Source organism: Vipera berus (genome assembly GCF_964194415.1).
Source record: "Vipera berus genome assembly, chromosome: 9".
Classification (NCBI taxonomy): domain Eukaryota; kingdom Metazoa; phylum Chordata; class Lepidosauria; order Squamata; family Viperidae; genus Vipera; species Vipera berus.
In genome coordinates, this window is record NC_138212.1 from 4,508,733 (window position 1) to 4,579,933 (window position 71,201).

A 71,201-nucleotide genomic window follows, 5' to 3' on the forward strand; every position below is an offset into this window, starting at 1 on the left:
AACTGAGTTTCCTCCCATTTTTAACACAACACTGAAAATGGAGACCTGTAGCCTTCCAGAAATTACTCTCCTACAATTCCAAGTATCCCTCTTAGTGGTTAAGGAACCAGGCTAGAAGGTGAAAGATTGCGAGTTCTAGTCCTGCCTTTGTCATGAAAGCCAAGCTGAGTGACTTTGGGCCAATCACCAGGAGATCGTGAGTTCTAGTGCCGCCTTAGCCATGAAAACCACCTGTCACTGTCATGACAGTGAATTCTAGTCCCGCCTTAGCCATGAAAGCCAGCTGGGTGGGCCAATCACCAGGAGATGGTGAGTTCTAGTCCTGCCCGTCTCACTTAGCAACAGAAATCTGGGGCTTCATTGTAGTCGTAAATCGAGGACTACCTGTACTTTACTTGGCCAAGTGTGATTAGACACACAAGAAATTTGTCTCCTGTGCAAAAGCTGTCAATGTACATACAAAGCAACAGAGTAATAATAATTATATGATACCAATAAGAGGGGGCAGTAGAGAAGATGAGAAGAATAAAAACAATACTACAACCATAAAACATGAATAGATATATTTAGACCCAGAACAATACTGGGAGGATTTGGTGTTCAGCAGAGTGAACACCTAACTTTGCCTCATTTTAATATTTTTAATTATTTTTGCCTTTTTTATACATCTGTAAGCCACTTTCCACGGGAGATTGGCAACACTAAAAATTCAATAAATACAATGTTAAAAGAAAATGCACCTTTTACCCCAAGTGCCTTGCTTCGACCTCCGAATGGACCTAAGTGCACTTCAGAGTAGAGAGCCCGCCACACAAAAATTGAATGTCCTAATTATTTCACTAAGTGCTTACTTAAACACGCATCGCCACTTCCTTGCAGTCACTGCTGCTTCTTTTTCATCCACTCTTCTTGGCCTTCCACCACGGATTTTCTTCGAAATCACAGCCCACGTTGCCCTTAGCTCTCCCGTAGGAGCTACTCCTTGCACAAAAGGAGAGTTTCGCATCGCACTACAAACTACTCCAGCCTCAGATGGCTGAAGAAGGCAGCCGTCTCTGGAGACCTGGTTCTACTGTCCTCAGAGGACAGGAATTTCTTGTCTTCTTGGCTAAGGCCTGAAGTTTGTTTCTGGGAAAAGGGTGGGTTTCAGCCCCCCCCCTCCCGGATACAAAGACATCCAACAATCCCTTTGTGGATCCAGCCTGTGCAGGAACCAAAATCAAAATGGCAGAACGGCTACTTAAGGCTGCAAAGGTTCTTTAAGCAGCTATGTCTCCCTCTCCAAATGGTGTGAACTTGGCTTTAAAATGAGCCTCTGAGCTAAATGACACTTTTTTAGAAGTGTCGATGAGTGGCCCTGTATTCTCCTGTCAGCCTGGCACACGGATCCCTCTCTTGCCTTCTACTTTTCAAGCCGTGTCACCGCACAGACATTAAACAACAACAACACCAGGCAGCCCAAAGGAATACAGCCATCTCCCCTTTCCCACTCCGGTTTCACTCTCTCGGAGAGCCTCCAGGACAACTCCGACACCAAGGCCGCGCTCAATCTGCCCGAACTGTCACACCAATTTGGTTGCTGACTTGGATCTCTCCATGTCTTCTCTGTGGAGCCGGGTGTCCTCCCCGGCGGGATAGAGAGAGAGAGACAAATCCAAGCTAGCAAGAACACAACTATAACCTTTCCTCTTCCTCTAACAGCTGGTGGCCCTAACAGCTGCTCAACTGGAGGTCCCAGGGTGCTGGGTTCAAAGGCAAAGGTGCACCATTTGGCCTAGTGGTGAAGGCAGCAGAATAGAAAACAGGCCACTGGGAGTTCTAGTCTCGCCTTGGGCATGAAGGCTGACTGAGGGGCTTGGGCCAATCACCAGGAAATGGACAGTTCCAGTACCACCTTAGGCATGAAAGCCGGCTAGGTGACTTTGGGCCAATCACCAGGAGATGGTGAGTTCTAGTCCTGCCTTAGTCGTGAAAGCCAGCTGGAAGACTTTGAGCCAATCACCAGCAGACACTAAGTACTAGTCCCACCTTAATCGTGAAAGCCAGCTGGGTGACTTTGGGCCAATCACCAGGAGAGTGTGAGTTCTAGTCCCGCCTTAGCCATGAAAACCAGCTGGGTGACTTTGGGCAAATCACCAGCAGACACTAAGTACTAGTCCCACCTTAATCGTGAAAGCCAGCTGGGTGACTTTGGGCCAATCACCAGGAGAGTGTGAGTTCTAGTCCCGCCTTAGCCATGAAAACCAGCTGGGTGACTTTGGGCAAATCACCAGCAGACACTAAGTACTAGTCCCGCCTTAATCGTGAAAGCCAACTGGGTGACTTTGGGCAAATCACCAGCAGACACTGAGTTCTAGTCCAGCCTTAGTCGTGAAAGCCGGCTGGGTAACTTTGGGCCAATCACCAGCAGACAGTGAGTTCTAATCCCACCTTATTTGTGAAAGCTGGCTGGGGGATTTTGGTCCAGTCCTTCTCTCTTACCCCAGCCCACCTCACAGGGTTGTTGTTGTGGGAAAACAGGAGGAGGAAGATATAGTGGATATGTTCGCCACCTTATTTGCAAAAATAATAAATATATAGATTCCTGATGAGAAGGGAGCTGGCCAGCCACAAACTATAGCAAGGCAGCCTTCCAATTAAACCAGGAAGAAGGGATGGTGTGGGATGGTGTGAGAAATACTAAATGCCGGGAAAACCCCGATGGCAGCTGATCTGAAGGAAACGTGGCTCTTCGTTTCCACCCACTATGGACCCTTTAAATTACCCATCATTTTCGTTGGTCCAGTCACGGCCCTTAATTGGCTGTTTTACACCAGCTAAAAAAAGCCCGACTCTGGTAAGCGAAAGGGAAATTTGTTCCACAAAGAAAACAGGCGCGCAGAAACCCGGAAAAAACAACAACAACACAACCATCTCCTAGACAAGAAAGATGATCACAAAGCAAACGTAACAGATATTGCAATGGATGGTGGGGTCTTCCCCATGGAGGATCGGAAGAGAAAGAGACGGGCAACGAGGAGGAAGGCGCTGGTTCACAGCAAGAAAGTCACCCACCGGATCTGGCTAAGAGCCAGAGAGAGATGGAATTAGGATGATAAGAACAGAGTGGTATCTGGAGAAGGTAACAGGAAAATGAGCTAGCATGGCAACTGCAAGAAAAGGTCCAGGGAAGGCAGGAAAAGATAGCTTATCTAGTGGTGCTGCAAATATTCACCAGTCAACGGAGGTGTACGTTTGGAGGATGCCCTACAGGATGAAAACCAGGTGTAGAACAGGACATGGCTCCTGCTGTGTTTTTTAGCCATGCTGCAGAAAGGACATCCATCCCGTTGTCCTATGAGAAAACAGGGGATGGGAAAGCAGCATCAGCAACAGCAGCAGCAGCAAGCAGCTAAGATTCTCTCTTCCAGAAATTTAATTTTTAATACAAAACCACAGCCCGAAAAATAGATCGCTTCAGGCAGACTTGTGGAGTTTTTAAAGACCAGAGATTCACTTTTGCAGGCATACTAAGATTGGGTGACATGGCTCAGGGGCAGGGAAGATATTCGCTGGTGGGAAATGGCAGGATCTCCAGTGGAAAAGAGATCTGGTAGCTGGATTGGATTGGGGTGGGGTGAGGGGGGGGGTTTATCCCGAGAGGCTTGGTCTTCTATTTCCTAAGTCAGCTAGGGGAGAGATCCTGCTGAATTCAACAGGCAGGTAATGTGTTCAAAAGATCCCAGGAATTTGTACGCAGAAAATTCCAAGAGGGAGACGTAGCGGACATTATTCTTTGGTGAGAGATTGAAGAGAGCAACAGGTTGCACTCCAAATATTTGGAGAGAGAGTGGAAGGATGTGTCTATCTGCCTATATGCGTTTGTCTCTGTCTGTCTGTCCTCTCTGGGGCAGGAAGAGGACTTGTAAAACAACAATTCCAGGTTTTGTTTCGTTGTTGTTGTTGTTTTGTTCAATCAGAAATGTGGGAAGCAAGAGGAAAGGAGAAGAAAGAGTTTTAGGCTTAAGAGAAAAAGAAGGAAGCAAAGAATAGGACAGGGCTGTCCAACCTTGGAAATGTTATGACCTGTGGACTTCAACTCCCAGAATGCCCCAGCCAGCATGGGTTCTGGGGATTGAAATCCACAAGTCTTAAAGATACCCAGGTTGGACACCCCTGAAACAGGGCAAAGGAACTGAGAACAGGAAACATATCCAAACTTTACTTCTAGCCCTACTGATCTAAAAATGCTATTACTGCACTACTGTTAGTAAAGCAATGGCAGGGTGGACTAAGGAACTCTGGGAGCTGAAGTCCACACATCTTGAAGTTGCTCATCAGGAGAAACGCTACCTTATAATGTAGCCGTGAAGATCATCACAAATAACAGAATTTTCACCTAAGGAATATTGTTGAAAAGGACATAAGAAAGAGTCCTACTAAACCTGACTGAAGGGCCCCCAAATCCCCACTTTTTAAATTCAAAAAATGCGTCAACACTATGATTTTTGAAAAGTCTTACAAGCAGAATGTCCCACCTGGAGGGTCCCCAATATATAGCTAGTATTAACTTTCCAAAAAAAAAAGGTGTTTATCTGGCTCCCATCCACAAAGGGACACAAAGATTGAGGGCTGGTAAAACTAAGCATAGTCTATCTGGAAGGATCCAATGATTGCCTCCCTTCTTTTTATTAAACAAGCTAAGCTGGTGCCCATCTCTCCATCGTGAACACGTGGGCTTTTGTGGGAAGGGGCAAGTGACACTCTGTGACAGCACAACTTTACTGATCACGACACGAATTCCGTAATTTCCATCATTTGCGTGATGGTATCATAATATATGTGGTTAATACTGGTTCATGATTAATGTGTTTATGGAAGTAAACTGCCTGGCTTATATAGGCAATGTATGATTGATCCTTCCCTTTGATTAATTAACTTGAAACCCTCTCACTTAGATTGACTGGATTATCCCATTTGCTAATATTCTGCAAAAGGGAGAAAATCTTTTCCGTATCTACTTCTTTCATGCTTCCTGATAATTGCACATATCTTTATCATGTCTCCTCTTCCTTAAATAAGTGACATAGAACAACAACCTTTCTAAGAAAAAAAATATATATATTGCTTCAACCCCTGAACAGCTCCCTGGTGGATTTGTTAATAGAGACTTTCTTCTCCAGTTGGTTTAAACACGATTTACCAAGTACAACCATTTACCAAGTACACCAGAACAGTCTGGATTCAGAACAATACAAGCCATACATTGTGGTTTAGAAACACACAAATTGGACTCCTGCAATACACCAACCTCAAAGGAACTGCTGAAAGCCTCATTCCCAGAAAGATTCCCAAGAGGTACAAAAATAGATAAGGGAAGTGGGAATACACAGGCAGCAATCAAGTGTGTGGAGAGCTATTGTCCTTTGCCAGGAAAAAAAAAACTTCCTGTGCTTTGGAACAAAAGTTTTGGAACTTGTGAATTAGCTCTTTATATATATATATATATATATATATATATATATATATATATATATATATATATATATATATATATATATATATATATATATATATATATATATATATATATATATATATATATATATATATATATATATATATATATATATATATATATATATATATATATATATATATATATATATAGAAAGCTTCAGAAGGAAAGAGATATAGATATAGATATATATCAAGGACCAGATAAGGGAGGGGTGATCAAATGAAGCAGTAAAACACCCTCCCCACCCCCACCGCCAAAAAATGCTGCTAAGCAATTTGTGCTGATATGCTGAAAAACAGTAAGCAGAGCTGTGGTAGTAAAAAATAATTTTTTGAAGGGGGGGAGAGATATCTGAATGTGGGCTGCTCCAGCAAGGGGTCCATTCAGCACTAAACGTGAGGCCTAAATCTGCCTCGCCTCACAACAGCCCTTTTCAAGCATCCCCTCTGAATGTTCACAGGACTGCAACGGGTCTTGATATCGCGGTCCACCTCAGTCGGACTCTGCAACCTTTCCCACGACCGAGGCAGGCCAGTCAGAGGATGGAGGAGGCCCAGTTGGGCTGGTGGGAGGGCACGGAGGCCCCAGAAAAGGCCCTTGCAAGAGTTTAGGCCAGAGGTAGGCAACCTTGGCTCTTTTATGACCCGTGGACTTCAACTCCCAGAATTCCTGAGCCAGCACAGCTGGCTCAGGAATTCTGGGAGCTGAAGTCCACGAGTCATAAAAGAGCCAAGGTTGCCTACCCCTGGCTTAGGCCAACAGGGGGGGGGAGAGAAGGAAATGGCTCCTTGGCCTTGATGCTGGAGTCCGAAGGCCAGGTGATGCAAGTGGGGGGGAGGGGGGACCGAAAGTCCAAGGATGGAGGGTGCCACGGAGCAGGTCTCTTCCAAAGCCAGGGTGAGCCTGTCCCTCAAGGATAACCATTCATAGCTGCTTCCCACCCACCCCCACCCTCCCGGGGCAGCTGGGCTGGCAAGTTCAGGCGGGGATGGGGAAACTGAGGCACGGGTGGCGCAAGAGGGTTGAGCAGACCCAAAGGCATCAGCCAGGCTACCATTCCTCGCTGCATTTTTTTTCCTCCCTTCCTTGCAGGAAATCATTTTGCCCACCGCCCACCCCTCCCTCCCTCCCTCCCTCCCCACCTGCTGGCGGTTGCATCCTCATCCAGAAAAGGAGGAAGCTGCTTCTTAAATCTGCAGGTCCAACCACCCCCACCCCCCCCCCCAGGAGGAAGTCAACCCTCACTTCCTTTCCATCCCCCTTTCTCCCCCCCCCCAACCCTAACGAGCAAAACCTCCCTCCTGTTTTTATGGGCACCTGTGCAGTCTTCTTTAACGTCAACCGGATTCCATAAAACCGGAGACGCTTCCACCGCGCCCCCCCCACCCCCACCCCGCCAAGATAAAGCAAAGTATTTCAGACTTACGGAATCCGTGAACTGCGCCCCCCACCAGCCTCCTTCTCCTTGCGACTCTTCTCTTTGATGAGGTGGGGGGGGGGATTTTGTCGGCGTCGGAAGGGACGGGGGAGGGGAAGGAAGCCCCCCCCTTTTTCCTTCGCAGTTCGATTTGGAGGGGAAGGGGAAAGCCAACCGCTCCTCTTGCCTCCCGTCTTCTCGGGGGACCCCCACCACCCCCACCACGGTTTGGAGTTTTTTGGGGGGTTTTTTGGTTTTTTTTTACGCTTTCTCTGGAAAAGAAAGCCCCCCCCCTCCACTAACTCAGTCGCGCGCGCCCGCGTTCACACGCACACGAGACCCCCGCGCGCGTACTCGCCCTCCCTCCCTCCCGCATCCGTGCAAATATCCTCTTCTCAATGGAGAATCCAGGAAGAACTCCCGACTGGCTTCTCCATCTGGAAAGCTCCCCGACGGCCGCAAGGCTTGGGAAAAGGGGGTGGGGGGTGGGGGGGGTGGAAGGAGGTCGACGGGCGAGGGAGGCTCGGTGCCGTGCCGGCGGCCTTCGGGTCTTCCTCTCCCCGCCCGGCCGCTTAGGGCCAAAGTGTGGGGCGCAGCGAGTTCGAGGAGGGGGGGCGGCGGGGGGGGGGCGGGCAGGCTAATCAGATGACTCCGGAGTCAAAGCGCCACAAGCCCCCTCCAGTCCAGAGGGGGGGGGAGAACTGTCCGTAAAAAAGGAAACTCCCCATGTCCGACGCTCCAGGATGCTGCATCGCCCCCTTTTGCTGGGGGGAGGGCCCGGCAGGATGCCCCCCCCGCCGCCTCTCGCCTTCCCTCAATTCAACGCGGTCGCCTTTCCCCCCCCCCCTTTTCTCCTCCTGCTGGCGAGAGCAAATGTTGATCTTCTGCAAATTGGGTGGGGAGAGACGCAGCGCCCCCCCCCCGGCCCTGCTCGCTCTCTCTCTCTCTCCCTCCCTCCCTCCTTCCTCGCTTCCTTCCTTCCTTCCTTCTCTCTTTTTTTCCTCCGCTCCGCCGGCGCGTCTTCCCGGGCTCCTTAGAGGCTCCGGCGTGGGCAGCTGTTCAATCGGCGGCTCCCACCGTCGGGCTCAGCCGGGAGCGGGTGGCGGGAAGGAGGGGAGGCGATCTGGGCTCCGGTCGCCCCTCCCCTGCCTGGTCCTACCCCCCCATCTCCGGGCCGGGCGGGGGAGGACGGAGGCTGCGAGGAGGGGGGTGCCAAAACCGCAGCAGCCCGAGCGCTCCTCGCTTCCCGCCGCCCCGCAACCATCCCCGGCCAGCTGCGTCCCCGGGGAGAGAAGGCGGGGGAGGGGGTCGGGGGAGGGTCTCTGCCGGGCGCGGAGGAAGAAGAAGGCCGGCTTGCAAGAGGCGTTGGCCGGCGGCAGCCTTGCTTTTTTGCATCCGGCTCCCGCGGCGGGGCGGGGGCGAAGGGGGGAGCGCGGCGGCGGCGGCGGCCGGAGGGGAGGGAGGGGAGGCGGGCGAGCAGAGGAGCGCATTGGCATTCGCTGCGGTGCTTCGCCGGCGCGCACAGAATCCTGATGAGGAGGCGCCGCCGGCCCATCTGCAATCCGGAGTCACTCCGGCGCGACTCCCGAGAGCGGCTGGCTTGGTTTGGGCCCAGGAAGCCACCTGTTGCTAGCCTTCCCCGCCCCGCCGGGAAGGAAAGTTTGGCCCATTTCAAGGGAAGAGCTGGGGGTGGGAAGTGGGGGGGGGGGGTTGGAAGTGGCTGGAAGCGGAGCGTGCCTCTGAGCATGTGCAAAGCTTCCCAGCATGGCTTTGGAGGTAGAAGCGCTTTGGCGGCCCAGGTGGGAAATCTGCAAGATAATGGGGTAAGAGAAAGGAATTAGGGTTTTGCCCCCTACCCGAAGGCTGGGGTGGGAAGGCGGTGGCCCCTCTAAAGGCTGCTGAACTACAGCTCCCGGCAGCCGCAGGCGGTATGACCGATGGTGAAGGATGCTGGGAAGTCTTCCTTGCCTGATGGTGGAAATTGGTGTTCCGTTTATTCTCAGTCCCACCAGCTTTAAGATGTGTGGACTTCAACTCCCAGAATTCTGGAAGTTGAAGTCCACATATTTTAAAGTTGCTGTGGTTGTAAAATACTACTGTAAATGCACCTACATTTTTACTTGCATCTCTCATCGTCATCCCATCCGCCTCCTCTACTATAAGATGTTTGAGAACGGAGACATCTGTGGCCAAACAAAATACCTTCGTGCATTTTCTGCCATGGTTTCTATCTATACCATACTCACCTACTCCATAGAGCCAAGGCAGACTTACACCAGAGAACGGTATTTGCAAGAAAACCTACAGAATCGATAAACGCCATCCAGCCCCCTAAATAAAATCCTGTTTTGCAGACTGGTGAAAAGAGGGCATAGCGAAAGCCTATCTTACTTCAGGGGATGTGAAGGGCCCTAACCGAAAAGATCAGAATCCTGGTTCTTCATAAGCAGTGTTATGATGATCCTGGTAGTGTGCAGTTTAAGAAGTGGAGAGACAATCCCTTCTCTTGGGCCAATGCTTGCTGAATACATGGGAGAAACAAAAACCCGAACCGGAAATGGTCAGATTCAGTATGAAGCTTTTTAGCTGCTAAAGGTAAAGGTAAAGGTTCCCCTGCACATGCTTGCTAGTAATTTCCAACTCTAGGGGCCGGTGCTCATCTCCCGTTTCAAAGCCGAAGAGCCAGCGTTTGTCCGAGGATGTCTCGGTGGTCACGTGGCCGGCATGACTGGACGCCAAAGGCGCACGGAACGCTGTTACCTTCCCACCGTAGTGGTCCCTATTTTTCTACTTGCATTTTTACGTGCTTTCGAACTGCTAGGTTGGCAGAAGCTGGGATGAGTAACAGGCGCTCACTCTGTTACGCGGCACTCGGGATTCGACCCGCCAAACTGCCGACCATCTGATCAACAAGCTCAACGTCCTGACCCACTGAGCCACCGCGTCCCTTTTTTTTAGCTGCTAGGTTACACCAATTATGCTAACTCGGTGGTCCAAATGTTGAAAGAGGTCCAATCCAAGCCGGGAATAAACAAAATGGAGGCCGCTTAAGAAAGAAGGTTCTGTTGATTTGAGTTGCCAGAAACTTCAGTGACACAGCATGTTTCTAGGGTGGCTGACAAAATGGAGCTGGGAGTCGTGTGTTTTTATACCTTCTTTGGGCCTTGTGTTTTGAGGCGCTTCCTGTTCCTGTGGCAGGAACTTTGACCTCAGCTTGAGTGTGCCCTTTTGGTATTCTAATGGTGGTGGGTTAATCCTATTATGTCCTAAAGGTCATGACCTTCTCCTCTGGGGCTGGGGCTGAAGGCATTTTGCTTATGAATAATTGGACCCGGCCTTTCTGAATAGGATGATCAGTTCTGCATTTCTACAGAGCTGGCCTGCCCACTTTCGGCCTGGGGGAAACTTGAGCAGAAAAGCTTTTAAAGATTTTTTTCCCCTCCATTCTTCCTTTGGGGAAATATAATATTCTGCCTTTTTAATATTGCCCCCCCTCCAAATATTTCCTTCTCTAGGAGGGTGGGTGGGTGCTGACTTCCAATACAAATGAAGTATGCAATTGAATGTCTCCCGGGAGAGGAGTGGCAAATAGCCTGCTCCATCACCTTTATGCTCCAAGGCCTCTAAATGTACTATTAGGGAGGGGGAAAAACACCATTCAATTTGGTGACTTTGGGCCCTGCTCACAGCAGGCCCCTACTTAAGCTTTCTGTGTGTCTGCTTTATAAATTACTACTTGACTAATCATAATGAGAGTGATCCAGATTACCTCTGAACGACCAATCACATCACACACAGTCTAACTACATATTATGGGAGTTACCGGTTTAAACGGCAAGAGAAAGGGAATTAAGTAGAGGCAGCCAAAGACGAAATCTACCCAACTTTGTGGGTTTTATCATCTGGGTTTATATCTAGCGCCGCTTTTACAGTTGCAATCCACCCCGAGGATGTTGAGCTGGGCAAGCTATAAAATCTGTAAAATAATCTGGGACCGTTTGTTTATCATCCTTTCTGACCTTAGATCAGCCACTGGTGGACATGACCTCATCTTTCCTGGCTGGGACAAGAAGATAAGTCTATGCCAGGGGTCTCCAAACTTGGCAACTTGGAAGACTTCAATTCCCAGAATTCCCTAGACCAGAGGTCCCTGACCTTTTGGGCACCAGGGACTGGTTCAGTGGAGAGAGGTTTTTCCATGAACCGGAAGGGGTGTGGTTTTGTGTGTTGCCTGCCTCTCGCGGATGGGGCTTTGCTTGTTTGTGCGGACTGGTTGCTGGCATGCCATGGCCCAGTGCTGGTCCATGGACCGGGGGTTGGCAACCCCTGCCTTGCTAGACAGCATGCTGGGAATTCTGGGAGTTGAAGTCCACAAGTCTTCAAGTTGTCAGATTTGGACCCCTGGTCTACACCATCCTGAAGGATCATCCTGAAATCTCTTCTTGGCTAGCTACCATCCTATATCTAATGTCCTCTTTCTGAAGACTATTTTGGGGGGAAATGTGGTAAGGTGATAAATAAAACGAGAGAAGCAGACTATCTGGACTTATTGTGATCAGGTTTCTGAACCAGTTCCAAGCTCTCTTAACTCTACTAGCCTCCTGGATGTTCTTTGATGGGACTTAGAAGGAATGTAGCCGTCTCTATTACTGGATCCTCTCTAGTGGCCTTTGATCTTTTCCATATAATAACAACAATAGTAATAAAGTTGGAAGGGACCTTGGAGGTCATCTAGTCCAACCCTCTCCTCAGGCAGGAAACCCCATACCATTACAGACAAATGGCTGTCCAGTCTCTTCTTAAAAACTTCGTGTTGAAGCATTCACAGCTTCTGGAGGCAGGTTGTTCCACTGATTAATTGTTCTAACTGCCAGGAAATTTCTCCTTAGTTCTAGGTTGCTTCTCTCCTTGGTTAGTTTCTATCTGTGGCTTCTTGTCCTGCCTTTGGGCTCTTTGGAGAATAGCTTGACTGCCTCTTCTTTGGGGCAGCCCCTGAGATATTGGAAGACTGCTATCATGTCACCCATAGTCCTCTCCATTAAACTAGACATCCCCACTTCCAGCAACCGTTCTTTATATGTTTTAACCTCCAGCCCCCTGATCATCTTTGTTGCTCTTCTCTGCACTCTTTCTAGAGTCCCAACCTCTTTTTTTACATCGTGGTGACCAAAACTGGATGCAGTTTCTGTCATTCACAGCATCCTTCTGAGCCAGTTTTGAACACTGAGAGGAAATGGTGCTGAATTACTTTGTTTCTGCTGCTTCTTGTGCCTGCCTGCCAACCAAATCAGTGATTACCAGAAGAAAAAAGTCGGTCCCTCAGGCATTGTTTTATGGAATGCTCCAAAGCTCGGGTTTTTTTTTTTCCTCCTTAAGGTCTGGGTGAGACAACCGGGAGAGGTCATGCAGCAGTTCAGTGAAATTCAAGTTGCTATCCATCAAACTGTCTGGGCTGGAGAGATGCTGCCCACACAGCCTCAGAAAATCTTCAATGCCTGCTGAAAGTCCACCCATAAGAAATAAAATACAGAATAAGAGAGTTGGAAGGCATTTTGGAGGTCTTCTAGTCCAACCCTCTGCTCAGGCAGGAAACCCTACCATTTCAGACAAAAGCCATTCCACTGGTTAATTGTTCTCACTGTCAGGAGGTTCCTCCTTAATTCCAGGTTGCTTCTCTCCCTGATATGTTTCCATCCATTACTTCTTGTTCTGCATTGGAGAATAGCTTGACTCTCTCTTCTTTATGGCACCCCCTTAGATATTGGAAGACTGCTATCATGTCACTCCTAGTCTTTTCTTTAGACTTAGACCACAGGTCTGCAACCCGTGGCTCTGGAGCCGCATGCGGCTCTTTCAGCTGTCTCCTGCGGCTCTCAGTCCTCTGCCATGTGCAGTCCAAAAAAAAAAGTGGGATTAAAAAAGTTCAACCAATCAATTCAAATATGCAGGGTAAGTGCATATCTCACCTTGTCTCCACTCTTCAGTCAAACCCTGTTCTGCACATGCGCACATGTACGCGCATGCGCAGACATTTTTTGCGGCTCCCAGTTTTTCCTTTTGTGAGGGAACTGGTTCTGAGTGGCTCTTTCACTGTTTCAGGTTGCTGACCCCTGACTTAGACATACCCAATTCCTGCAACTGTTCCTTATATGTTTTAGACTCCAGTCCCCTAATCATCTTTGTCGCTCTTTTCTGCTCTAGAATCTCAACATCGTTTTCACGTTGTGGCAACCAAAGCTGGATGCAGTATTCCAAGTGTGGTCTTATCAAGGCGTTATAAACTCCACGTGATTCTATTGATTCGATTCACGTGATCTGAATTCTATAAAAGGTAAAGGTAAAGTTTCCCCCGCACATGCGTGCTAGTCGTTTCCGACTCTAGGGGCCGGTGCTCATCTCCGTTTCAAAGCCGAAGAGCCAGCGCTTGTCCGAGGACATCTCCGTGGTCATGTGGCCGGCATGACTAGATGCCAAAGGCGCACGGAACACTGTTAACTTCCCACCGTAGTGGTCCCTATTTTTCTACTTGCATTTTTACGTGCTTTCGAACTGCTAGGTTGGCAGAAGCTGGGACGAGTAACAGGCGCTCACTCTGTTATGCGGCACTCGGGATTCGACCCGCCAAACTGCCGACCTTCTGATCGACAAGCTCAGCGTCCTAACCCACTGAGCCACCGCATCCCTATATCTGAATTCTATAGAAATGTCCAAAACAGACACCCTGTTTCCCCCTTCTTTGTAACTACTTGTCTTCAAAGGCACAATTGCCTTCGCCCCGCCCTGCCTCACACGGCCCTCAAAGGCTGCTGAAAACAGCTTTCCAGGAGGCCTTTGAGAGTTGTCTGCTTTACAGTGGTCGGTGCCAAGCATAAGTGTTATTATTTCTATTGCATAAAGTTATGCCTTGGTTTTATGGTAGGTCGCTATTGCTCTGGCGCCTAGACTCCTCGAGATGAAGGGTAAATAAGCAAATCGGGGGACCCCCCAGAGCGGTCCATGTCGAGATGACAGAATGTTTAATCATAAGTGCACTATTCAAAAAATGACTAATAGAACAAATAGCATGGCTCAAAGTAATTTGAAAATCCTCCTCTTTCCTTCTTCAAGGCTTTTGTGTGCCACAAGGGGAGCAGGTAAGGAAACAGGTTAAGTTCAAATGTTAGCAAAACATGGCTTAGGAGATTTAATTAGCCAGGTTTCCGAAAAGGTAGGTGACAAAGGAATTGATAGAAGAGAGTGCTTATAGCTTAGGGCTGGGCTGCTTGGTGCTCACTGGCCTTGGTTGTTTTCTTGCAGACGTTTCTTTACCAAGCTAAATTACATCATCCGTGCTGATGATGTTACCGAGTTTGGCATTGAAACGTCTACAGAAAAAAACCACCAAGCCCAGAGAGCACCAAGCAGCCCACAACAGATGAATTGACACAATAACAGTGTTTCTTTAAAAAAAACCCGCCTAGGTCAGGGGTAGGCAACCTTGGCTCTTTTATGACTCGTGGACTTCCAACTCCCAGAATTCCTGAGCCAGCCATGCTGAGGGAAAAGGGAGAGGTTTCCAAGCTGAGCCATGCTGGCTCAGGAATTCTGGGAGTTGGAGTCCACAAGTCATGAGGGGGCCATAGTTCCCCCATGCTGGCTCAGGAATTCTGGGAGTTGGAGTCCACAAGTCATGAGGGGGCCATAGTTCCCCCATGCTGGCTCAGGAATTCTGGGAGTTGGAGTCCACAAGTCATGAGGGGGCCATAGTTCCCCCATGCTGGCTCAGGAATTCTGGGAGTTGAAGTCCACGAGTCATAAAAGGGCCAAGGTTGCCTACCCCTGGCCTAGGCGAACCATTTGGTATATTTAAAATGTTTAGCTGAGACACCCGGAGCTAAGCTGAGCTTCCAGGAATGGCATTTTTATTTCAGCAGCAAACGGATAGATTTAGAGACGAGAGACATTTCAGACAAGCAAGTGACAAAAAAAGTACATTATAGTGTAGTTTAGTCTGACCCTAGAGAAAAAGCAGTTTTATTGTTGGCAGATGGGCAGATGATTACAGAGGAGTAAAAAAACTAGCAGTTTGCTGTACATTTGTGAGGGAATTATAAGGCTGGTAGGATACAAGATTTAATACATGCAATGTTTTAATTGCACTTTTGTAAGTTCTTAAGTATATGCCCATTGTCAGAATGATGTACATTGAACTGAGAGCTTAAGAGAAATGGACTGTATATAACTAGTGCTTTTCAAACTGGGCAATTTTTATGATGGTGGACTTATCTCCCAGAATTCCTTAGCCAGCATGGGTGGGCTTCAAACTGTCAAAATTCCTTAAGCAGCCTGCTGGCTGGGGAATTCTGGGAGTTGATGTTCATGCATCTTAAAGCTGCTGAGGTTGAGAAACACTGATCTAAATTAATAAATATGCAAACATTTAATTCCTGTGAGGGGTTTTAAATATCACAGACCAACATCTTGCTTAGTTGTATCTGATGAGTCTTAAAACAGGATGAAACCAGTCATATGGTGCCAGCTTGCTGATGTTCAATGTAAATATATGTGTGGCCATCCGTATTTGGCCCCAAACGAGGCTCTTTAACAATGGTTAAGTGGAAGAGAGAAAAACTCTTGAGGTTACAGCATGTGAGCATTTTTCATTTAACAAACTTGGTGGATCTTCCCCCGAGTTTCAAATCTAATTAAATTCCACGGTCTGTATAGCCCTTTTGACCAGCTGTGTGGTCCAGCAGGGGGTGAGTTTTACTTTTTTATCTTTAAATCATACCTTTTAATAGAGTGCAAAATGGCATCCTTCCAGGGAAGAGGCAAGAACTGTGCCCGTCCTGATTAAAATCGGTACCTATTTACCATCAAGGGGTTTACACCTGGCACAGTTAACCTGTGCCATTTCATTAGCACCATTAGCACAGAAGCAGACGGTTGGGGAAGATTTTTTTAAAAAAATCATCAGCCTTAGTCCGTGTGGTGCCTTCAGATATACAGGCAACGTCCATTACTGTACAGGTAATCCTCACCTTACGACAATTGGGGCCGACATTTCTGGGACTGAGCAAGGTGGCTTGCCTGATTTTACCACCTTTTTTTTGGCACGGTTAAATGAATCATTGCGGTTGTCAAGTGAGTGACATGGCCATTAAGTGGAACCAACTTCCCCCCATTGCTTGCCTGACTGAGAAGGTCACAAATGAATTACATGATCCCAGAAGGCTACAAGTGTTGTTGAATACCTGCCAGCTGCCACATGCCTGGATTGCAATTACAGATGGTCTTTTTCTTTAGTGGCCGTTGCAAAATGGGGCAAAATTCGCTTAACAAATGTCTCGCTTAGCAACAGAAATTTTGGGCTCAATTGTGGTCGTAAAGCAAGGACTGCCTGTGCATGACTTGCAGGGATGCTGGGATGGTTGCATGAGGACTGGTGGGAAGTCTCTTTTTCCAGGCCTGTAGTAACTTCAAGCTGTGAATGATGGCTGTAAATCGGAAACTACTTGTACCCAGATTCAACACGAATCAGATTGAGGAAACCAGGCTATGTCTTCAGTGCTGAGGTTATGCAGTTTTGTTATGCCAGGTGCACACAATTTTGGGAGTTCTAGTTCAGTAAGGATGTAGCTAGACTTCACTCCCTACTCTTCTGTAGAGCAGGCGTCTTCAAACTTGGCAACTTGGAAGACTTGTGGACTTCAGCTCCCAGAATTCTCCAGCCAGCATGGGGAATTCTGAGGGAATTCTGGGAGTTGAAGTCCACCAGTCTTAAAGTGGCCAAGTTTGGAGATGCCTGTAGAGCAAGGGTCCTCAAATGTGGCCACTTTAAGACTGGTGGACTTCCAACTCCCAGAATGGCTGGCTGGGGAATTCTGGGAGTTGAAGTCCACAAGTCTTAAAGTGGCCAAGTTTGAGGACCTCTGCTGTAGAGTAACCACATCTTTGACAGGCAATGTGAGGCCAGATGGCAAGGCAGGCCTTTTGAGATTGCTGTAACTCAGTGGCACTTTTCTGCTCTTGTGAGGCAGGAAGTAGAAGAAAACTGAAGTTCAAATCCTCAAAGAGTTAGTAGAGACTTCCCTAAACTTGCTCGTTGGGCGTGGCCCTACCAATTTTGCATCCTCAATTTGCCTTTTGCAGCACCCTCTCTCTCCAAAGCCATCCAGCATGGCTACCATCCAGGCTTATCTTGCCCTGAATGAACAGAAGGGATGACAGGAAAATCAGCTTGCCTGCAAAAGAAAAAGAAAAAAAAACAGATCACGTCATATTAGAATTCTGCCTTTCATTGATCTGGGTAATTAAAGCCGGTTGCGGAAAGGTTGAAATCCATGTTGTACAACATCGCTGACATGTGCAAGCAGACGCCACCTGGGGATACTGCATTAAAGACCAGAGATATCACTTCACTCTAATGTCTTTCAACAGCCATTAATGCTGAATTATAGAGATAGAAACCCAAAGTCGTAGCGCCCTGAATAGTCATGTTTTATCCCCACCTCCTTCTTCCGATTTGCTTTTGTGATGGAAAAATGATGAAATGAGGCTGCAAGACCTGCCCCCACGCCCTTTTTCCTACCTCTCCTTTCTGTCATCCTTCCCCCCCCCCCCGCTTTCCTTTTGCAAACTTTTTTTCTCTGCCTTTCCAGCTTCCCCTATTTGCATATTTGGAACAGTTGCATAGTTGAGATGTTTGCATATTTCCTCAAATATGCAATATTTGGAAAAAGTGCATGTTTTACAGTTTTTTTTTTCCAAATACTGCATATTTGGAAAGAGTGCAGAGAAGAGCTACTAAGATGATTAAAAGGCCCGGAGACAAAAACCTGTAGAACTGTTGCAGGATTTGGGTATAGCCAATCTAGAGAAAAGAGGAAATAGGGAAGACATGATAGCGGTATTCCAGTATTTGAGGGGCTGCCACAAAGAAGAGTGGGGTCAACCTATTCTCCAAAGCACCTGAGGGCAGGACAAGAAACAATGGATGACAACTAATCAAGGAGAGAAGCAACCTGGATTTTCCTAACAGAACAATTAACCAAGGCAACAGCTTGCCTCCAGATGTTGTGGGTGCAACATTGGAGGTTTTTAAGAAGAGACCGGACATTCGCCTGTCTGAAATGGTATAGGGTCTCTTACTTGAGCAGGGGGTTGGACTAGAAGACCTCCGAGGTCCCTTTCAGCTCTATTCTGAATCGAAACTGAAATTCCCATCGCTAAGCAAGGCAGCGGTTGCATTGCACCCAATTTTACAAACGTTTTTTGGCCGTGTTTGTTGTTAAGCAAATCGCTGCAGTTGGGAATTGTGTGGTTACTGATTACAGATAATCCTCGACTTACAGCCATCCATTTAGCGACCGTTGAAAGTTACGATGACACTGAAAAAAGTGAGGTGTGACTATGTGAAAAGCAGTCCTAAGTGCTATTGTTCACTGGGGAATTCTGGGAGTTGAAGTCCACACATGTTTAAGTTGCCCAGGTTGAAAAACACTGGATTAGATTCTGTCCGGAGTCCTTCCAGTGCTAGATTCTCTAAGCATATTGCCTCATTTTGAGGAATAAAGAGTACTTCAGCTGGATGTTTATAAATCACAGGTGGACCAGACATCTAAGAACTCCTTCCGTCTCATGTTCTCAATTATGTGATCAAAAGGAAAACATCGTGTACTGTCTGTGTGAGAGTGTAATTAATATACACACAGTCAAAAAAAAAAAGAAATCTAATGCATTAAAGAAAACTCTACGAAGAAAAAAGCAAAATACAAAGTCCTCAGAGAACAAAAAAAAACCTTTTAAAAACATTTTTAAAGAAAAAAACGAAATAAACAAAAGGGAAATCTAATTATAAGCAGGGGGAAAAAAACTATTTAAAAATCAACTTAATCAGTATTAAAAGGAAGCGCTGTATCTTCAATTTTCAACGTAATTTTTATTATTATTATTATTATTATTATTAATAATAATAATAATAATAATAATAATAATAATAATAAAAAAATTTTTATACCACCCTTCTCCCGAAGGACTCAGGGCGGTGTACAGGGCAATAAATATCAGAATATAAATACAAAAGTTAAAAAAGTTAAAAAAGAAGTTAAAAAGAATTAAATAATCATGCCCAATATAATGCAATAATTAAAACTATGTTAAAATTAGATCCAACCCTAAACCCATCAAACCAGGCTTTTAGCTTTTAGACGACACGTTGAGCCCAGACCAAATGGGATCACATTGTCCAGTTTTGTATCACATTTAGCGCAAAACCCATTTGAAGCCTCTTGAGAGCTGACAAAATTTTGCGAAGCCAACTTTTCAAATATGGAACACCTGCATTCTGCCAGGAGACTGTAAGTCCCCTTTTTCATAACACTTCAGTCTTGACATATTATCTAAAGCTTTTCATAGCCTGAAGGACTTAAAGTGTCTCTGAAACAGTGTTATTTTTAATTCACTTCTTTTAACCCTTGACCGGCAAAGTTGAACAGGTGTGTTAAGAGCTGCTATCTTCCTTGAAGTGAAAGGGGAAAAAAATTGCCTACGGGCACTGAACATATTCATGGAAAACTTTGCTTCTGTGTCCATTTCTGAAGCCTGTCTAACACTGATGTTGTTACCTAGTTGGGTAATGAAATGTCTGCAAGAAAACAATCTTAGAGCGCACCAAGGACCACCACCACAGCATGTCTATTACTTTTATAAACTCAACACCCTCCTTTGGGTGATGCCCTAAAATCTGTCTTAATATTGGGATATACAGTATTGCTGTATTATTTATTTAATAGCCAGCCACACGGTAATTCTGGGCAGCATTACAAATAAACAATATAAAGACCTCAGAAACCCCCACCCACCTCCTTCCATGGCAGCCACAAACACAATCGCACAAGCCACTTGATCTGCGCTAGGGCCCACTGAGAAAGCAATGTTTCGAGGGTTCATTATTATTATATTTATATTACTATTATGCACTCGGTTGTTGTGTATAATAAACTACTACAGCATCCTTTCAGAGGTGTAAGGATGGTCTAGGCGTGCAGGCACACCTGCCTTCAGGTGTGTCTACATGAAACGTGTGTGCACGTTTGGGAACATCCCTTTAAAAAAAAAAAGCTTCTACATGTTGGAGAACATAGTCCTTCCTTCCAAGCTCAGTAACATCTGTTCCAAGGCATCCCTTCCAAAAATGTTAATGTGTTCCACTGAACTGGAAGATACACAGACAAGTGGAAATGTACAGAAGCGTAAGCTTCTGTACGGCAGGAATGAGAAAAACTACCAGAACAGAATCCTTCCAGAGGCTGTGACAAAATCAAAAGTATATCATAAAAAAAACAACAACACAAGAGCAATTGCTCTGCCACCCTGAGAGAAGGGAATACTTGTTATATGCGAATCTAAAGGCAAATGTTATTTGATCCGATCCGTATTTACCAGACTGCCCCTGTCTGGTGCCCTCAGCACCACGGCCAGCTCCTTAGCTGGCCAAGCTGAAGAGGAACTGGTAAGATCTCCCAGCTTAGGGCATCCCATGACAAGAAGCTTTCTCTATTATTCTTGTCATGCAAGATTCAACGGTCCTCCTCCTCCTCCCACCTACGTTCACTCCTCTTGTGTGTGGAAACAGATAGGAAGGGGCAAAAAAAAAAGCAAAAGCAAAATGTTCCAATATCTCAGGGGCTGCCACCAAAATGAGGGGCTGAGCCTTGGTGGAGCAGTGGGCTAATGCCTCCCTTCTTCAATAACACCAGCTGCCTGCAATTAGTGCAGGTTCGAGTCCCACCAGGCTCAAGGTTGACTCAGCCTTCCATCCTTCCGAGGTAGGTAAAATGAGGAACCAGATTGTTGGGGGCAATAAGCTGACTTTGTAAAAATGCCGCTGGGGGGGGGGCGAAATCCCTAATAAGCAGGCATATACATAGAATGAAGGCTATTGCTAAGCACATTGATTTGTGCTTTAGATTGTAAGCCGCCCTGAGTCTTCGGAGAAGGGCGGGATATAAATGGGATTAAAAAAAAGGACATGAAGCAGTGGATGGAAACTAATCAAGAGAGAAGCAACCTAGAACGAAGGAGAAATTTCCTGACAGTTAGAACAATTGTAATCAATGGAAGGATTTACTTCCAAGAGTTTTGAATGCTCCAACATTGGACATTTTTAAGAAGAGACGGGACAACCATTTGTCTTGAATGGTAGGGTTAGGGCTAAACTGGAAGGCTAGATTAGAAAAGGGAAAATCTGAGAAGGGGAGAAACAACTCAGAGCTGGGGTTTAATTGACAGAAACCCAAACTGCTTTGCCACCTAGAGCAATTCTCCTGAACACATTGGGTTGTAAAGGAAACGGTTTCTAGCTGTATTGCCATTTTGGACTTTTACTTAGCCTCTCAGGATCCATTTCACTGGCTCATCTTAAGACAGGGCTAGGCAATTTTAATTTGGACTTTGTCTCTGTGACCCATTTCAATCAGGGCCCCAATCTTAAATTCTTTTTTTTAGGAATGGCCATGGTGTTAAAATTTCCAATGGGACAACAAAAAGCCCGATCGGTAATTATAGTTAAAATGAAGTGCACACATTCAAAACTGCTGCCGTTGGGAAAAGACACCTGGGAATGCCCATCCTGCTTTTGATCTCCTCTGGGGCACTCCGCTGACTAATATTGGAAGCAGATTGCTGGGCTAAATCATTTCTTAATATAAAATTCAACAAGAGAATTCTGGTCTGCAGCCCCACCTGGTGGGCATTATGGCAAACTGCCCTTCTCCCCAAATGAATAATGCAGGGCCTTCAAGGTGCATTCATAACGGCAAAATTTTTGCCAGTCTTAAAAACGAAAAAAAAAACCCTTCACAATGACATACACTTTACACTTGCACCAGCTCTTTACTTTCTGTCAAAGTCAAGACTTTCTGGTGAGCAAATTAACATTTGAGACGATTATAACAGGAAAAGGGGGGGGGGAATATTGTTTAAATTCAAAATTTTGACATATTTTAGTGTTACCTTAAACTCTAAAAAGGTAATGTTGAATCTGTTATTTCCTTCCCAAAATTAATGTCAGTGTTTGTTTGTTTGTTAACTCTAAAAAAGAAAGATATTTAAGGCTGAATGAAATTTCTGCAGCGGGAAATCTTTCATTTGATTCATCTCAACCAAGGATGTTTAAATAAATGTTATAACAGGGACTATCTTTCAGGGTGGAAGAATATGCTTTATAAAATGCTATGTATTTAAAATAATTAAGTACTTTCCAGTTAATCAGGCACACTTTCCTATTTAATGAAGCATTTCTCATCAAATCAGATAAACATATTTGTCTGAGAAAATCAGGGTGATCCGTTAACGCAGATGATCACCAAAGGTTGGTAGATTCTTTTTATATTCAACCTTATTCGTTCTTCATTACGTTTCACTCAGACTAGTATCTTCTCAATCCCAAACAAGAAAAGAAGTTACACAGTGCTCAACTGAAAAAAAGAAATCACAGTTACTTTAATTTCTATTTTATTTTAATATGAAATAACAAAATGCTCCCACCGCCATGGGGATGAGCCCAGTTAGCAAGAAACAAAATAATTACACTAATTCGTATCATGGATCATGAAAGATGTCTGAGAGAAGGGAACCAACAGCAAACGGGGAGAGAGCCCGATAATGAACAGAGCAGACTCGGTCAAGAGGTACTTACGACCCAGCTCGATCCCAAGCAGGAAGGGGATCAACAACAATAGCCCCCCCAACACACAAAAAAATAGAATTAGAGGGATTCAACTGTGGAGAAGCTTGCTGTGGGCATTGCTAGGGCCAAGGGCTGCCCAAATCGGAAGAGAAATTGTTCCATTCTGCTGAGAGGGGGGAACAAACGGCCCAATACCAACCAGAAGGGATGGGAAGCATCAGCGCACAGAATGGCGTGGGGCGCCCGGCCAACAGCACGGCTATCTGAGTGGGAAGCGAGTGGGACAAAGCGACACCCAGCTCATTTACAGAACGGGTAGAAAAAATGAAAGGATGCAATCACATTCCAGGAACGCAGAGAGCAGCAGAAGTACGGAGGAAAGGCGGAGGTATTCGTTTCCACAAACACCAGATCCTGCGAAGGGGGAGCCAAAGAGAAGCAGCTGCCAGTCCACCTCAGGAGACCAAGCTGCCCCTCCTCACTCCCCCCCAGCCTGGCTCAAACGCCCCCGATCTGGACGTTTTCCATCTGGATATTCTCAAAGTGAACGCCTCCATCCGTTGGGTAGATTTCAATGGTCTCCACCACAGGGATGGTTTCCATAATGGTCACCGTGTTGCCGTAGACGGGTTCGCTCGAGACCACCGAGGCTGAGGATGTTCCTGTTGCTGTGGCGGCAGCAGCCGCAGCGGCGGCGGCGGCGACAGCCTCGGCCATGACTTCCTGCTCATGCTGCAGGCGCTGCTGCTGATGCATTTTACGATGCTTCCAGAGATTGGAGAAGGAGCGGTAGGCCTTTCCGCAGGCGTCGCAGTGGTAGGGGCGTTCTCCCGTGTGGATGCGCTTGTGTTCGGCCAGCCGCACAGCAATCGTAAAGGCCTTCCCGCACTCCTCACATTTAAAGGGCTTCTCCCCAGTGTGCAAGCGTCGATGATCCTTGAGGTGGGTTGACTGCCGGAAGGCCTTCCCGCAATCCGGGCAAGGGTAGGGACGCTCACCGGTATGGATGCGGCGGTGGACCTGGAGGGACGTCTCTGTGCTGAACAATTTCTTGCAGTCGCTACACTCAAAGGCTTTCGGGCAGGCAGGGCGGCGAGGACGAGGTGGGGGTGGCTCCAGCACCGGTGGCTCCACCTCGACCCCTTCGGGGATCTGGATGTCCCCGTGCAGCCGTTCGTGGGCTCTCAGTTGCACCGTCGAGCCAACCTTCTTGCCGCACACGGAGCACTCAAAGTGGCGACTCATCTTGCCACACTTATGTTCCTTCAGCTGCTCGGCAGTGACAAAGGCAGCCCCGCAGCCAGAGGTGCAGCGATGCGGCTGCTGGCCAGTGTGACTCAGCTGGTGAACCTCCAGCAAACGGCGAAGCAAGAAAGAGCGGCCACAGGTCTGGCACTTGTAAGGATACTCCCCGGTGTGGTGATAGCGGTGCATGAGCAGGCGGTAAGGCCGGTGGAAGACGCTGCCGCATTCCTGGCATTTGTAAGGATAGTGGCGACTGTGAACCAAGAGGTGCTGCTGCAGCGTGGACGACTGCGTGAAGCACTTTTGGCAGATGTCACAGCGGTAGGGACGCTCGCCCGTGTGTGTCAAACGGTGGCGCTGCAAATTGGCCGGGGAATTGAAGCTTTTGCCACACTCCTTGCAGTGGTACGGCCTTTCCCCTGTATGCGTCAGTAGATGGTTGCGCATGTGGGACTTCTTCTTGAACATCTTGCCGCACGTCAAGCATTTGTGGCGGCGCTCCATCTTGTGGGCAAAGCGCTGATGGCGCGACAGCTGGGTCTGCTTGGGAAAGGCCTTGCTACACATCTGGCACTGAAACTCGTCGGGCTTTTTCTCCTGGGCGCCGCTGCCCTCGATGGAGGCGCCGCCGCTGCTGCCCACAGAACAAATGAGGGCCAGAGGGATAATTTCTTGCTTTTCTTCGGGTTGCTCTGGGGCTTGCGGGGGCTCTTCCTCGAGGGGCTGGTCCTCGGGAGGAGAGGAAGGCAATTCGTAGATCTGCGCCGAATTGGCACTGTGGGAGCGCCGATGATAGAGAAACTTGGTCATGTTGATGAAAGTCTTGCCACAGGTGCAGTGGTACAGGGGGTTTGGCGAATGGGTGCGCCGATGGGACAGCAGCACCGCCTCGGTGCCAAAGCCCAAGCCACATTCCATACAGAGGAAGCGCGACTCGCCACTGTGCTCCTCCCGATGTTTCTCGAGAGCAGCTGGAGACGGCAGCACCTTGCTACACAGCGGGCATTTGAAGGCACCCTGCCGGTGGCTCCTCATGTGCAGCTGCAGCTTATGGGCTGATGGAAACAGCTGGTCGCACTCGGTGCACAAATGCTCCTTGACGGCCTGCTTCGCTTTACGAGCCGGCTGCTCCCCGGGGTTGTTTTTCAGTTCGTAACTGTGATCTGTGGCTGTGACGCTAGTCTGGATTTGTGCCGGCACAGCGCCATTTTGTACGGCCATTAAACTTTGCGGCAACAACTCCTTTGGCTCCGGAGGGCAAGAAGCAGGCACCTCCCTAATTTGTGTCCCTGGGCTTGGCTGTATCACTTGATGCGAGGCCTGGTGCTCTAGGAAGTCTGTGGTTGACTGGAACAGCTGGAAACAGTCGCCACACTCGTAGAGCAATAACTGCACAGTTCCACAGGAATCTGCCCCTTCCTCTGGCTTACGGTAGGAATGCTCCAGGTTTACAAGGGCCTGACTTTGAGGAGGAGGAGGAGGAGGAGGAGGAGGAGGAGGTGGTGGTGGTGGTGGTGGAGGAGGAGCAGCAGCTGCTGCAGGTTCAGGTGGCTTGCGGTGGCTCTGACGGTGGGCAAGCCACACATCCTGACTATTAAACAGGGCTTTGCATTCTGTGCATTCGTAGTGAATCTGACTGGAACTCAGAGGTTTGACCAAAGATTCAGGTTCATGAGTAACCATCTTCAAGTGCATCTCCTGATGTTCAAGCAACTGACTTGGAGACATGAGAATCTGTCCACACTCCAAACACTGGTACTGGCTTTCCTGCACAGCCACTGTTTGATAGAGACCAGCCTCGCCAGTTGTCATCAAGCCAGCTTCTGCCAACCCAACTACTTCATACTGCTGCTCCTGGGAGCACATGTGACTCTGCTGATGCACCAAAGCATCCTCTAAGGAGCTAAACTGCTGGCTGCACTCTGAGCAGACATAGCGATGCTCTACATACAACAAAGTTTCTTCCGCTGACTCAGCCATCATGAAAGATGGCTCCCCGTGTACTGGGAAGAGAGAAAGAGAAGAAGAAAAAAAAATTAGGCAGCTGATTGGTTGAGACTGTGCTTGGAACATCTGGTTGGTTGACTTAACAGTTGAACAAACACTGAAGTTCCCTCGGTCATACAGACTTTTAAAAAGAACCATTTTGTAATGCAAGTACTTTCAAGTCCATGGGTGGCAGGAAACTACGCGGAAGCATTCTTTTCAGACAGAATTGCAAACTGCTGCGATATGTCAATTTATCCTTTTTAAACAAGAAATAAACCTTTCTCATTCAATTAAAAACCAAGATTTTTTTTTGAACCAGCAACATCTGTCTTCTATATTATTCCTATCATGAAACAGACGGACAAAAAGGTCGTTGGCAAATTCCGCAGCAAGAAATTTTGAGTTTTAAAGCAAAAACTACAAGCATATCCATCCAATATGGAATGTTCCACTGGAGATTACTTTCAAATAAGGGTATAGAATTCTAGTCTTCATCAACTACAGGCTGCAGTTGGTTAAAAGGGAAAAGATTAATGATCACCTGGTTTTATTTGAAAGGGTTGCTTGGTTAATCTGATTAGTTTTGAAGGCTTACTTCTATTCATTATTGCTTCAGGATATGAAAAATTAAACATTGAAGATGTCACTTTCTTGTAAAAAGGACATTGTTATATGCAATTAAGAAAAAAGAACATTATTTGATTCCTGTTCAGATTATTTGAGTTCTCCGATATTATCTACTGAGACTGACACACACTTTCTCTCTCATTAAACATATTATTGTTCCTTAGTTTGGGGTTCTCCCACAATATTTATTTGATTTCTACAGCTGCCCATCTCAGTAAGTAACTCTGGGCAGTGTACATCATGAAGCATAAAGCAAGCAAAACAGTATATAGTAAATATTTATGGCACCAAGTAAAAATCAATCTGAATGCCCATCCGATTTCAGGATTATACAAAATTATTCAGGATGATAAAACTCATGGAGGGATTGCAAAAAGCTCCAAAAGAAAATGTCTAAATTGGCAAATGAATTGAAATAGCTCCATTTAAATCAGGGGTCTTCCAACCTGGCCCTTTTGTGACTTGTGGACTTCAACTCCCAGAATCCCTCAGCCAGGCACGCTGGCTGAGGAATTCTGGGAATTGAAGTCCACAAGTCATAAAAGGGCCAAGTTGGAAGACCCCTGATTTAAATGGACCACAAGGTTCTTGTCTCCCTTCTTCTGCCTGAAGATACAAAGTTTTCACCAGCTTCAGAAAATTTCATACACTGAAGAGACCATTTAGATTATCTAGCCCATTCTCCTGATCCATGCAGGAAGTTATTAAATCAGTCCCCATTTGACAGCTGCTAACAAGGAGGTTCCTAGAACTGCTCTAGACTTAACTTTTCTACTTCTTAACACTTCTTACAACAAAGAAATGATCTCTTAATATTCAGCCAGAATCTAATTTCAACCCCTTGGTCTTTCTCCTATTTCTGATTTTCTTGGACATGGCATCCTTTAAAATATTTGTTCACGACTATCTCATCTCCCCTTACTGTAGTAGTTTCTTCCAAACAAACTAATCCAATCCTTTTTAATGTCGGTTTCCAAATCCTTATCAACTTAAGAGCAATGATCTGCCACCCCCTTCAACCTCTCTACCTCCTTTCAAAGAACAATGCCCAGGCAGCTTGCGCAATGCTCCAATGTGGTCTAACCAATATCATTTTTATCTATCGTTTCTCTCATGGTTACCTTCCAGGCCTAAATTCCAGGACCTCCGACCCTAGAAACCCATCCAGTCTGGCCTCTGTCAGCAGCCACATGCACCACGTTTCGGAGCAGGAGGTCTTTTTTTTCCTGAAAGCTGGAGTTTAAAAGGCTACAAAGAAGAACAGCAGAGAAGGTTGCGGATCATTTCATCCACCTCGGGTCCCACCTTCAGAATCGAGGAGTCCCACTCCTCCTTCAAGCCTTTAACTCAGGGGTCTTCAAACTTGGCCCTTTTATGACTTGTGGACTTCAACTCCCAGAATTCCTCAGCCAGGCATGCTGGCTGAGGAATTCTGGGAGTTGAAGTCCACAAGTCATAAAAGGGCCAAGTTTGAAGACCCCTGCTTTAACTGTTAAGCTACAGGAGGAAGCAGAAGCCCTAGCTCAGGCGACCCCTTCACCCCCACTGTTGCACCTCGCTTTTCCAGACACACACACACAAAAACACACACACACACACACACACACGCCATACCCCATGCACTGGAGGTTCACTCATTTCTGGCAAGGCAATTCCAGGGATTGGAAGCCACATGCTCAGAGGCAAGAAAAGAAAAAAACAACACCCACAATCCTCACCCCTGCCCTGGGGCCTGTCGCCCCCCCCCAATACACACCCTTTTGCCTACCGGGGCACGTCCCCTTTTCCCTCTTTTTCACCGCCGCCCCCCAAGGAAGGTCTGCCCCTCCCATGCTCCAGGAGGGCCCCCACTCCCACAGCTTTGCAAGTTGGGAGGGGGGGGGAGGAAAGAACATCTACCCCCCCTCTTTCTCCCTCACAGACTCTCACGTTGCGCGGTCCGAGCTCCCCTCCCCCACCCCGGCGGCGGGGGTGGGGGATTGGGGTGGCGGCTTGTCTGTTCGGCCGCTCTCCCCCCCCCCGGGTGGGGAGGGCTCCCGCCGCCCTCTTGTCTCCCTCCCCCTTAGCTCCCCCCTGCACTAGGGGCGCTCTCCCCCAGTCCCCCTCCCCTCACCTTTTTTTCCTCCCTTCTGTCCCCCACAGCCCAACCTTCTCTCTCACCCTCCCGGTCGAGCAAACCGTCTCTCTATTGGATTACAGGGCGCAGCGAATCCGGAGGCGGCTTACTCGGCCGCCAGCCAATCGGCGGCCCCCTTGCTGCGCGGCGCGCGAGCCCTTGCCCGAAGCCGTCGGGATTCGCATAGGGGCAACGTCATGATGACGTCGCGCCGAGGCTCGAGCCAGGCGGCTCCCTTCCCCTTGAGAAAAGGGGGCGGGGCGAAAAGGAAAAGCGAGGGAAGAACCGGCCGGCTGGACTGTACCAACGTGAACGGACATGGGGGGGCGTAAAAAAGGGGGGGTAATGAGAGTGGCAGTTGGACGGAACCAAAGTGCTGGGCGGGTGTGAAGGCGGTGATGGCCTCCCTCAGCGAAGGCGAGCCTGTCGGTTGCCTCCTTCCTCGGAAACTCCTCAGAGAGAGATTGAGAGATTGATTAAATTTATATGCCGCCCTTCTCCCCAAGGACTCAGGGCGGCTCACAACAATAAAAAATTAAAAAAACATAAAGTACAGACCTCCTCAGGCCTTCATGCGTCAAATAATAATGTTTTATTATTAATTATGGACTTTTTTTACTCATGTCAGAAGCATCACAATTTAAATAAGGCATACTATATGACATAAAATATAAGATCGAAATGAACCAATGAACAGCTACATCTGCCTGGGGAATTCTGGGAGTTGAAGTCCACAAGTTGCCAAGCTTGAGAAACGCTCTTGGAGGAAAAGCAGAAAAATTCCATAAAGAAGGCCTTTGGGCAGATGTTGCTGAACTTGGGAGAAAAAGGAAGGGGGATCAATTCTGTCAAGAGGATCTTTGGAAAGATGAGCTCTCTTTCTGTTGGGCATCTCTGAATTTGAACAAAGAGGGAGAAGGAAAGGAAAAGAAAGAAATAAATAAATAAAAGAAATTCCTCTGCAATATTTTTGTTTCCCAGGCTGGTTACTCAAATCGCCCAAGTGAGATCTTGATAGGCATCGTGAGAAGAGATGTTGAAGCAACCAAAAGAGGAAAGAAAAATGGATAAAAGAGAAGATGAAGGGAGAAAGAAAGCTCTGAAAAAAATAGAAGAGGAAGATGGAGGGAAAGTGAACAAAGGGACAGCTTAGAGAAGGAAAAATTGGAAAGGGAGATCCGAAGATCTGACCTGGTGGAAAAACCCCATGAGGTTGTCCTAATAGCAGGTTCAGGTCTTCTAAGCTAAGGCAGAGGAAGAGCTACTTAACAGTTTGTTTCTTGCCATTCAACTAGGATATATTAATATATATCTTAAATTTATTTGCCATCCGTCTTGTTTCAAAGCAACTCTGGGTGACTAGGTACTAGATTCATTCTCCTACGTCTTCATAGTCTTCGGATTTGGATGCGCTGTTGTGGCCACCAGCCTTTTTTGACTCCGATCTTGTGGCTACCTCTAATTGAGTCAGCAAGAAAACAAGTTTCTTCCACTTTCAAACTTATTGAAAGCTTGCAGCTTAGCTATTTAACCTTCTTTCTTTTGATCCGATCTTTTCATCTATATTTTTGTTCTTTCTTCAGGAGTAGGAATAGTCAGTCCTTTGTTGCTGATATTTTTTTTAAAAAATATTTTCACTTCTGTATAAATATTAAAGATACCAGTGCTTTGTGATTTTGGATCAGGTGACTATAATTAGGAGACTGACATCTGTCATTGCAAATATTACGTAGTATTAAGATAGTAATGTGGAACAGAAGTTGGATCTATAAACGCACTTTCTTATCAGTTTGTTAACTGTCCTACTCCTGGTATACATGATGCATGCTCCAACTTGTCCTCCTGACACTGCGGTCTACCACATCATCACACTACTGCTGCTAAATACACACATTCCATTTACAAATCTCCATTAGCAAGCCAGCATAGCACTTCAGAAACCATAGGAAACATCAGTTTCAGACATACCAACCTTCTTTCTATGCTCTCATTATACGTTTCATTTCACAGCCAGTGGAATGAAGCAGTGGATTGTTTGACTGGAGAATTTATCTATCACACACCCTATTTCCCAGCTTATTCTCAGGCCAGTGTGTAGAAAAACAGTAATGGCAAGATATGCTGCTGCGATGTTGCAGCCGGCTGAGAATTTGTTGGCTGAACAGATAAGGAGGCTTGTCTACCACGGTCCTCACCAGCTTCTCTAGCACCTTGGCCTCCTGATACAACCCAACCCTTTAATCCTCTATTGGTGAGAACTGTCTACAAAAAAAGCACGAGTGTGGAGGATTTATGAATAACTTGCAAATTACATGCACCGGGGTGCGACGGTGTTGACTCCTTTCCTTCCAAAATCCATATTTCTCTTCAAGTGCTTTTATGATGAGCTTTGCACTTGATCATCTGTTCCACTTTGCATACTGATCCAAAATGTGTGTCTTCCTGTTCACATCTCAATCAGATCCTAAATGTCTCTAGGACATACTTGGTGGTGGAGCAGGAGATGAAATAGGGCGTGGTTGCCTCCACTTAATCAGGGACCGTTCACAATCTTTCTGGTTCTGTGGACCAGTGGTGGCGCCAGGAGGGGGAATGGTTTTATGCATGCGCATGCCGCTTGCACAAACAGTTTAGTGCACTCACTTGTGCTGCCTGGTTCCCAAGGGGCCATGACCTGGCATTGGGCTGTGGACCAGGACTTGGGGACCCCTAGTTTACATCCTGTTTGCTTCCAGGGCACAAGAAGACAAAATAGTAACAGGTTCTCCATGAGCCTCCAGGAGTGTTTGTTGCAAATTACACACACACACACACACACACACACACACACACACACACACACACACCCCGACTACAGCCTCTAAAGCAATGTCAGAGATGTGTCCAGCGTGAAAGTATGGCACCCGATCGCTGTCCATCTGGTAGGTGCAGTAATCCTTTCTGGTAATTGGAACTTCCAGACAGTGCCAAGTGTTACTTAACTGAAATCGAAGAAAGCGAATTGGCAAAAATGATAGGAAACTGTATGTTTGTTAGAAGGCTCTGCTTCTGAAGCAAGGCAATTACACACCAAAGGCCTTGTGTGCAGACACGCTTGGGGGGGAAAATGTCTGACCTGGGTTGTTTTTACACCCTGTTGCAGGTAGAATTAAAAATGACTCTGTACAGGATTTAAAGTCGTTATCACGTTATCTTCTAAGGCTGCTCCGCCGAGATTAGATCCCTTTTTTAATGTTTACTCATCTGCAAGCACAGTTCGGCAAAGGTTCTCTGCAATTAAGTTTCCCCTTGCAGGTTGTTCCCGTTTCATTGCTCTTCTGTTCAGTTTGTTGAGGGATTAGTGGTGATTTGCCACTTAATTAGAGTGCTTCTGTTCTCCACAAAGGGGGAGATGGCAGCTTTAATTACTTGTTTATTTTTTCCCCCTCTTTATTTTATAATGAAAAACTGTCTTTTCACAATAAAGGGGAGGGGGAGAGTTAAAGGAAGCCAGTTATTAATCCCCAACCCTCAGCAGGAAAGAGAAATTGACTAATTGATAAACAATGAATCACTAATGTCTACCTCCTAAGCAATAAAACAAGAAAAAGGGCAGCCTACCTAATCCTTGGTATTACTTTAATTCATACTACAAACGCCGATGCTGTAATTGGAGTTTACTGTAAAGATACCTTTTTTTAAAAATGCAGACAGTGGTAAATCACAACATACAGGTAGCCCTCAACTTACAACCGTTCATTTAGGCACTCTTCAGTTAGGACAGCACTGAAGAAGGGAGACACCCAGTCCTCGTACTTACAACCATTACAGCATTCCTGCGGTCACATGATCAAAATTTGGGCCCTTGGCAACTGGCATGGATTTGTGACAGTTGCAGCGTCCAGGGATCACGTGATCAACATTTGTGAACTTCACAGCCCACTTCTGAGCAGCAAAGTCAGATTCATTTAATGACGGTGTGCTTCGAGTAAATAATGATTTGCCTAATGACCACAGCAAAAAAGGTCATGAAATCGGGCACAACTTACGTAACAATCACCTTGCTTAGCAACGGTCTTAATTATGGTTGTAAGTCAAGGATTACCTGTACCCTTATAATAGAAGGTAAATGAAGCAATCAGCTGTAGATCACTTTATCTTCCAGTGACATCTTTGGGACCTAACTGGGTGGCGAAGACCTATCAGCAGGCAGAACAGTGTTTTCAGGTGCCGGGTTGCTGATCCACAATTTTTTTCCTTTCATCCTGTTGTCTGCAGCTCTGTGCCACAAATGAGTCACCATAACAGATTTTCAACTACTTTTCAACTCATCTTTGGTTGCAAGATTTTTATTTTGTTTTTGTTTTTAATTTTAAAAAAAGACAGGGAAAAAAAACACAAAACCACGACAGAACCAAATGAAAGAACAAATTAAAAAAGCACTCAGAATATTTGTTACATTATCATCATCATCATTTTTTTCAAGTCACTTCTAAGCCCCACAGTTACAAATAAATTAACAAGACAGGATCAGACCCCGGAAGATTAAAAATTCTTTTTTAAAAAAATGAATACTAGGAACTAACTACCTTTGGCAAAGTTATCACACGATTTTCCCACTGCTCCCAGGTCGGCTACAGCAACAGGCCAGTCATGTTGGGGTGGTGTCGGCAAGAATCTGGGTTCTAGTGCAGCATCCTTCATGCAAAGGCCAGCCCATTTGATCCACTCCTCTAGGGCTATCAAACTGACCGACCCTCCTGGGCATATAAACACTACTCCCTTTTTTCACATAACCTCAATACTGGTCAGAGTTGATAAGAGAGCAACCTGGAGAAGCCAGTTCATGGAAGGCAGAGGACCCTCCATTAGACCTGAACCTGGTCACCGTCAAGGTTTCTAAAGGAGATTCGTGTCCAACGATAAATAAAAGCCCAGCTTCAATTTTCTTTGATACAAAAATGCGCTTGCATCACAGCTGAATTCCAGCTATCCTCCAATTTAACCCTGATGTACAAAGTGCCAGTTACATCGGGGAAGCCAGGCCCACGGAGCAATGTCCAGCCCCTAGTGTGTCTTTTTTTTTCCCCCGCGTCTTCGTGGATGCAGTCTTCAGTCCTTAGCACGGTTCCATCCTAACCACGTTGTCCTTTTCCAGGTTGATAAAGCATATCGTCGGAACCCTAGAATAACACCTGAATAGATCAGATTTCGTTGGACCTGGGCTGTCCTGCGGATCTCCCTCGATGGGGTGTGAGGATGCTGCGCCTGATCCCCACCACCCCAAACAGACCTGTACGGCACACACCCTTAATAAAGCTTTTCTATTTGGTTTATCATTAAAGTATATGAGGTATATGGCGGGCTATCTCCAAAGAGCCTTGTGGTGGATGTCTTGGCACTGTAAGGAGAAGGAGGGGGTGGTTAGCCTGTCTCCCTCCCTTGTGCGCCCCCCCAGCCCTGGGTCAGGCACTGGCACGGAGGCGTGTGAGCAAATATTTGGTTTGACAGCTTTGGTTTTACTTTATTTCCTTCCTCGTTCTAAAACTCCTAGGAGTGGGGAGCTCAGCAGGGCAAAGAGATGCTGCTATTTCCTAAGCATCTTCTTTAAAAACTAAAAAAATAAAACCCAAACAAAAACCAGCCAGTTGAAGTAGTATGTGGACTACAGAGGCCTAGTTGGTTATGGACCTTGTACTATCATGCCGCATAAAATCATCGGCCAAATTAGAACTAAAGATCAGGCAGTCTTGCTCTGGATCATTCAACCTGAACCATCCCTGTACCAAAATAGGTTTTCTGTTTCGTGTCTTATATAAATCACCAATTTGGGAGGGGGAGACAGCGATGTCCCCGTGGCTTAAGATAGTCTCTCCCACATCTCCTTTCCTAAAGCTAACGCCAGGCCATCTTTAAAAGAGTGGCATCACTTCTGCAACGTGCTGATGTATATTTTCTTCTGTCCCACTCTGGCCAAACATTTGGCTGGTTTTTGAAGGCCCAAAAAAGGGAGCAATTACCAGCCACCCCCTTTTTCGAACCTTTTTCATCCTTCTGAAAAAGCTGATGCTCCTCGTCTCCAGGTTGACAGCAATCTAACCTATTTCCCAACATCCTTACCTGCCCTATAAATCTTTTGACGGTATCCCTCCACGCCATTCAACCACCACCACTCAGCTCCATGCATGGAGATAGGGTCATTTTTGGTCTAGAATCAATTCTTTTTTTAAAAAAAAAAACAAACACATTTTGGTTTTTGGTATTTTTTTGTTGTTGTTTTTTGTTTCATTTTTCCCCCCTTTTTATCTTTTTTTTTGGCTGCAAACCTTTAAGCGTTTGTTTTTTTTTTGTCTTTTTTTCTTAATACAGTAAGAAGCGATAAAGCGGAACATAGAATTTTCTCTATTAAAAAAAAATAGATACCCCCCCCCAAAAAGTAAAAACGAAAGAAAAATAACAAAGATCACTAAAACAGTTACATTCCACCTAGAAACACGTTCAGTAGCACATGAGAGAGAGAGAGAGAGAGAGAGAGAGAGAAATAGAAAATGAGAGAAATATTTCTCTCCAATGTTTTTTTTCCCCCTCAGATGTCCACCATTATCCCATAACTGAAATCTTAAGGGCTGAATAAATACTTGGCAGTTCTCTCTCACTCACGCACAGAATGGGATGAAAACTTTTCTTTCTTTCTTTTTTTCAAGTCAATCTTTTAAACGAGGTGATTCCTGGTTTGTGTTGTTTTGTGGTCGATTTGTTTCCGTTTTGGAAAGTTTCACAGTATATTTTTTTTCTCCTTCTTTTCTTATCTCAAACCCACCTGAACGTTTTATTAGCACAGCAAAAGCAGGAGATAAAATGAGGTTGAGGGTTTTTCGTTTCTGTCCTTTTAAGAAAGGTTCAAAGTCCTTTGTTGTGTTGTTTGCTTGTTTATCTTTTTTTTTTAAACTCTGTCCCTTTTGTTTGGTTTTTTTTTCTTTTCTACCAGATTGCAGTTATGCCATGGCTAACTTCCTTCTCTGCAACAGCAAAACTTTGGTTCGCAGGAGTTGAAAATAAAAGACAAAAACATTCGAAGAGCGCCCAAAAACGTCAATTAACCCACCCAACGTATTAAGAAAAAAAAAAACCAAAACCCAGACCATCCAGTTAAAACAAAAACAAAGAAGACCAAGAGAAAAGAAATGTACAAAAAAAAAGTTTAAGAACAATAAAATAAAAATAATAAAATAAAAAAAGTGTTTTGAGAAGCCATTTTTAAAGCTTTCCAGACTTCTGGGAGAAAGTGACAGGATCTTCTGATCTCACCCTCCCCCTTCAGTTGATTTGGTTTATTCGTCTCTTTGACATTGATAAAATCCTGGCTTCTCAACACAACTTTCCATGAGGTATTTTTATTTTTTTTTAGGACAGAGAAAGACGGTTGAGCCATTTTGCTTTAACCAGAGAAAGTAAAGATCTCTCCTTCGTTCCCATTTTCATCCTTTCTTTTCCATTTCAAAGTTTCTTGTGGTGATTTATTTTAGCTTCCTTTGTTCGTTTTGGTTGGTTCTTTTTGGTTAAAAGTTTCTCTCTCGCCTCCGAGTCTCTGCGATACCCACTTTCTGAGGAGATTTTTTTTTTAATCTCTCTTCTGTCTTTGCTTTTATTTATATTCCCCAATGGTCTTCATTTTCTTGTTTTTTGTAGTGATGTCTACCAATTTTTGGTTTATTTTTTCTGAAAAATGTAAAGAATGCTGAAATTCCCATTTTTTTTTGTTTTGGTTTTTGTCAGGCACTGGTATATGAGTATTTTTTTTTTCAGAACACAGCTATAAAAATAATAATAATAATAAAAATAAAAAACCACACATCCCGTTTTCAGAAAAATAACCCGATAATAACCCCAGGCAAAACCAATTAAAAAAATTTTTTTTTTAGCTAAGCTCAATAGAAAATTAAAGCTGGCAAACAAAAGATTCGAGCGGATAGAAAAAAAAAGTACAGATTTAGTGCTGCCTATTCTTAAAAAGTTGAAGACTGAGACTTTCAATAATGCTCGTCCTGCAAAAAGTACTTATATTATAAATCCTCTGAGAAATCCAGCTAATATTAATAAAGTAATTCCAGCTGGATGTAATTCCTTCATCCTTATTGTAGGAGTGGGGGAGTTTTTGAGAGAGATAGAAACAGGCATTGCAAATATCTGGTTTTTGATGCATCAAATGCTTGCAATGCATCCATATCTCAGGAGGGTCTTCCACATAGAAATTTTGTAAACTGGTTCCCCACCTCGTTCCTGCTTCAATCCCCAGAGAATTAATATAGATATTGGCTGGCAAGTAATCTGAATTTTGTGATCACAAACTGCTTCAGTGGAGCCTACTCCATGGCTGATTAATCAAATAGTCTCTTTGCAAACAAGAAGCAGCAGAAATAACTTCAGGAAAACTCATTGCAGGACATCAATCAAAAAAACCAGTTTCCATAGTGGGAACCCGGTGTCTGATTTTCATTATTGCCTTTGAAAATCCCAGTCTTCATTTCTTATAAGAATCCCCATATATGTATAAAGCTTTGTATTTGTTCCATTTTTTTAAAAAAAAAGAGCAAAAAAAAAGCAGAAACATTTGTTAACCATTTAAAAAATAAAGAAAATATTTATAGGAAGATCCTAAAATTAAATCAATCCATTCTTTTCCTGCCCAACCCTTTCTGGATCCAAGGAAAAGAGAAAGAATAAATAAGAATAAATAAAAGCATTTTGAAAGACATTCGACCAGACACTGAAGATAGAAAAGTTTGTAAAAAGCTTTGGGTGAAGCTAGAACTGGTGATTTTTTGGTGTGAGATTTGTATTCCCCTTAAGGATTTTTTAAAGGTTCTTTTAAAAGTATTTTTTTTTCTTTTTCTTTTTTTACAAAAAAAAATCATCCCCATTTATTGGTTTCCTTTCTGATACTGTCCAGGAAACGAGCAGATGAGAAGAAAAAAAAAAGATAAATCGTGAAGAGAAATCAGACCGTCGACTGTCACCTTTTGCAGAGGGGAAAAACAAATGAATGCCAAAGGTTTGGGGAACTTTTTTTTTTTGGTTTCTTCCTTCCCCCCCCCTTTTTGCTTTGCTTGTTTGCTTTAGGTTATTATTATTTTTTGGTTGTTGGTTGTTGTTTTTTTGTTTGGCTGTTGCTGACATTTCTTTGTTTGGTTTTGGTGGTTTTGGTTCGTTTTGGTTTTTTGTTTTGGTTTTTGGTTTTTGGTTTCATGTGTCGGTTTGTACGTCCACTCCTGGCTACCCCCCGCCATGTCAGAAAAGGCAGCGTGGATGCTCCTGAGTCCTCACTCCATCTTGGCATCCGGTTCGCTGGATCCAGGACCAACTTGCCCCATTGTCTGCGCCATGTCAGTGGAGGAGCTGCATGAGGAACAAGAGGAGGAGGAGGAGGAAGAGGAGGAGGAGGAAGTCAGGGTAGGGGACTTGCTAGGCATAGAAGCAGCCACGGCAGCAGCAGCTGCTGACACCAGCCCCACGCCTCCGGGGGCAGCACTCAGCAAAGGCAGGCCCGCGTGGTTGAGGAAGAGCGGCGAGGTCACGATGCTCTGGCTTCCAGTCGTGCCTGCACTGGTACCCAAAACCAAGTTGCCACTGGCATCAAGGCTGGTAATTGGCAGGCTTCCACCAGTGGCCAGGGCTACACAAGGAGAGAGAGAAAAAATACATTGGTTAGGCCACATCTGCAATGGCTTCTCGCCCTTGGCCTTGGGGTCAATGTAGAATTGGTCCAAAGGAGAGAGAGAGAGAGAGAGCCATTGGAGAGTGCCATCTTGGAGGATAATCTTGCAGGAAACCGTCCTTATCTTTGCACAAAATATTTTAGAGGCTTCCTCTTTGGGGATTCTTCCCCCATGTCAAAAAAAAAAAAAGACAGGCAGAATTGAAATGGCACTTCCTTGTCCCTCCCACAGCTCTATCATTTCTCTCCCCCAACATGACTCACACGGAAAAGACACATGGTGTGGGAAGACAGGTTGCACAATCAATGATTAGCATATATGATGTGAAGGATGCATGTCATGGAGCGTGAAGCCTTCTGCTATGTGCAAATTCAAGATGGAATGGAGAAAGACCTCGAGATGAATGAGGAGAGGTTGTGAGGGACTCCACTGACTGGCTGCACTCTCACGCAACTGTACCGCACTTGCACACCAGCTCCCAAATAATCATCAGGTCAGACCAAGTTGTAGGTTAGCGGCATAATTCAGTAAGAACACCCTTGACAGAAGAAACCGTGTGCTCTCTTTATCCCACTGGCTTAGACAATTTCTATCTGCACATTCCCAAAAGATCTGCAAAAGATCTTAGATGAAGCAAATTAGCTGGGTCAGGATTCATACTCAGGGTCCTGGCTTAAAAGAACCCAGATAATCAGCTTTACCACACCAGGGGTGAGGGGGTTAGAAATGGCACTGGTCGCTCTTGTGGATGATAAGAGTCAGCAATCTGTTTGGTCAAGTCCAACCTTCAAATAGCATATAAGGACTTCCACAGAATCTCCTGTTTAATTCCAGGCGGAGATCTACAATTGAGATCATCCCTATTATTTGTTCATTTGATTTAAGAGCCGCCTGATTCCAAAACAACTCTGGTGTTTTACAATTATAATAGAGGGGGAAAAATTAAAAAGAACTGATGGGTTTGGATAAACCACACATGTTGAGGATACCTTTACTTCAAACTGATGGATGATCTTCCCTGTTGGCTTCTTATACGGGGTAGAAGTTAAATACGGGTAGTATTGCCGACTGGCTGAGGAATTCTGGAAATTGGAAGTCCACAGGTATTAACGGACACTCCTGAACTACATCCTGGCCAAATGTCTCCTCCACTAGCTCTGGAAGAGGTGATGTTCCCAAAGGAACAAGCTCATGACTTGGAGACACTCCTGAGTTTACAGCTTCATTCTACACATAGTAAATGCCTTATACATAATCAGTTAAAATCTCTTCAACCGTGGGGCAACCATAGTTATTTTATCCTCACACACACACAAGCATCTCCCAAGCTTCGTCAGACAAGCAGCAATCCACGGATGTTGTGCACTCGACATGCAGCCTCTACAACCTCGCACCCATTCCTTCGCACAGTTTTTCTCTCACGCCAGCCAGCCCGTGGAGTGAATGGCAGCCACGACATCAAGGGTTTTCGTCTTTCTTTCACAAACCTTGTATGGTGGCCAGTGGGTTGGTGGCCATTAGCGCTGAGTTTAACCCTGCATTCACCCCTAGCACTGTGCTTCTGCAATCAAACCAAAGGCAGCAAGTTAAAGTGGAGGCTTTGGGGTGGCAAGGATGATCATGCTCTTGTCACCCCCATGCCCCTTTTTTCCTCTCCAGTGTGTCCAGGAATGTATCGGTAGAATCCAACTTACAAGAAGAGATTTTATATCTTATTCTTTAGAGCACAGGTGTCAAACTCACTGCCTCACGTGACGTGTCGTGACGTATGGTGACTTTTTTCGCATTGCCAGAGCTGGGGTGGGCGCGACCTCCACATGATGCAACCGGTCTGTGGGCCGGCAGTTTAACACCCCTGCTCTAGAGCAAAAGTGGGGAACTATGGCCTCTTTCTGACTGGTGGACTTCAACTCTCCTGGCTGACTCAGGAATTCTGGGAGTTGAAGTCCACAAGTCATAAAAGGGCCATAGTTCCCCACCCCTGCTCTACGGTAAGGTCTGCCCCCAGCCTCCTATCCAAAGTCCTGGCTCTGCTGGATGGCCTGGGGTTCAAATGGCGGGGTTCCCTTCTGGAGGTGGCTGCTGGATTGATGGCAGTTTCCACCTCCCTCCCCTTCTGTTCTCCACCCGTCCATCTTTTTCAGCGATGATATTGATGCATTCTCACTGTGTTCTTTTTCACTGTTTGTTGCATTGTTCTATTATCTTACTACTGTTTTCTTTACACTCTTTTCATTTCTTCCTTTTTATTGTTGCCTAGAGTAACCTCACAGCAAGATAGGTGGCAAATAAATGCAACAAATAATAATTCCTCTTTCTCACACTGATTGACTTACCTACTTATTATCCTGTCAGTTACCGAAGTGGCATAGAAATTCGCAATAAAAATAAACCCATAAGTGCAACAAACCCCAATGTAAAAGCAGAGATCTTGAAGAACAGTTAAGGATCCCAAGCCTCTTAAAAAAAAAAGTTTGGGGACCTTAAATGAAAGATGGGCATGTCACGGGTCCCATCGATTAGGAATCTACATTTGGTGGGACCACAAAAAAGGGCCTTCATGGAGGTGGCCTCTTCTCTATGGAATATGATTCCCCTCAACGTATGATTGGCCCACACTCTGAAAGGCCCTAAAAATGTGGGTTTGTCAGTGGGCCTGGGGACCTCCAATGGAGACGGGGCCAATCAAGTTGATTTGATTGTGTGGGGGGGGATTGGTGGGGTTTTTTATCATTTTTATTGGGGTTTTTACTATGTATCAATTGTATTTTAATCGGGCATGCATTTAATTATCTTTTAATTTTTGTAAATTTCTGTGTTTTATTCTTGCCCTGTATACCGCCCTGAGTCCTTCGGGAGAAGGGCGGTATAGAAATGATAATAAATTAAATTAAATTAAAAAATTAAATTGCTGGCATGGGGGTGGGAGTGGGGTTAATAGGTGGATTTTAAAATGTTCCCAGCATCATCTGTGTGTGAGTTGGGTGGCTGTATACTGTAAATGTGTTCAATAAAGACAGAAACCCAGAAGTTCATCCCCGTGACTCAAATGATAGCAGTGTTCCAATATCTCAGGGGCTGCCCCAAAGAAGAGGGGGTCAAGCTATTCTCCAAAGCACCTGAAGGCAGGAGAAGAAGCAAGGGATGGAAGCTAATCAAGGAGAGAAGCAACCTAGAACTAAGGGGGAAATTAATCAGTGGAACGACTTTCCTCCAGAACTTGTGGGTGCTCCAACCCTGGAGGTTTCTAAGAAGAGACTGGACAGCTGTCTGTCTGAAATGGTACAGAGTTTCCTGCTTGGACTAGAAGACCTCCAAGGTCCCTTCCATCTCTGTCATTCAGTTAACGGGGTGTTAAAGAAGCCCCACCGAGGATCCCAGCCCAATCTCTGAAGGAACTCAACCCTCTAAAAGCTTTTCTAGTCGTGCCACTTACCCTGTACTGGGATTCAGGGCTTGCAAGCTGAGAGCTGGATGGCTGCTGCTCTGAGGACTGGGATTTGTGCTGTTGCTTGGGGGTGGAGTGACCGAGTTGAGGGTGGTGACCCCTGCTCCAACCGCTGTCCGACTGGGGGTTAGGGAGCAGACTGTCGGGGACAAGGTAGTAACTGTCCCAAAATAAGAACAGGAAGTTAAAACGAGAGCTTGGGGCAGAGAACCCCAAGTGAGGCATTCTGTCTTCACACAATGGAGCCCAATATTTCCGTTGTTAAGCAAGACAGTTGCTCAGCGAGTTAGTTCCCTTTTACGACCTTCCTCGGCATGGGTGTTAAGTGCACCCCTGCAGTTGTGGCAGGTAACACAAGTTGTTACGTGGCTTCTCCACTGACTTTGTGAGAAGGTTGCAAAAGGGGATCAGATGACCTCCAGAAGACTGCAACCAAGCGCCCATCCCCCGCCCCTTGGTTTCAGGCATCCAACACGATCAGGCTCCGCTTTTGTCCTCTTACAGTCCAGGGTCCCAACCATCTCAAAAGCCCCTCAACCCTTTGTGGGTCAAAAATCAGGATGCTCTTATGTGCCTGCGTTTAATGAACATCATTTTTGCACAGTCCCAACATTCCACCCCGGCAAACTTATTCTAAAGGGAAATAAAGGAAAGGCAAATAAGGTTCCTCCTCAAAAAAGGGGGAACGTGTACCTGTTGTGCTCAGACTACTGGAAGCCTGGGAGAGGGGCAAACTTGTGCCGGTGCCTGGGCTGGTCACCTGAGGAACAGAAATATAGACGAGAATCTGTTACTGGGTAGACATAATGGGTAGACACATGTAACCGTTAGCAAGCTTTCTCTCGTGCACCACCAGGGGGCAGGAATGACTTTCCAAAAGTGCTATTCAGGACTTGTTGAATGGAGGAGAAAGCATCAGCCATAGTGGAGAACACTTGATGACCACCAATTGTATCTCTGAAACCCTGGCTGGCCAAGAGATGCTGCCAAGCCTTGTCCTAGGGCAGGCAACCTCGGCTCTTTTAGGACTCGTGGACTTCAACTCCCAGAATTCCTGAGCCAGCCACGCTGAGGGACAAGAGAGAGGTTTCCAAGCTGAGCCGTGCTGGCTCAGGAATTCTGGGAGTTGAAGTCCACGAGTCATAAAAGAGCCAAGGTTGCCTACCCTTGTCCTAGGGCCTGGAGGCTGTTGGGAGTCTGGATGGGGAGGCACATTTGGCTTAACCTCTATTTCAGTAGCTGTAGGTTCATGGACCAGTCAGTACTGAGGATTTTCCAAGCTTAGTTTTCTATTGGGTTGCATTTCCCCAGATGGAAGTGGCATGGAGTTTGGGGGTTTACCTGCACTGGTTTACTTGCTCAGGGTTGAACGTTATATGTGTATAATTTGAAGGTGCTTCTGACACGAATAAAGTATCTGCACTGATAGGCCCTGCTTTATGACCCTGTAGTCCCTAATTGGGGTAGAGTTGGGATGACTGGATGGAGTTGAACATTTACTGGCCAGATGCCCTTCCTGACACCTAGGCAGAGTTCACAGCAGATATTTTTCCTTTTCACCCTAGGAGAGAAATAACTGTCGCTACCTACCGTGGGATTGAAATTTCTAGCCTTCCGAGTGGGAGGCAAGCGTCTTCATCAGTAGACCACCAGCTGCTCATTCAGATTTGGTTTGAGTGTGCGTGTGTGTGTAAAGTATATGCATTATAAACTCTAGATAGATAGGATAGATCAGGGGTGTCAAACTCGCAACGTTAAGTGACGTATCTCGATGTATCACAGCTTTTTTACATTGCTGGCAATGGGGTAGGCACGGTTTCAGCGTGACGCATCTGGCCCACAAGCCAGCAGTTTGACACTCCTGGCATAGATAGACAGATAGATAGATAGATAGATAGATAGATAGATAGATAGATAGATAGATAGATAGATAGATAGACAAACAGACAGACAGACAGACAGACAGACAGACAACAAGATAAAATGGATAGATTAGATAGAATAAACAGATATAGATATAGAATAAACAAATAGATAGATAGATAGATAGATAGATAGATAGATAGATAGATGATAGATAGATAGATAGATAGATAGATAGATAGATAGATAGATAGATAGATAGATAGACAGACAGATTCTGAATAAGTGGCATGGTGGTCTAGTGGTGCAGATGCTCACCTCCCACTTGTTCATTTTGTAGTCCCGTACCCCTTTTGGGGTGTGTGTGTAGGGCTGTAGAAGAAGGGCAAAGAAAGGGGTAAGGGAAGTACAAAACGAGAAGACAGCAGGCAAAAATAATGTAAGACGTATCCCTCGAGGGACTTTTGCAAATGCCAGCATCCCGTGGGAAAGCCACACGGCGGGTCAATGGAGAGCTGCTGTCACATCGGAGGGAAAAGTGGGAATTTACCAAGTGAGGGCTGTAGCCAGCAGGCTTGCTCTGGGCAGGCAATATGGGAGCAGAGCTGCAAGGGTTGATCCGTTTCTCTTTCTGGCGGCGGTTGCAGAACCAGACACGAATCACCTCCTTCTCCATGTTCAGCTGTTCGGCAATAAGTAGGATCTCCTCTGAGGTAGGCTTCTGGTTCTGTCAGGGGGGAGGGAAGGGTAAGAAGTGAGAAGTGAATAGCGAGCAGCAGGACAGGGAACTATTCTTTCAGGGTCTGCAAAATGGATAAAACTGATCATATAGCCGCCCGTATTACCTGTACAGGTAATACGTATTACCTGGTTACAGGTAATTCTCGACTTAGGGCCACAATTGAGCCCAAACTTTCTGTTGCTAAGCAAGACACTTGTTAAGTGAGTATAACCCCATTTCATGACCTCTATTGCCACAATTGTTAAGTGAGTCACTGCAGCTGTTCCGTTAGTGGTTGTTAAGCGAATCGGACTTCCCCACTGGCTTTGTTTGTCAGAAGGTTGCAAAAGGGGATCACACGACTCCGGGAGACTGCAACCATCATAAATATGAGACTCCGGGAGACTGCAACCGTCATAAATATGAGACTCCGGGAGACTGCAACCGTCATAAATATGAGCCAGTTGCCAAACCTCTGAATTTCGATCATGTGACTACGGGGATACTGCAACGGTGGTAAGTGTGAAAAACAGTCATGTCACTTTTTTCACTACCGTTGTAACTTCAGATAGTCACTGAACAAGTGGTTGTAAACCGAGGGCTACCTGTATAATATAGGCAACTATGTAAATGTTTTAAATAAATGCAGGTCATCCTCGACTTATGACCTCAATGGACCCCCAAACTTTCTGTTGCTAAGCCAGACATTTGTTAAGGGAATTTTGTCCCATCTTATGACCTTTCTTGCCACGGTTGTTAAGCAAATCACTTGCTAAGCTAATAACAAGACCGTTCAAGTGAGACTGGCTTCATTTGACTTTACTTGTCAGAAGACCACAAAAAGGGATCGAATGACCCCGGGACTATTGCAACCGTCATAAATATGAACCAGTTGCCAGGCATCTGAATTTTGAGCACGTGACCGCGGGGGAATGCTGCAGTGGTTGCAAGCGTGAAAAACGGTCGTTAAGTCCCTTTTTCAGTGCCGTCGTTAACTTTGAATGGTCACTAAATGAACGGCTGTAAGTTGAGGACCACCTGTATAGGAAACCCATTTTAAATGGCCCACTCCAAGTGGAAGCATTAAAGAAAGCAGCCCAGGAGAAAAAACTTTACTTAAGTTTCTTCTCCACTGCCCGGCGCAACGCCTATTAATTTGAAGAGGGAAGAGACGAGGGAAGGCGGATTGCTCGGGGGGGGGGATTGTTTTTACCGCTAGAAAGCTTTTTTCCAATGCAAAGCGGACATTGGTCTCAATGCTGGTCCGTTTCTTACGACGTCGGCCCGGCAGCCCATCAAAACCCAGGTTGGGGCTGCTCAGCTGGTTGGGGCTGGGAAGCGTGGAGTCCACAGACATTGTCTCTGTAACATGTTGAGGACAAACATTGACGCACCTCTTGAGTAACACCCACGAGGCACCTCGCCCCTATGACTCGACCCCTCCTCTTTCCATCTCCCTGCTTTCCTCAACCTTCATCCACTCCAGGAATTGGCATCACTTTTCTCTCCCACCTAATTGGAGCTACGTATGTATGACTGCATCCTTTGTCGAGGGAGCAAGCACCATTATTTCTTGTCTTGCCTTCTGGTGCTTTGGAAAATAGGTTGACCCCTTCTTCTTTGTGGCAGCCCCTTAGACATTGGAACAATACTGTCATGTCTCCCCTAGTCCTCCTTTTCACTAGATTAGGTAAAGGTAAAGGTTCCCCCGCACACGTATGCTAGTCGTTTCCAACTCTAGGGGCTGGTGCTCATCTCCGTTTCAAAGCCGAAGAGCCAGTGCTTGTCCGAGGACGTCTCCGTGGTCATGTGGCCGGCATGACTAGACGCCAAAGGCACATGGAGCGCTGTTACCTTCCCACCGTAGTGGTCCCTATTTTTCTACTTGCATTTTTACGTGCTTTCGAACTGCTAGGTTGGCAGAAGCTGGGACCAGTAACAGGCGCTCACTCTGTTACGCGGCACTCGGGATTCGACCCGCCAAACTGCCGACCTTCTGATCGACAAGCTCAGCGTCCTAACCCACTGAGCCACTGCGTCCCTTCAGTAGATTAGACATATCCAATTCCTGCAACAGTACTCCATATGTTTTAGCCCCCAGCCCCCTCATCATCTTTGCTGCTCTTCTCTGCACTCTTTCCAGGCCCGCAACACCTTTTTCTATATTGTGGTGACCAAAACTGGAGCAATAGCTTATGGGTGAATGCAGCTGGGTCTTCCCTGTTATCTTCACTGCAACTTTCAGAATAACCTCCTTGACCAAACTCTCTTTTTCTTCTCTGGCATTCTTCACAAACCTCCTTTGTCCCAACTCCCAGGAGGATCATCCTGAGCAGAGCTCAGCTTTATCACACTCCACCTGGCTTTCCTTACCGGCGTCATTCAGCCATTTCTCCAGAAGAGGTTTGAGCTTGCACATGTTCTTAAAGCTGAGGTTCAGTGCCTCAAAGCGCGAGATGGTCGTTTGGCTGAAGTCATTCCCGTAAAGCTTCCCCATAGCCAACCCCACGTCGCCCTGGGAAAGATGGAGGGAAGAAAAAGGAGAGAAGCAATCACGGAGAGAATGCCAACCCCGTGTGTATTCCACGATTCCCTGCAAATATATTTCCACTCCGTGCACCACTCTTCTTCTTTCATTAGGCAGAGCTACACCTTACTCTTCCTCCTCCGAGCCAAGCAGTCCGAGCTGTACCTGTGTGAAGCCCAGCTTGATGCGGCGTTGTTTGAAGGTGCGGGCGAACTGTTCCAGCTCCTCCAGGTCGCTGGGCTCCTCGGGGTGCGAAGGGGTCTCCAGGCATTTGGGCGGCTGTGAGTGAGTGAGGTGGGACTCGGGGAGGCCAGGCCGAGTCACTTGCTGGCGAAGAGGAAGAAATAAAAAAAAAATAGATGGAAATCCAATAGACCCCCTGAAGGACCGAACGTAAGTCCAGGCAGACCGTATGACCAAACTCAAGCGCAAAAATAAATCTAACGGATTATTTAATAGCCAACGCGATGCCTGGGCTAAGGCGGGAGACGCTTCCCGCCCCCCCCCCTTCGTGAGCCGCAAAAGCCGTTTACTTCTTTCAGTGTTTGGCGGGTTAGGAATGGACATTATTTGCTCTCTGAGATTCAGGGCTTCAATGCTTGCAACTAATTTAATCCTGGAGAAAATAAACCAGTATAATCATCTAAAGGGAACAAAAAGAGGGCAAACCACAATATTTGCATGGCGTTGATTTCCTTCTTTACCTCAACGAGCATTTTACACAGAGAAGCCTTTTTTTTCTTTCCTTCTTTGCTCACCTGTGCTGGGAGTCCTGCACGAGGCTGGTTCGTCAGGAGGCTCCCTGGATTTTGCTGAGGTAGCTGAAATAAATTTGGTGTCGGAAGCAGCCCTGTGGGGGAAGTGAGGGAGGAAAAGACTGGGTTTATCTCTGGAAAGACCCAACATATTTTTGTCCTTTGTGGGCCAAATTACAGCCCAGTGAAGTGATAAGCAGCAACAGCTTAAAATTTAGGGCCACCTTAAGCATGAAAGCCAGTTGGGTGACTTTGGGGCCGATCACCAGGAGACGGTGAGTTCTAGTCCCCCTTTAGCCATGAAAGCTGACTGGGTGACTTTGGGCCAATCACCAGGAGACGGTGAGTTCTAGTCCCGCCCTAGGCATGACTTTGGGGCTGATCACCAGGAGACGGTGAGTTCTAGTCCCCCTTTAGCTATGAAAGCTGACTGGGTGACTTTGGGCCAATCAGCAGGAGACATTGAGTTCTAGTCCCGCCCTAGGCATGACTTTGGGGCTGATCACCAGGAGACGGTGAGTTCTAGTCCCCCTTTAGCCATGAAAGCTGACTGGGTGACTTTGGGCGAACCACCAGGAGACGGTGAGTTCTAGTCCCCCTTTAGCCATGAAAGCTGACTGGGTGACTTTGGGCCAATCACCAGGAGACGGTGAGTTCTAGTCTAACCTTAGGCATGACAGCCGACTGGGTGACTTTGAAACAATCACTCTCTCTCGGTCCAACCCACCTCACAGGGTTGTTATGATGTGGGAAATAGGAAGAGGAATTAGGTACGTCTGCCACCTCAAGTTATTTATTAAAATAATAAAGGAGGGATGATTTTTTAAAATAAAAAAAAGATGATCTTCTCACCTTGCTGCCCCTGCTGGGCCTGTGGCAGCAGGAACTGTGCAGGTGGCTGGAGGGGGTGCCCTGGGACAAGGACTAACTGCTGGAGCTGCAGCAGCTGCTGGATATCCTAGAAGAGAAACAACCGGGAGGAGAAACATGGCGGAAACATCTCTGCCACAACGCAGAGATACCCTATTTTCAACGCGGTTGAACTTCTGGAGAGATTCCTGAGAATTATACTTGCCCTGAGACCACTAGGCACTTTTCTCCCCTGGAACCACGGCTCCCATGAGCTTCCCAGAAGAGAGGCGCTGACTAGGGGACCAGTTTCAACGGACAGTGCAAGGCCGGCCATGTCTCAGGCCATGGGAGGAGCGGTTTTTCCTCTGAAAGATCCCTCCTTCCCTTCCAAGGGCAGGTGACCTGGCAACGTAGAGAACCGCAAAGCGCCCTGCTTCGTGCACAAGCCCTTACCTGTGCCGTCAGCTGGATTGGCTGGGACAAGGCCAGCTGGGGCGTCTGGGGCTGGCTCTGTGGCGCTGGCAGTTCAGCCCCAGGTTGCTGAGAGGAGGCCGCGGCAGCCGCAGCAGCGTTAGACTGCTGCACGGCAGCTGCCAAAAGCTGTGCTTGCGCCTGCTGCAGGAGCAGCTGCTGCTGGGCAGGCATCAGGGCAGTCAGCTGTACGAGAGAGGGGGAAGCAGGGCGGGCAGCAAGCAGGAGGCAAAGAGACAGGGAGGGAGGGAGGGAGGGAGGGAGGGAAGGAAGGAAAAAAGGAAGGAAGGAAGGAAGGAAGGAAGGAAGGAAGGAAGGAAGGAAGGAAAAATTGGAGGAAGGAAAAAAGGAAGGAAGGAAAAAAGGAAGAAAGGAAAAAAGGAAAAAGAAAAGAGGAAGGAAGGAGAGAAAAAGGGAAGGGAGGGAGGAAGTGTCAGAGAGAAGGAAGGAAGGAAGGAAGGAAGGAAGGAAGGAAGGAAGGAAGGAAGGAAGGAGGAAAAAAGGAAGGAAGGAAAAAAAGGAAAAAGAAAAGAGGAAGGAAGGAAGAAAGGAAAAAGAAAAAGGGGAAGGGAGGAGGAAAAAAAGGGAAGGGAGGAAGGAAGTGTCAGAGAAGGAAGGAAGGAAGGAAGGAAAAAAGGAAGGAAGGAAAAAAGGGAAAAGAAAAGAGGAAAGAAGGAAGGAAGGAAGGAAGGAAGGAAGGAAGGAAGGAAGGAAGGAAGGAAGGAGCAAGTTAGTCAAGTACATTCCCTGCTCTCAGCAGAGCCAGAAACCTTCTCAGACAGACTGCCAGGCAGTTCTTCTTTGGGCAGAGACTCATGCACAACAGGGAGAGAAGGGGGGGGGGGTTGCTCATGGCCACGTGTGGAGGTTCAAGGAAAGGTGTCCCTGTTGGATTCCTCCTTGTCCATTGGAAAAGGCACCGGAGGGATGGGGAGGGTTGCTAATCAGAGGGAAGCATCAGCCGAGTGTCACTAGGCAGGGTGGAATCGTATCTCCTTCTCCAACAGCCCTGCGGGTCACAGGCTGAGTTCGCTCCATCTGCTTCCCCAGCCTCCATCCATCCCCCCCCCCCAGAGCAGAACGGAAGAGAACGAGGGGTGCCCAAACTACCCATTTCTTTCCCTTCCTTGTGTAGGTCAGACAACCTCTCCCAGCGTGAGGTAGGCCAGGTACTTGGGGATTACAAGCAGTCCTTGACTTACAGCCATTTGTTCGCATGCAGTACTGCGGGCTACTTCTGCTGAGTGCCGGCTGCCTGCAGTTCGATCCTGACCGCCTCAAGGCGGACTCAGCCTTCCATCCTTCCAAGGTGGATAAAATGAGGACCCAGATTGTTGGGGGCAACAGGCTGACTCTGTAAACTGCTTAGAGAAGGCTGTACAGCCCTGTGAAGCGGTATATAAGTCTAAGGGCTGTTGCTACTTGTTTAGTGACCAGTTACAGCGGCACTGGAAAAGGTGATTCAGACGACCATTTTTCACACTTATGACCGCTGCAGCATCCCCACAGTCTCGTGATCAAAAAATCCAGACGCTTGGCAACTGGCTGGTACTTTTGATGGTCGCAGTGCCCCAGGATCACGTGATCCCCTTTTGTGACCTTCGGACAAGGAAAGTCAACGGCCAAGCCAGATTCCCTTAACCTCCATTTTACTAACTTACTAACTTGCAGTGAGGGATTCACTTAACCATTGTGGCCAGAAAAGTGGGGCAAAATGGGGCGAAACTCACTTAACAAACGTCTCGCTTAATAACAGCAATTGCGGGAACAATTGTGGCTGTAAGTCGAGGATATCGTACTTGTGTAAACATCTATTTAAGTAATGTCTACTGTAGATAACAATGCACTATTTAAGTACACTCAGCATGGACATTCTCCTTTTAGGAGAAAGGGCTGGTTGCACGTATTGTATGATCTAATAATCCTACAGTGAATGTCTGAACTTGCCAGCCTGGATTGCAACCTCCACTTTCCTCAACCTTTGATCCTCGGGGCAGAAATAATTCGAGAGGTTTCAGTATTGTTCTGTTCCACCTCACCTCACTTCACCCAGAGGTGAATTGCCCAAATTGCCAGCTGCACTTACCCCAGCGAGTTGGCTGCCTGCTAACATGAGCTGGGCCTGGGGAAGGTGTGGCTGCTGAGCTTGAGAGGCTGGGGCTGACGCTGGAGCTGGAGGCATTTCTGCAGAGTCTTCAGCTTTGATCTGGAAGGGAATAATAATAATAATAATCTTGAGTTGAATGATCCATTAGTTATTAATTAATTATTATTCTTCACTGAAGTGTTGCGTTTCCACCAGACTGTGAATCTCACTGTAGATTACCCATATAGAGTAATGGCAATAGGCGCCTTGCATGCAATTATAAAATATCTGGAGCACCACTTGAACACCCTCGGCATTGACACAATCGCCATCAGTCAATTGCAAAAGGCAGCTTTACCGGGAACAACTGACCTCCTGCCATGATAACTTCAAACATCATCAACCATCCACATCTGCCTATCCCGGATCCTTGGGAAGGACTTGATAGGTAGATAAAAATGCCAAATCCAGTCTAAACATCTGGCTGACTGTGGGACCAACCACAATATAGATAGTCCTCGACTTACAACAGTTACAATGGCACTGAAAAAAGTGACATGACCGTTTTCACACTTACGACCGCCGCAGCATTCCCCCATGGTCATGTGATTAAAATTCAGATGCCTGGCAACCGACTCCTATTTAGGACGGTCGCAGTGTCCTGAGGTCACGTGGTTCCATTTTAGGACCTTGTGACGAGCAGTCAATGGGGAAGCCAGACTCACTTAACAACCGTGTTGCTAACTTAACAACTGCAATGATTCACTTAACCACGGTGCTGAGAAAGGTCATAAAATGGGGCAAAATGGCTGAACCAATGCTTCACTTGGCAACGGAAATCTGGGGTTCAGCTGTGGTTGTAAAGACAAGGGCTACCCATAAAGGCAATTTTGCTTTCCAACCCCGCATACCATACGTCTTTCTGACGCTACTCTTTTCTTCCTGTGCCCAAACTCCACTATTAGAAGGACAGATAGCTCTTTTCTTGTATTTTTTTTAAAAAAAACCTCCTCTGAAGTGAATAGCTACGTCTCAATCTAGAACCAAGGCTCAAGAAAGGAAATGAGGTAGCTGTCAGAAAGATCTTGCACTGGATGGATTCAGCCCTCTCTCCCAGCAGCGGGGAAAAGAGGGCGATTCAGTGGAGACTCTGAATTTCAGCCAAAATCCTGTGCGCCTCGACTTGAGGAATTCCAAGCAAGGGGATCCAAACCCTGCAACTTAAATCTCTGCTGCACAGCAGAAATTGAGTAGGGGGCTCTTTGTAGGGACGAGAAACAATGCACTGCAATACATTCACATCCCGCCCACTGACCAATGCAAGATGATTTATCGTTACTTGACTTCCTGTTTTGCTGGCAGGCTTGGGGCACAGGGAATTCCCCCCCCTTAAACCAGCCTCGATTCACAAGTTCCTATCAAGCTGATAACAAAAGCGCAGCGCACTTCCCATTGGGGTCTTTCTTTGTAAGCGTGATTTTGACCTACAATGTCCAGCTCTGGCCCTCGTTGGGAGGGGGAGTTTCGGGATTTCCAGGGGAGCAGCCTGAAGGGCCAGACCAGAATTATTTGCAATATTGCAGAAAGGGCAACTTTTAAAATTATGTTAAAAGCTGAGCTGTTGAAGTTACCTAATTCTATGTCACAAAAAAAAGAGAGAGAGAAAAGAAGGGAACAAATTGTGGTTTGGGCAATATGCAAATTTTTTCTGTGCAATCAGTTAATCAAAATGCAAGTGATTAATCCAGTGTGTGTGTGTGTGTGTGTGTGTGTGTGTGTGAGAGAGAGAGAGAGAGAGAGAGAGAGAGAGAGAGAGAGAGAGAGAGAGAGAGAGAGAGAGAGAGAGAGAGAGAGAGAGAGATATTATAGTTTTGTCATAGCATCATTTAAGCAAGCTTCAACGGTTTTTGTCTCATTTCAAAGCTTAACAGACCCTAGACAGGCAATTTAAAAACTGGGGTGCTGAATCATGGGCTAGGATCTCCCCTTTCATCATACCTCCAAGACATTAAAAGATTATGTATATAATCATTGACAAATATGATGTTTGTTCATAAAGATGTCTCTGTCATAAACACTCAGTGCACAGTTACAGTTTTGAAGCATTAGCCTAGACCAGTGCTTCTCAACTATGGCAACTTGAAAATGGGTGGACTTCAACTGCCAGAATTCCCCAGAACAAAAGGTGACCACTCCTATCATCTCGTCCCCAAGAGTCCACCATTTTCCTCTGCCCTGGACTGAAGTTGAAGACCACCTCAACACAGCTTCTGACCCCCAAGTCAGTCCAAGCCAGTCTGAATGCCAGATGCCTTTAGAGCAATGTTGCTCAGCCTTGGCAACCTTAAGCGATGTGGACTTCAACTCCCAGAATTCCCCAGCCAGAAATGCTGCTGAGGAATTCTGGGAGTTGGAGTCCACCCGTGTGAAAGCACTCAAGGTTGAGAAGCATTGGGAATTCGGAGAAGAAATGAGATCACCTAGTGCAGGGGTGGGGAACCTTGGCTCTTTTATGACTCGTGGACTTCAACTCCCAGAATTCCTGAGCCAGCATGGCTCAGCTTGGAAACCTCTCCCTTTCCCCTCAGCATGGCTGGCTCAGTAATTCTGGGAGTTGAAGACCACAAGTCATAGAGCAGCCTAGGCCTAGGCCAGGGTAGGCAACCTTGGCTCTTTTATGACTCATGGACTTCAACTCCCAGAATTACTGAGCCAGCATGGCTCAGCTTGGAAACCTCTCCCTTTTCCCTCAGCATGGCTGGCTCAGGAATTCTGGGAGTTGAAGTCCACAAGTCCTAAAAGAGCCAAGGTTGCCTACCCCTGGCCTAGTGGATCTGCAGGTAGGCAGAGAAAAGGTGGGACTTACCTTGGTGCCCGTGATGGTTGGGGATGGGGAGAACGGGGAAGATTTGCTCTGCTGAGTCTAGAAGGAAGAACACAATGCAACATCACAACTGACCACCTGTGGCCCACCTCAAGAAACAAATGCTTCCATAATCCTGCTGCTTCTGTCCAAATGTTCTCACCTGATGGTTTGTGTCAGGTCCATTTCTTTCTGTATCTAGAAGCAAAAAAGTTAAATTCATCACATAGGGTCCATACTAAAATAGGGACCCTCAAGAACCCCCAGCCTGATCTGAACAATCCACCCGTCTCCCAGTCTCCATAAGAGATTCTCAGAAGCTGATCCATTTGTTTCTTTCTCACATCTCTGGATAGATCCTGCGCCTACCTCTGCGGCTTACAGTGACCGGAAGAATTCCATTTTTGGTGAAGATGTTTCTACCAGATTGCAGCCTTATATCAACATGTGAAATCATTGGGACTGGGCCACGGACCAGAGAATGGGACTGCCCAAGGGAGCAGAACTGCCTTATTTACTTCAATCAGAACAGAGCTGGGAGGGATCTTGGAGGTCTTCTAGTCCAACCCTTTGCTCAAACAGGAGACCCTATACCATTTCAGACAAGCGGCTGTCCAGTCTCATCTTAAAAACCTCCAGTGATGAAGCATTCACAACATCTGGAGGCAGGTCGTTCCACTGGTTAATTGTTCTCACTGTCAGGAGGTTTCTGCTTAATTGCAGGCTGCTTCTCTCCTTGATTAGTTTCTTGTCCTGCCTTCAGGTGCTTTGGAGAATAGCCTGACACCCCACCCCACCCCCTCTTCTTTGCGGCTGCCCCTCATTTTATTATTTTTTTAATTTTATTTATTTGCTGATGGTGGCCCAGAGGCAGATTTTTCATCACTGCTTCAACGGCTGAAGTGGCACCCAAACCAATGAATACCAATTAGTTGGTTGGCTTGTTTTTAACCATTTAGTCGTATCTTGACTCTTGCTGGCTTTATAACCAAGTGCTCGCCATGCTACCCTGTCAAGAATAGCTTCTTTCAATTGTTGGATGATCAATTTTGCACCAGATTTGATGTTCTCAAGCCAGCGTGTTCTTTCCTTGCCCTTTCTTCTGAATAACAATATTTTACACTAAACCTTGCCTGATGCTTCTACTTGGTCCATTCTCCTTTGCTTAAGTGCCTTTATCTTTCACAGAACAGTAACTTTTAATCGTTTTTTCCCCCCCCACTGCTTGGTTTCTCCCATTCTTCATCGTTTTCTCTTGTTCCCCTTCGCCCGCTGCTTCGGATACGAATTCTGATTCACGGCCCAAACTGGCTAATGCAATACAGTAGCACTGAGTTGTCTCAGGAGTATATTAACACTATTTATTAGGCCTAATGGCTCCTTTATATCTTGAAGATGACTGGGAAAAAATGTGTGTGTGTGTGTGTGTGTGTGTGTGTAGGTGCTCATCTCCGTTTCAAAGCCGAAGAGCCAGCATTTGTCCGAGGATGTCTCCGTGCTCATATATATATATAAAGCCAATTTCTTGCTTCAAGACTGACTTTTCGATTAAGGCTCTCCCACGGAAGAAGGGGGTGTGACCTTACTACAGGAATCTTCTTTTATTTATTCATTCACTTGCATTCTGTATTTTTAATACCTTCTTAAATTTAAAAGGAGAAAGGAAATGAATGAGCTTCGAAGAGGCCACTGCTGCAGCGGTTCTTATTCCAACCAGCCTCTGCAAGAGCCTTTCTATGAATGAATAGATACATTCTTAGCCTTCCCATCAAACCCAGTTACCTGTGTGGTCTTCTTGCAGCTCCAGGCGCATCTTTTCCAGTTCCAAAGGCTTAGACATTCTTACTTCTGTGAGGAAAAAAAAAAGGAAGGGACCCAAAAAAACGGAAAGGACAACGCAGGTGAGTGTCGAACCAGACCATAAAGGCAGTGCCAACAGAGACCTATATACAGGTAGTCTTTGACTTACCACAGTTCGTTTACTGACCGGTCATTTAGTGACGACGGGACTGGAAAAAAAGGGATTTGTAAACCACTTTTCACACTTAATGACCATTGCAGCATCCCCATGGTCACATGATCGAAATTCAGAGTTCTCGGCAACTGACTCATATTTATGACAGTTGCCGTGTCCCGGGGTCATGTGATTTCCCCCCCCCCCTTTGTGACCTTGTGAGAAGTAAAGCCATTGGGGAAGCCAGAGTCACTGAACCACTCTGTGACTAACTTAATGACTGGCGTGGTTCACTGAACAACTATGGCAAGAAAGGTCGTGAAACGGGGCAAAAATTCACTTAACACATGTCTCGCTTAGCAACAGAAATCTGGGGCTCAACTGTGGTTGTAAGTCAAGGGTTACCTGTACTGCCCCATAGTGCTTGATGGCCCCCTCTAAGCAGTTTACGGAGTCAGCGTGTTGTCTCCCAACAATCTGGGTCCTCATTTTACCGACCTTGGAAGGATGGAAGGCTGAGTCAACCTTGAGGCGGTCAGGATCGAAATCCTGGCTATGGGCAGTTTGCCTGCAATACCGTATTCTAACCACTTCACCACCACAGGAAGGAAGGAAGGAAGGAAGGAAGGAAGGAAGGAAGGAAGGAAGGAAGGAAGGAAGGAAGGAAGGAAGGAAGGAAGGAAGGGCAATAGCAGATGCACTTAAGATTTATATACTGCTTCACAGTGCTTTATGGCCTTCTCGGTTTACAGAATCAGCATATTTGCCCCCAACAATCTGGGTCCTCATTTTAATGACCTCAAAAGGATGGAAGGCTGAGTCAACCTTGAGCCGGTCAGGATCGAACTGCTGGCTTAGGGCACAGTTTGCCTGCAATACTGCAATTCTAACCACTGCACCACCATGCCTGTGTTATGTGCCAAATCTATGCAACATAACATGACTCGCACCAAACCAACCAATGGAAAACTTGAGAAATGGAGAGAAGCCAACAGTGATGCATTTAAAGAGGAAGAAATGAAACAAAAAGCCTGGCACTGTTGGGTTCTCCCATTGGTACATTTTAATGTGACACTGCAGAATTCAAACCGCATAAAATCCGAAAATGAATGCCTCATAGATGTCAAATTATTCTAACATCCCATAACTTCAAAACTTCCCAAACTATTGCTCGTGAGTTCTCAGTGTTTTAATCTTTGTAAGCTGCCTAGAGTCACTGGTGTGAGATGGGTAGCTATATTAAAAAAAAAAAAGATTATTGCCTGCATATTTTTTTCCTCTAAATCTCTTCCGAGAAATAAAATGGTTTAATCTTGGTTTTCTTTTAATGAAAACTGTAATTCAGCAAAGCAAGCTGAAAAAAATCCCTGAGAGATCTAGGCTACGCCGTATATTCCTGCTTGGAAGAAAGGAGACCTCTTTCTCTTACCCCCATTAGAGACCCTCGCCTAAATCCAAGCGTTTTGCTGAGCCCAGAATGACAGATATTTAAAAGATTAAATGTTCTAAAACATTTGGGCAAATGAATGCGTGGATGGATAAATGGGAAAAGGGAACATACAGAAATGAATGTATACTTGGCAAGGGCTAAACAGAAATATGGAAGAGCACCATAGATTTTGCTGCCATGCAGCAATTATCTAAATTATTGCAGATCACTTAGGGTACCCGTAACTTTGTCAAGAATTTGTTAATCTTTCTCTTTCTTTTTTTCTTTTTTTCTTTTTTTCTTTCTTTCTTTCTTTCTTTCTTTCTTTCTTTCTTTCTTTCTTTCTTTCTCTTTCCTTCCCTCCCTCCCTCTCTTTCTTTTTTCTTCTTTCCCTTCCTTCTCTCTCTTTCTTTCTCTCTCTCCCTTCCTTTCTTACTTACTTAATTACTTACATACTTACTTATGCATGCATGCATGCATGCAATATCTAAACACCTCCTCCATGGTGGGCAGATAACAATGCAAGAAAATAATACAAAACCTCAATAAATAAAATAACATCCAGGGGCTTCAGAAGTCACCCAAATCAAAAGATGCTCAAACCAAATAATTCTCAGTTGTTTGTGAAATGCAAGCAGGGATTGGGATCATCCACAGCTTTGGCAGGAGAGTACCTCAAACATGGGGGCCAGCACTGGAAGGCTTGTTGTCTGGTTCACACCCCATAAGATTTTGTAAAGAAGGGGAACCCCCTCAACAGGCCCTCTCCATATATCAGGACTAAATGGGCACATTCTATTCTAGAAAGCATTGCCTGCTATCTTCCTAGGACAGGGGTAGGCAACCTTGGCTCTTTTATGACTCGTGGACTTCAACTCCCAGAATTCCTGCGCCAGCCATGCTGAGGGGAAAGGGAGGGGTTTCCACGCTGAGCCAGGCTGGCTCAGGAAGTCTGGGAGTTGAAGTCCACGAGTCATAAAAGAGCCAAGGTTGCCTACCCCTGTCCTAGGACAACTTCTGTTTTCAGGAACCTGTGGTTGTGTGATAAGTCACAACCACTGACTTGAACAGAGGATTAAGACCGCCCTGGAGAAGGGAAGTTATGTCACTGCCTATTAGCTTTGTCAAATGGCACTAAGATTAGTGATGGAGAGGAAACACAAGGATGAGGTTGTTGCTTCAAGTCTTACTTGGGGTTTTCCCTGAGTTATCTGGTTACTTAATCCAGAGAACTCTGGCCCTGATATATCTTTGCTCTTTCTAAAGCAGGGGTCTCCAAACTGGGCAACCGTAAGACCTGTGGACTTCAACTCTCAGAAGCTGGCTGAGGAATTCTGAGAGTTGAAGTCCACAAGTCTCACAGTTGCCAAGCTTGGAGATCTTTGTTCTAAAACATCTTCTCTCATTATACCCTACGTTGAGAAAACTAACCTGGTAGGTTGCTTCCATGGTTGGGAGCCAGGTTTATTCCCCTTCTGAGGCAGGGAATTTATACCAAATAACCCTCTTTTTTACACTAAGTCTGCTCATCTCAGTGGGTAGAGATAAAAGCCCTGAACATGGACTTTGTGAAGCTTCGTTTGGTGATTTCTTTTCAAGGAATTATGCTAGCTGGTTATTGATATTGTCCATACTGCCGGTCCTTTCAAAAGATAAAGTAAGACGATGGTCTTCTGGCAGCAGATGCTGGAGGTGGGCAACTCTGGTTATCCAGCAGCTTGGATGTCTTGGCTGTTCTTCTGTTTTAGATATTAATAATACACTGCGTGCTAAATAACCTGCTGTAGCCTAATCTAAACTATGCATTGTAATAGAGTAGAACCAGGATTGGAAAAGGGCACCGTCCTACCAGTAGAATCCACCAAACATCTGTTCAAGATCCATTAGAGGCAAAAGAATCTACAGGTTAGTATTGTGACGTCATCGTCAGCCATGATAATTCCCTCTTTCCATCAAAGATGATCTTCCATTTTATAGTTTCATAGCCACTTTTTGAAACCTAGCACAATGGAGGAGGGTAGGAGGGAAGGGAAGGGGAAGGGAAGGAGCGAGGGAGGGAGGGAGGAAGAAAGGAGGAAGCAAGGGAAGGAAGGATAGTGAGGGACGAAGGGAAGGAGGGACGGAGGGAAGAAGGATAGTGAGGGAGGAACGGAGGAAGGGGAGGAGAGAGGGAGGGAGGAAGGAAGAAGGGAGGGAAGGAGGGAAGGAAGGAAGGAAGGAAGGAAGGAAGGAAGGAAGGAAGGAAGGAAGGTCACTTGTTCAATGTGATAAATGCTTCTCTGTGTTTTCATTCAATGCCAGTCAGAATCCCACTTGGTCTATAAGCAAACTTTTAAAAAATTGGACATCAGAGCAGGAGTTCAAGCAGTGTCACCGCTGATTTTACCTTCATATAATGAGAAGGGTAAGCCCAACCGGTTTAGCCAAACATGCACCTATTAAAAACACAGCAGTAAAGAAAGAACCAATCCTTTTCAGCATCTCCCATTACATTTCTTCAACTACTTCGTACCCAAAATGCAATCTTTAGGAGATAATGCCATTCCTATGCTCCACCCCACCCCACCGCCGGTAGTAGTTTTCAGGTTATACCATGCAAAAAAAGAAGAAGAAGCAGCAAAATATTTTCATAACTTGCAACTAAAGGGTTGAGATATGTAACTAAAGGTTGTTAGATAAAACTATTCTTACCCAGAGCCCACTCTGCCCCGAGTAGTCCTCGCCTTACAACAGTTCTTTTACTGACTGTTCAAATTACAGCAGCACCGGAAAAAAAGTCATTTATGACCGTTTTTCACACTTAACAAACCGCCACAGCATTCCCGTGGTCATGTGACTGAAATAATAATAATAGTAGTAATAATAATGATGATGATGTTGGAAGGGACCTTCGAGGTCATCTAGTCCAACCCCCTGCTCAGGCGCTGAGCAACTGGCTCATATTTATGATAGTCACTGCGTCCCAGGGTCACGTGATCCCCTTTTGTGACTTTCTGACAGTCAGTGAGGAAGCCAGAGTCACTTCACAGCCTTCTTTCTAACTTAACAACTGCACTGATTCACTTAACAACTGTGGCAAGAAAGGTCGTAAAAGAGCTTTTTCCTGGTATAATGAAGGTAAAAGTTCATACTCCACTTTCTTTCTCTCAAGCCCACACAAAAGACACAGTGCACGTAACGCTGGGCAAATGGCATTCTCATATATCCACCACAATCTGCACAGCTGGCATTTATTGCTGCAAGCGTTTCGTAATACGGGAGCGATCATAGGTACGATAACAGCTGGTGGGGGGAAAAAACACACCCAGAAATGTCAATCTATAATCTGTGATCAAAGATAATAGAGAGGCGTTATGCACATGAGAATCAAATTGGATTCTGAGACTGAATAAATGCTGAACGGGAGGATTTTATGAGAGATATGAAAATACCTCTTAGGTGTGAATATTGTTTAATGCACAGTCAAAATAGAATGGAGCCTCTTTTCAAGTTAAATTCCTCTTTTCATCGGCAATGTCCTCGACTGTTCATTTTTTCAGAGCTGAAAGAAATCCAAGCGTGACTCTGAGGATCATTTGGGATAAAAGCACCATCCAGCAGTGGATTTTCTTAAGCAAATTTTTCATCTGGAACTGTGTTGTTTGTTTGCTCATTTGTCTCTAACAAGATTTCTGAAACATGCAGACATTCAACAGGCGGAAGCTTTTCTTGAGACGCAGAAAACTAATGGAGAGCTGATTCTTGATTGGAGAACACTGATAGCAGTGTCCCAATATCTAAGGGGCTGCCACAAAGAAGAGGGGGGGTGTCAATCTGTTCTCCAAAGAACCTGAAGGCAGGGGAAGAAGCAACAGCTGGAAACTAATCAAGGAGAGAAGCAACCTAGAACTAAGGAGGAATTTCCTGACAGTTAGAACAATTAATCAATGGAACAACCTGCCTTCAGAAGTGCTCCAACAATGGAGGTTTTTAAAGAAGAGATTGGACAAAGATCTGCCTGAAATGGTATATGCTTGAGAAGGGGGATGGGCTAGAAGACCTCCAAGGTCCCTTCCAGCTGTTAATTCTTTTATTCTGCTACAGCTGCTACCTGCTCTTTGAGCAGGACTATCAGTGCAGATTCTTTATTCGCGTCAGAAGCCCCTTCAAATGATGTTATTCTCTAAAGTATGGCTCAGTATTAGAATGCTGAATTTAGGATGTGTCTGAATCTTTTGTTCATTTTTCACTAGAGTCTGCAATACAGCACTATTAAAAGTCAATGTACTAATTTTTTTTAAAAAAAACAGAAATGCAGCAAAAGTTGAACGCCGGCTACATGTTTTCCCCTTGCATTCTGGAATTCCCATACTAGTTCAACCTCTTTCTGGATTAAAAAAAACCCCCACAAAACAGCTCATTGTTTCATTAGAAGGATGTTGATTGGTTTGAGGAAGGTCAGCAGCAACTGCATTCAGTTAAAACTGAATGTCATTATTTCTGTGCTGTAGTTGCCCATATTGTGGATTTCCTTCCTATACTATTATTATTTCTCACACTTTTATCCCTTAACTATGAGCATTAGTTGTATTTTTGTATCATGTAAGCCACCTTGTGAAGGTTTTTCTCTAAAGAAGGACCCCACATCATTTAAATAAGGCAGGGGTGTCAAACTCAATTTCATTGAGGGCCGCATCAACATTGCGGTTGGCCTCAAGGGGCCGGGTGGGTATGGCCAGGGTGGGTGTGGCCTACTGGGTGGGCGTGGCTAGAGTGCGTGTGGCCTACTGGGTGGGCGTGGCCAGGTCTACATCGTTGGCATCAAGGGTGCCTATGGGGGCCTGGGCAGGAGTGGGACAGATCTGGGGGTCTCTGGCAGAAGGAGGGTCTCTGGGCCAGGGCCAAGGCAGTGGGGGCCATTCCGCACTGTTTCCAGGATGACTTCGCGGGCCACATGAAACCACTTCGCGGGCCGCATCCGGCCCCCGGGCCTTGTGTTTGACATGTCTGAAATAAGCAAATGGTAGGTTAGGGTTGGTCACTGGGCTGAACCTGTGTAGATGTATTCCGATTCAAAAATGTAGGTAGTCTTTGACTTATAACAGTTCATTTAGTGACCATTCAAAGTTACAACGGCACTGGAAAAAAAGTGACTTAAGTCACACTTAAGTCACGTGATCAAAACCTGTTCATATTTATGACCGTTGCAGTGTCCTGGCGTTATACGATTCCCTTTTGCAAACTTCTGACAAGCAGTCAATGGGGAACAGGCCAGATCCACTTAACAACCTTGTTACTAACTTAACACCTGCAGCGATTCACTTTACCACTGTGGCAAGAAAGGTCATCAAACCGGGCAAAACCCATTTCACAAATGTCTCACTTAACAACGGAAATTTGGGGCTCAGTCGTTACGTCGAGGGCTGTCTCTTAATTCAGATGCTTTTACTAGGCCGTTTTTTCCGCTCTGCTCCTGAGCCTTGAGCAGCAACCGGTCTGACAGGCATAGACAGACCAAGTGGAGCTTCCTCCGTTCTTTTGAAATGGCCAGATTGGGGGGGGGGGGTCCACTGTTTGAACATGTCTGAAAATCAAGCGGGTGTCCCAAATCACAAGCGGAGAGGCTAAAAGCAAAGCGGCAACGTCTGTGATGAAATCCAGAGTTCCTGGAGACCTTCAGTTTTGCATCGACTGGGTTTGGATTATTTTTGGTGGAATACACCACAGGTTGGAAAACCTGTAATCTGGTGGGTTTTTTTCTTTTTAAGAGGGTGTTTTTTTCCCCCTCTCTCTCCAGAAAATACAGGAAGTGCTGGCCAGTTTGTTATTCCCACCACCCCCACCCCCCCCTCTCTTCAAAACTGCTGGCCACTCTTTGTCGGCTTTCACTTCTGCTTCCCTTTCACATTTTTAGATAGCTTAAAAAAAGCCTCCGATTTACTGAAACTCAAACTAAAAACAGAAGCCCCAGAACCAGCCCCCCCCCCTTGCCCTTGGCAGCTCCGGGCAGAGCTCCTCCTCCCCCTCCTCTGCCCTGCCGGTCCTAGTTCCTCTGCCTTGCTTTCTGTGGCTGCCCAGTTACAGACACAGCTGGGAATAAAAACAACAGTAACCGGTGGGAAAAAGGAGGTAGGTTCTCATCTACTTTCCCCCAAAAAAGCCTCCACTGTTGCCTGCCTCCCCAAATATTTATAGTTGCTACTCAAATGATTTATCTTCCAAACGGCAAACCCTCTGCCTTGTCCTCAAGCAGTCTGACTGCTCTGCCGAAAGACCACCGTTGTTTCGTAGGAGGCAGCTTGCCTACAGAGCAACATCTGACTTGCTGATGTGCCCTTAACAAACTTCCACATCTGCAGAGATCAGCAGCAAAACTTCACAGCAAGGAAAGGAAGCGTGACTGTTTACTGAAACGCTCTTTAAAGCACAGGGACAGGGGCTGGTTTACAAGCTGGTCAAACCCTTGGCAGTGCTCCTCGTTGGGACCCTCCTTCTCCAACCAGAGGCCCAGCGATTTCAATAGGAATCCAGTAGAGATAACTTGCCCTCTGCTATCTGGCTAAGCTGTCCACTTTGCTTTATCTCTAGCAGATCTTTAGGGTAAGGTTGCTCCATTCTTCCCAAGCCCTCTCCTCCTCAGGCATTACTGCGTGGTGCAATTTCCTTTACATCCACTTCCTATCCCTGTTCTCCCCCCCCCTTCCCCTCCCCACGATCTTAGGTTTACTAGCGTTCTCCCCTCTCTCCCTTCAGGATGGGAGGCAGTCAAAATGTATTATTTATTTGTCTGTAGATCAGGCTGTGTTTCAATCAGCCTTGAAGCTTAAGACAGGGCAATCACGAGCCCAACCGCATTTTAGCTGATATACATGTGATATACAGATCCTGTGTCATGCCAATCCTTTGAACTCAACTAAGCCCCCTCCCTCCCTCCCTCCCCCCCCCCCCCGAGCTTTGGACACGGCAGGAGGAGGGGCAGCCAGAATAGGCAACACTGCTTCGGTCCTGTTAACACACCCCTGTCTTTCGCCAGCCCATCCTCATATTCAGCTTTTTATTGGCATCCGAGATATCTCCAGAAGAAGCTGTCAATGCATGAGTTGGGGGTGGGGGAGCGGGGGAGAGAGGGAGAACGGAGATGCCACCTCCCCAGTTGCAGTACCACCCCTGATCGCTTACCTGTTGCCCACGGGCCCAAGTTCACCATGGCGATAATTCCTCGGATGTGGAAGAGACAGCCCCAAAGGGCCCTGCCTGCCAGTGACGGATGGTACTTGTTCCAGGGAGGAAAATGCAGGTGGCAGGAGGAGGAAGGGCCTCAAAACTTAGGGGCAGGTCTGGGGAGTCCCCGGGCGCTTGAGAAGCAAGAACAGTGAATGTGGCAGGAAGCAGCTGGGAGGAAGAAGACATGGCAGGGTGTGTGTGTGTGGGGGGGGGGGAGCAAAGAACACTGCAAGGGCTGCCATACGGCAAATACATATATACGTGTGCAATTGCCATGGTACCCACAGGTGCCCGTGCTTCAGTCTGCTGCGTCCAAAGCTCAGTTAGTTGAGTTCAAAGGATCGGCACGACCCAGGATCTATGTGACGTGTATTCAGGCTAAAATGCGGCTGGGCATTTTATGCTTCAGTGAATGCTCTTAGCATGTTGTGAGCTACAGGGAGTCCTCAGCTTACAACCATTCATTTAGCAACCGTTACAACAGCACTGGAACCGGTCCTCGGACTCATGACCATTGTGGCATCCCCATGATCAAAATTCAAGGCCCCTGGCAACTGGCGTGTATTTATGACAATTGCAGCATGTGTTCACCTTCCAAGAGGGCTTCTGAGAGGCGTGTTCGCTTAATGACGTGATCTTTTTTTTTGTGGCAAAAAAAGGTTGCCAAATCAGGAACAACTTGCCTAACAAGCCATTTTCTTAGCAGTGGAAATGGTGGTCCCGATAGCCTAGCCTAGCACTCACGCCTTGATCTGTTTGACCCTGGCTTAGTGTGTTGTGGAAACCCAGCTGGTGTAGCATATAAATCAGGTTTATGGCTTGGCTTATGTGGGTCCAGTCACTGTGGCTTATTCAACAACCCTCACAACTTAGCATGGTGCATGAACTCAACCACTCTCCCCACAAACTCTGTACTGGCAGCCCTAGTAACTCCATCCCCATCGCTTATACAAAAAAAAACCTACTCATGAATATCTTCCTTGCAGAGAACCATACAACTCATAGCATAGGACCCAAAATGGATTCAGCTCTGTTAGATCTAAAATATTTATAGTACATAGAAGAGAATTGTTCACCTGTCTTTTGTATCTGGGGAAATTTCAGCACAGGAAATCTTAAAGATCGAGTGGGAAGGAGCTGGGCTGGAGAAAAGCTCTCTGTTCATGCTCCATGGAACATTTTATTACTTCATACACGTTAGGGCTGACCTCCAGCATTTAAAACATGGTTTGGAGCTAAGTTCCGATAAGCCGCCCCAGTCTTTACCATCTGTAAGACGGCCATTGAGAACAGCTGTATGTTAGCGATTACACTTGCATTTTTGTCCACTCAACACTTGGGGGAAGCAGAACGCCACAGATTCTCCAACTCACCTGTGGCCGTACAATCCGCCACAGTCCAGAGACAGCAACACCATGTTAGTAGCAGCAGAATTATGATCATCACGTCTATTCTCAACATCAGACACGGAGGCCTCTACGGTATTCCCTAAATTTTACTCCTGATCTCCCCTACTACATGTAGAAACAGAAGGGTTTCTAGCTGGGAGCATTCAGTTGTCCTATTCAGAATGAACCCACAAAATGCACAATGTGGGAAACAACCACATTGCAGATGTAACCCAATTCAGAGGGTATCGATGGAGGTTTTCCGGCCATGGCTGTCCCAAAGGTGCTTTTTGAAATGGCAACTGGATTTCTTTGTGTGTGTTTTTTTCCCCCCTTGAAGACATTTCGCTTTTCATCCAAGAAGCATCTTCAATTCTCTGAAGAAGCTTCTTGGATGAGAAGCCAAATGTCTTCAAGGAACACACACACACACACAAAGAAATCCAGTTGCCGTTTGACAACTCAGAGGTACACAAGACCAGGTCCACTGGCCTGTGCACACCCAATTGTCACATCTCAGTGTGGCACATATAGTAGTGGACTTATACAATACTGTATTTTCTACTGAAGTTGGCAACTGGGGGCTTACACGTACAGCTGCTCACGTCTATGCAAATCTGCTATCTATGCCCACAGCATTCAGACTCAGGGACTTTAACCAAACTCACACCTGGCAACATCTTTCCTGCTGTGTCCCGGTGATGTTGCCATGCTGTTGTCCCCAACCCATGATAAGCCAGTTTTACGTTGTCCTTAAGCAGTACCAGTGTTGTTATTCTTCTCTTCCAACATTAGTCAAGGGCAGCCTCAAGGTGTCTAAAATTTGTGAGGCTTTATGTCCCATTAACCTGAAAGGAAGTCAAGTGACTGATGCGCTTGGCTACAGAGGCGACAGAGGCAGGATGGGGATCTGCAATGGAAACCTCAAATTGTATTATGCTATAATTTTCGCTGACTCAAGAGTGGATAGAGAGCAGTTTAACTCAGTAACAGGGAAATTTACCAAGCTACAGAATCAGTAATAATCCATCTTGCATAAAACATATGTTGTCCTGAGGAAAACAATGCGTAGTCCCTTCTCCCAATGCCCACGTCTTCCTGTTTAAAGATTTAAAGCTTGCAAACTTGGGAAGGAACTCTTATTGGCCTTCTCATGAGATAGCTTCCCATATTTATATATTCAGTTTAATCACCTCAGTCCACTATCTGTGAATTGGGAAATGTTTCTGGTCCATTTAGGCCTGTAAAATTGGTCACTGCTGATCTCCACAGAGGAAAGAGAGAAAGGCAGGAAGGGAGGGAGGGAGGGAGGGAGGGAGGGAAAGAAAGAAAAAAGAAAAGAAGGAAAGAGAGGGAAAGAAAGAAAGAAAGAAAGAAAGAAGGAAGGAAGGAAGGAAGGAAGGAAGGAAGGAAGGAAGGAAGAAAGAAAGAAAGAAAGAAAGAAAGAAAGAAAGAAAGAAAGAAAGAAAGAAAGAAAGAAAGAAAGAAAGAAAGAAAGAAAGAAAGAAAGAAAGAAAGAAAGAAAGAAAGAAAGACAAACTAAAACAAACCAATTTTGGCTTTAGCAGCCCAATTTTAAAATACTTACCTGGAAACCAATCCTTCTAAGATTTATGTCTTAATCAGATGTCTAGGATTGCAGTATAAGCCACTGATGGCCACCTAGCTCTATTCTGAGAGAACAATCTAGGATCTAATAGTTGAACTCTTCCAATGCTTATTTTAAAACTTTGCTGTGAAGACAGACCCCATGCTGAGATCAGCCTTGCTGCTTTCCTAGCGGCAGGCTAAAAACAAATCTCACCCAAAGTTTTGGGGACTCTTGTGCAATGACCCAACACTCCCAAAGCGCACAGAAAGCTGTTTTGAGTTGACTATCAAAGTTATAGAGCAAGGGAATTAGACGTGGAGCAATTTTCGGAAAAGCGATCTCAGCCACGTCTTCCTCTGATCTACGGTTTGGCTCATCGGCCTTGTGGTGACGCTTTCTCCGTGCGCATCTCCACGGATCGTCCCTTCGCCATTCGGAATTGCTGCCCACTCAAAATATGAGGGTGCCTTTCTGTTCGGTATTTGGCTGGTGACTTAGCTACAGGTTGGAAGCCCCGTGTAAGGCATAGAGCGGAGCTGCGTCTTGGGCGAAAGGGGGAGCTGCATTAAACAACTGGCCCATGTTTCCTCCCCACCCTCCCTCCCCAGTGCAGTATATGAGGAACCTGTGGCTAGAATAGCAATAGGCCTACAGGTCAGTAGTAAGGTCCAAGAGGCAGGCACCCTGCCCAGCCCGTCTCCCTGTTCCCATGGCTGGCTGAGGCAGGCGGTAATGAGAGGAGACGGCCGGTGTCGCGGGCGCTCCCCCGGGGCTGTGGTTATTGTATGTGACGCGCCGGCTCCATCGCGCTGCTCATATTTCTCCCCCGATCAATACTTTTGACTCCCTACAAGACAATAATCGCTTGTCCGCGGCCGCCAGTCGATCAAATACATTATTAGAGTGCGCTCCCAGGGGACCAAGGAGCAGGGTGGGCAGGAGAGGGAAAGAGCGGGGGGGGAGGTAGAGAAAATGTTGGGAGGGGGGCAGGATAAGTTTGAAAAGGGGCGGAAGTGGGGGGGGGGACAAAGTACAGAACCTTTGTGTCTTCTCTTGCCTGTAAGGAGAAATGAGTTTTTCCAATACAGTCCACAAGGACTTGTCGTGACTGCGCTTCTCATTTAAAGCGGCGCAAAAGTCCCTTAAGTGTTGCTCCAGGTGTTGAAACATCTGGCCCTCCTTAAAAGGTGCTCCTGGATTTCACCTAAGGATCCGTGCCCAAACTTCAAAATTCAAGCCTTGCTAAGTGGCAAACTAGGAACGCTCAGAAGCTTTGCGGGGAAATTTCGCTCAGCACTTCGGGATTTTTGTAATTTCCCCCAATATATGTCTATGGAGATTCTCAGTCATCCAGCTCACGGTTGTCCCACGGGCGCTCTTTCAAAAGGCAGATGGACTTCCTTTGTTTTTTCCCTGAAGACGTTTCACTTCTCATCCGAGCTTCAGAACTGAAGAAGCTTCTTGGATGAGAAGTGAAATGTCTTCAAGGGAAAAAACAAAGGAAGTCCAGTTGCCTTTTGAAAGAGCGCCCCCGATATATTTTACTCTATGGCAGGAGTGGGGAACTATGGGCCCTTTAGGACCTGTGGGCTCCATGCTGGCTCAGGAATTCTGGGAGTTGATGTCCACGGGTCATAACAGGGGCCATAATTCCCCACTCCAGCTCTAAGGGAACACACACGTCAAGATCTGCTCCAGGTGAGATTGCTGTTCCAATTTTTGCTTCTGATCCACAGCACGCTTCTTCGCTCCTCTGACGCCGTTTCTGCTTCCATTTTGAGCGGTAAGCACAATTCAGCGTGCCATCCAAACTGAGATGGTGATTAATCTTAACGAGGCTCGGCTGAAAGTAACCAGTTTCACCAAGCGTGGTTTAAAAGTCGTTGTTTCCACGATTCTTAATTAAGATGGACATGGCTTGTCAGCTTCCGACAATATGGTAAATGTGAAAGGCACGTGACAGCTTCCCAATGCATCTTTGCGGCTAGGCCAGAGAAGAAAGGAAGGGCAAGAATGCCTAGGCGGAGTCTCCAGGTCACGGTTGTCCCAAAGATGCTTTTTTTTTTCTTTTTCAAAAGGCAACTGGACTTTTATTTTTCCTTGAAGATGTTTCGCTTCTCATCCGAGAAGCTTCTTCAGTTTTGAACTGAAGCTTCGAAACCGAAGAAGCTTCTTGGGTGAGAAGCGAAATGTCTCCAAGGAAAAACGAAGTCCAGTTGCCTTTTGAAAAAGCAGCTTTGAGAAGGGCAGGATTCCAAGATTCAATCTGGTTTAGTCTTTCCCCCTAAGCCACTAAACTATGCTTTAGCTTGCCTGAATGTGGCCTAATCCTAATTTTAAAGCCTGCTCAGATGCTGCAAATGGCAGCAAAAACTCTCCCTTCCCCAATCCCCCAACCCCTTGTCTTCTTAGGTCAACAAGAAGCTATTTATATGCAAGTTAGGCAGTCTTACTCTTAACATTTGTCCTCTTTTTATACCTATGTAACCAGTTCATCATCACACTAGCTTTGTGGCTCAGGTCTGCCCAGTTGTGTTGACAGATTTGTTTTGTGACAGAACATCAGAGGCTGTGAAAAAAAGGTCACTTTTAAGCATGTGCAGAACCCGTCAACAACCTCACTATGTTCTCGCGCATCTGAGATGGAGTCAGAGGTAAAGTAATCATGCCTAAAGAGAGAAAAGCGGGGGGGGGGGGGAATACGCATCCCGCTGTAGATTTAAGGGTTATCAACATGAAAAAGAAATCTCTGGGCACTTTTGAAGGGTTATGCATCACAAGGGGCGTTTGGCAAATGGGCTCTCTCCTGCCTGAGAAGCTGACCCTTGACTAAAGGCAGTTCAGGGGTGTCCATGCTTGGCAAGTTTATGACTGGTGGACTTCAACAGCATGGCTGGCTGAGGAATTCTGGGAGTTGAAGTCCAAAAGTCTTAAACTTGCCGAGCTTAGACACCCCTGAGGTAGACAATTCTAACTCCATCACAGTGGTCATCGGTAAGTGGCCAGAACCTGGAAATGTGAGGGGGGGGGGGAAAGCCCCAAAGCTGATAAGTATTTCATTATTTTAAGAGTGGCACGCAAAAACCCCTTTTGGCCAACTATAGAAATCTCTTGACGTTGGAGTTTCTTCAAGAACGATTCCTGCACGAAGCTGCAAGTTGGATTTCACAGCCTAAGGGTCTTCTTCCAAACTGACGATTCCATGATTCTCACCCAAATCCACTTTTCCAAAAAGCTGCAACTGTAGCTCCTTACTTTTTAAAGGGGGAAAAAAAGGATCCTCTCAGGGCTGAAATAAGTTAAGTCTCTTGACCAGATAGGAGGAAAGCTAAAAGGCTAACACTCTTTTAGAAGACCCACACACACACCATCCCCCCACCCTTCTCACCTAAGCCGCTAGTCCATAAGCAAGGGAGCTCTTTTCAGAGTCCCCTACTCATTGTAAAGTTATAAAGTCACCTGCCTGGATGAGACTTTCACCGAATCTATGCCAATGTCCATAGCTCACTGGCTGACTTTGAATTTGCACGCAGAATTATTTATGTATTTATTTATTACATTTCTACATCACCCATCTCTCAGCAAAGTGACTCTGGAATAATGCAAGCTCAGGCCTTGGCATTTCTACTCAAAGCCACTGTGAATAAAAGGGTGGGAGATTCACGCTAGAAATAACATGAAATGAAAAAAAAGAGAACCCAAGCAACAAAACGAAAGGTACTCTACAGAGGGGGCGGGAGGGGGGGGTCTTCAGCTTCCAAATGAGCTTTTGCATTGGTGCAATCCTATTT

At 46.2% G+C, this 71,201-nt stretch overlaps 2 protein-coding genes across 2 annotated transcripts; both read right to left on the bottom strand.

The window, feature by feature from the left end:
• Nucleotides 1-22,421: 22,421 nt before the first annotated feature.
• On the bottom strand, nt 22,422-28,608 carry ZNF574 (zinc finger protein 574). The gene is made up of 3 exons (XM_081334554.1): nt 28,562-28,608; nt 27,570-27,696; nt 22,422-25,835 (listed from the first exon to the last, which is right to left on the bottom strand). Exon 3 carries the CDS (start codon nt 25,813-25,815, stop codon nt 23,086-23,088), a length of 2,730 nt encoding a protein of 909 aa, XP_081190680.1. The 5' UTR covers nt 25,816-25,835; nt 27,570-27,696; nt 28,562-28,608; the 3' UTR covers nt 22,422-23,085.
• Nucleotides 28,609-32,883: 4,275 nt separating this feature from the next.
• Nucleotides 32,884-54,100, bottom strand: POU2F2 (POU class 2 homeobox 2). The gene is made up of 14 exons (XM_081334975.1): nt 54,009-54,100; nt 53,849-53,905; nt 50,983-51,102; nt 48,879-49,082; nt 48,426-48,531; nt 47,577-47,668; nt 46,984-47,145; nt 46,665-46,806; nt 45,505-45,653; nt 44,121-44,297; nt 42,401-42,467; nt 41,696-41,867; nt 39,747-39,820; nt 32,884-38,216 (listed from the first exon to the last, which is right to left on the bottom strand). Exons 1-14 carry the CDS (start codon nt 54,066-54,068, stop codon nt 37,864-37,866), a joined length of 1,935 nt encoding a protein of 644 aa, XP_081191101.1. The 5' UTR covers nt 54,069-54,100; the 3' UTR covers nt 32,884-37,863.
• Nucleotides 54,101-71,201: the final 17,101 nt, after the last annotated feature.

Bases quoted from the DNA above. Each gene is read 5' to 3' on its own strand.
- POU2F2 (XM_081334975.1), bottom strand. From the start codon at position 54,068: ATGAATTTAACTTTTTTGCTTCTAGATACAGAAAGAAATGGACCTGAC. The intron at 46,807-46,983 runs GTACAGCTCGGA...CATCTTTCCCAG, and splicing joins TCAAGCTGGGCTTCACACAG to GGCGACGTGGGGTTGGCTAT. The intron at 45,654-46,664 runs GTAAGGAAAGCC...AACATGTTACAG, and splicing joins GAAATGGCTGAATGACGCCG to AGACAATGTCTGTGGACTCC.
- ZNF574 (XM_081334554.1), bottom strand. From the start codon at position 25,815: ATGATGGCTGAGTCAGCGGAAGAAACTTTGTTGTATGTAGAGCATCGC.